The sequence below is a fragment of the Typopeltis vanoorti genome, chromosome 4 (genome assembly GCF_054136105.1).
Source record: "Typopeltis vanoorti isolate ZY-2024b chromosome 4, IOZ_Tvanoo_1.0, whole genome shotgun sequence".
Lineage (NCBI taxonomy): Eukaryota > Metazoa > Arthropoda > Arachnida > Uropygi > Thelyphonidae > Typopeltis > Typopeltis vanoorti.
The window spans coordinates 112,257,597-112,327,437 of record NC_143552.1 but is presented as its reverse complement, the minus strand read 5'-3'; the positions used below and the strand labels follow the sequence as shown (position 1 = coordinate 112,327,437).

General features: G+C 33.6%; 1 long non-coding RNA gene across 1 annotated transcript; it reads left to right on the top strand.

The window, feature by feature from the left end:
- Positions 1–32,012: 32,012 nt before the first annotated feature.
- LOC150107609 (uncharacterized) lies at positions 32,013–69,233 on the top strand. The gene is made up of 2 exons (XR_016548206.1): positions 32,013–32,090; positions 68,805–69,233. It is a non-coding gene; the product is annotated as an uncharacterized LOC150107609 (long non-coding RNA).
- The last annotated feature ends 608 nt before the right edge of the window (positions 69,234–69,841 follow it).

Here is a 69,841-nt window from a genome sequence, read left to right as displayed (position 1 = left end):
AAACCGCAATGGTTTGAAGAACTGGCATCGAGGGCAAAGGAATGTCACAGAAGATAATAAACCTCATGCAGGAAGGATATAACAAATTCCAGTGCCAGGTGATGCATGATGGATATCTGTCACAACCCTTTCAAACTGTATCTGGAGTGCGACAGGGATGTCTGCTATCTCCGTTATTATTTATACTGGTACTAGATAAAGTTCTAGAACAAACAGCAATGAAACATGCCAAAGGAATATCATTGAAAATAAATAAAACTTTGGATGATCTAGACTATGCAAATGATGTATGTCTAATTGCTCACAGACATGCAGATATCCAAAACAAACTAACCACATTAAAAGAAGAATCACTGAAAGTCAGTTTGAGAATAAATACAAACAAAACAAAAGAAATTAGAAAAAATGTGAACAACAAGATACCAAGTACAACTGAAAATGGAAAAATCGAAACTGTTTCACATTTTACATATCTTGGCAGTGTTTTATCTGCAGATGGAGGAGCAATTAGAGATGTTGTCGTAAGGATTCAAAAGGCAAGAAGTGCATATGCTAAGCTTAGTAGTACAGTATGGAAAATGAAAAATATTCACAGAGATACAAAATTAAAAATATTTAATGCATGTACTAAATCAGTTCTTTTATATGGATGCAAAACGTGGCGGTTTCAAAGGAAATACAAAGAAAACTACAAACATTCATAAACCGACGTCTGCGGAGCATATTTCGAATTTGGTGGTCACACAAAGTATTACTGACGAACACACACTTATTGGACATACACTTAGGAAATATCGCGAAGAAATCTATCATGCAGCCGTGGAATAGAATCCACAAGGAAAGAGAAAGCGTGGCCGTCCTAAGAATACATGGAAGAGATCGACTTTAATAAAATGTGAGAAGAGTTTGGTGAAGTGAACTAAAATCAATAGCAAGGATGAGGAACCCATGGAAAGCATTTACAGACTCCCGATGTTCCTAATAGAATCTGGGAAAGAAGAAGAAGAAGAAAGATACATGCATGAAAAATATTACTGTTTTTGTCGTTACATGATCAATCATTAACCATCGAAATGAGTATGCTTCTATGAATCTTTTATTAGGTTCACAATACTGGATATATAAAAAATTCAGGTGACCAATTTTACCAAATTTTTGACTCACATCATTCATACTGTACGCAATTTTTCGGAGTATCTGGCATACAAATGTGGATTTGTTTTTCAGTCTAATGCATGTAGCAATAAGAATCGTGGATTCTGCCTGCTAATGTGTTTTTTTATAATAATTTCCTCTCCCTGAGAGGAAATTATTATAAAAAAACATTCGGTATCCACTGATATAGCCGTGAGTGAGCAGAGGACGTATTTAACACATTATTTTGTCTTCGTTTCTACCAAAGTGACTTTCTTTCTCTCTCTCTCTCTCTCTCTCTCTCTCTCTCATCTATTTGAGATGAGATGCTTTCATCTAACTACTCGCTCATCTAAAGCAAAAGACGCTGGTAGCGAAGAAGTCTTTTTTTTTACGCATTTAGCAAAAGTAACTGTATTTGTGGATCCAAGGCTTCATTCTGCTTAATTGTTTCTTCTTATAGCAAGTTTTCTTTCTAAATAATACATTATATTCCTGATCTCTGATCTTTCTAACCAATTCTAGAGAGGACTTGAGCTTCCAAATGTAAAATACTATCAGAAAACATCAAAGTTGTACGAAGTGAAAAATAAAATATATAACAATTTCACTTGATACTATCCGTCTTTGTAACAACCATCTATAGATATAAGGTCCAAATATTTTTACTATGAGTAGTGATCTCATTCGTCTAGTCCTATAAGAGACAATGCTCTCTTTCCACCTTAAATATAGCTCTGTGAACCCATTCTCTGCTTACCTTCCACATCATCTGCTTCAGAATAACGTCATTCTAAGTTTTTATTTTTCTTGACCTGTTTACATGCATTACTTCATCTACACCAGTCTATTTTACTTTGTGTCAAACTGGTAATTTTCCAATTTCTCTAGATTGTTCTATTTGAAACGTTAATCAATATCTGTGGTGGCTATATTTCTTTTGAGTTTCGAATGAACGCATCTGTTCAAGGACTAAACTAATCTTACTGCAGTAATAATTGTTTTGCCTGATTCAATCAAAAATAAGTTGTAATTTAGATTCATTGTCTTTATTTTAATTATTCAAAAAGTGGATAAAATTTGCCAGCTGGATGAATCTTTCTTCATATCTTTTATTAGAAATAAAAACATAGGAACTTGTTGTAATGGATCGTCTTTAAACGATGTCCCACTTTTGTCGTACGAGGCGGAGGGGGAAAACTTTTAGAACATTGTACTTTTCTAAAAGAAAAACCTGTCCTTGGATATTTCTTTTTCTGATTAGAAAGCTTGACACATTTTACTCAGTTTTGAATTCTTAAAATCACCTTTGAGCATCGTATAATCTATAAAAATGATCAAAAACATTTAGCAGTTCAAAATTAACTGAATAACGAGTTGATAGAAATAAATTTATCTGAAATTTTAAAGATAAAAGTTGATGTTTTTATAAAATTTCCTTTCATTAAAAAAGGCATCTCGTAACGGAGACAGACAGACAGACAGAGAGAGAGAGAGAGAGAGAGAGAGAAAGTCGTGAAAATAAAATAAAATATAAAATAGTAACAATTTTAGTTCAATATGATATCTGATCCACAGTCATTTTGTAATCAAATATCATATAGCAATGACTTCAAACTTAAAATCATATAACGCCACTATCGTACAATATACCCTTAGAGAGATTTGCGGTTTTAAAACAAATGAGTCCATTGAGACAGAATTCGTATCTACCCTAAAATAACAGGTAATCTACCATGTTAGGTAAGGATTCAAAGCTCTCCATGTCTTTCTTCTCACTAGAATAAATAATTCAGAATATTTCTCATTTTTTTATATTTTTTCAATATTTTCTAGTCCCTATACATCCTAATACTGTATATTCTAATGTCCATATTTCTTATTCTATCTTTCCTGCAATGTTTGCGAAATGTTAATATCCTCTTTATTCTACTTTCACTCTGTTAGTCTCTAGAATCTACTTGCATAAAGCATACTTTTTTTTTATTTGTAAATATGGCAACAGCAGTATATGAAGCCAGTATATATTGTATTTATAAATCGGATCTATTCTCTGGTCATACAATTTCAGTATGAAATCGAATAACTCACCTTCGGTTGAAACGTTCTTATAAATTTCTCGCATGGCAGACGACATTGGAATCCAGGGTTTTCCAACCAATGGATTTATGTTGCGTCGTTCCCGTAACTGTACAAAAAATTGGTAACAATTATTTGCCGTTAATTAAAAACTTACACTTCAATAGGACTCTAATATTACTAGTAAAGAACCCCTTGGTCTAACTAAATCCTTCTCAATATCTCATAATCAGTTACTAAGACTTACTTTTCCAAAAATATTTGATATTATCATCCTCCTTAATACTCGACTGCTAACATAATTAATTTGTACATTTTGTCTGCAATTTAAAAGCATGATTTTAGTCTTCTTAAAATTGATATGTAACTCATAGTTTTGAGTCATGATGTTTGCACAATTTATTCTGTAACTCTTCTTAATTTACTTGTCCAAATCAACACGTCATCTGCAAATAAAGTTCTTCCACCTATTCGGTCGTTAATGGTGTCGAGCCCACTATTTAGGAAAGCAATGAATAACAATGGAAATAAGACACCTCTCAAAGAAAGGAAATAAGACACCTCCTTGATACAATCCATTACTAACACATAATTATCAGATTATTCATCGCATAACTTTCTAATTTAATATTCTTATCATATTCTTGATCATAACCATTTCATCCTTTTGTATATTTCATATATTTTCTAAACTCTTTCCCATATTTTTCCATTCCAACGGAATCAAACTTATGAACCCTGTTTCAAATTTTATAATTTTAAAATGTATACTTATGAAAATTATGGAAACAATAAACAAATTATGTCATTTGTTTATTGTTTCCATATATATATTAGTTATTCAGTTATTTTACAATTTTAAATATTATGAGATTGTGATTTTGTGAGTTTGTTAAGCTAACAAACTCACAAAAAATTTCGTCTTGCAGCGTATAACTATTTCAAATTGTAAAATAACTAAATAACTAATATATATATATATGGAAACAATAAGCAAATGACACTAAAATTTATACCATAGTTGAAAAACATGTTATAGTTAGCGGGGGACTCATAAATAGAAAGGAACGATTAGCGCATCCCTCTACAAGTAGTGACTAATGAGAATTTGAAAAGGTCCTCGCACTTGCTCATTAACAACAGAAAGTTGTGACAAACCATTTATTTGTAATCCTATTCTACTTTGAAAGGCTTTGTCAGCAGCCAAGAAGCAAAAGATGCAGTTATATGAAGAGGCGACCTGGGCGAATTTTTGCTATTGCTATAAGTGCTTGGACATCGTAAGATCAAGTTTATTGAAACCATAATGTATTTTTATACTCTATGTTACTGTTATGGCAAACTGAAACACACATATTTGCAAGCATGAAATACTCCCCCTTATTGGATGCCGCAGAGGAATGGGAAGCCAGCTACATTAATTTCCTAAAATCCTTAATCGGGGGACTCAACTTGTTTTGGAAGGACGGGAACTGGATGGATTGTTGTCATGATAATTTTAATAATTAATATTTATAGTGATTTTAAGATCCAGGAGTGTGGGAGGGAATCGAACTTCTTATAGTCTATCCATGTCATGTTTAAGTTAGTTTTTCGTCTTTTTGAATTTCTGAGGCTCATTTTATTAATAAGGATCTCGTCTTTTGTTCCTCTAGATTTTTGAAAATTTACTTTTTGTTCAATCGGATAAATCTGGTTATCTGATAAGTAGTGATATATGGAATTTGCTAAGATTGCGGTGAGCAGCTTAAGCATAGCTGATAGACATTTTATTGGACGATAGTTACTTGGGTCCGCACCCTCATCCTTATCTTTTATGAAGAGAAAAGTACGCCCGGATATCATCCAGTCTGCCACTGAGCCTGAGTCTGACTGCAACAAATGATTAAATTGTTCTGCCATTCAATCATGTAGACCGGTTAGATACTTTAACCAAAATCCATGTAGTTTGTCTTTGCCAGGTGCACTCCAGTTATTTGTTTTTTAATTTTCTAACTAGTGCACTTACCATTTTTAGTGACAATGACATTTTGTATTTGTTTTTGTTTCATTTCTTATTCTATTTCTTTAATCTCTGAGGCATCTTTATTATGTTCAATAGGATTATACCAGATTTACTTCCAAAATTTGAGGGTTTCTTTTTCTAGTGAATAATTGTTTGCATTTGTATTTCTCTGGAGCAACTGAAATAGTTGACGTTGGTTCAGTCAAAATTGCATATTTTGTACATACTGGTTTATTCTTGCTTCATATCTTTTAATTTTATGTGCAGTCTCTATAATTCTTTGTAACTTCAGCAATTATCAAATTGTATGTGATTATCGATTCGTTTTTGATGCTATTATTTTTTATCCGTTTTAATACTCTTCAAGGTGCTCAGATCAAATCGAAGTTTGTTGACTTTTCGTTCCAACCGGATTTTCCATGGTGCAGATTGCTTTTGCTCTTGCGGCTTGCAACCAAGCTTCACTATAATTATATAGGTTGTGCTGTATAGGAGTTGACTTGTTTCTTTTATATTCTTGGTTGTGATGGGTTTTATTACAGAATTTACGTCTAAGAGGAGCTGTCTTAGCTTAGATTTATGTAAATCTTTTAATGGTGGTATCTTATACTGTTTTTTTATGGAGTTCATATGTTCCTGACCTCATTTTACATTGTACTTCTGTCAAAACATTCTGAGGTATGTCATCAACTTGATGCTCACTGAGTTGAATTCCAAAGTTAGATATATAGCTACCTCCTGATGATTTGCTGTTACTGGAGTTGTTGATTTATTACGTAACTCTTGCAGCTTAAGTTCTGTAAATATTTTATTGAGGGAAATGAAATTCTTTTGATCCATAAGTTTTTATTCTGTTATTGCAGATTCTGGGAATTTTTGTTTCCAAATTAAATGCATACGCTTTCTAAAGCCTTGTTTTTCTGATGTTGATCTGTAAAAACATTTCATAACTTCTCTGTTTTCTTCAATAGTCCATTTTTACGTTTGGTTTCTTCTTGTCGCTTTTCAACTTCCTACCCAGCAAGGAGAGCTGAGTCCTGTAGCCCACTCGTCGCCTGATGCCCAGGGTCCCCAACATCTGACGCAGTCCTTGATGACCCGGCGTCAACTGATCTGGTATGGATTTCTTCTTGCTTTTCACCAGTAAGATGGCGATGGAACACTATTAGTCTGGCTCCTCAGTTGAGACCTGTCTGACAAGGGTAACCCTGCTGGTAGCTATGCTACCGCCAGCATAGCTCTCAACATCATTGAAGCACGCAACCCCCACCGCAACAACAAGGCTATGTTCCTCTGGAGGGGGGGGGGGTATTATTATTATTGTTGTTGTTGTTGTCATCGTCGTCGTTGCTAATGTTAGCACTAGCAATTTTTATCACCGGTTTTGCTGATTGTGTACAAACTTACCAGGTTGTACGAATTTTCTCGCACTAGGTTTTCTCTCATACTATTGATTTGTATTCTTCATTGTAGTTCGGTGTTTTGTCCTGATCCAGCATTGCAGAATCATTGCAGCCTTTTGCGGCACGATGTATTCATTGTTTTGTATGGGATTTATATTTACTGCTAAGCATACTACTACATTCAGACTTTTGTGCTAACTGTTAATGTGTAATCCAATTATGTTGGATTGATTATAGACACTAATGTAAATTTTGTCTGTTTTCCAGGGACGCTTGATTTATTGGTGAGCTCATAATGTTTATTGCTTTTTTTCTGCAATTGTATCAACGGGTATGTGGCGCAGTTGAAAGAACCATAATATCCGTCGGATAGAAAAAGCCGTGTTCCAGCCCATTTATAACAGCTTGCCTGCTAAAAGTGCTTGTTTGCTGTTCTCATACAAAGAAAGCAAGATTTTCAGTAATTTCAGCAAGATTATCGGGACAGTTGGCCTATCCCTCGGCATAGGCCAACTGTCCCGATAACATACCCAGCAACAGACATAAACAGCGTCTAACGATATAATGTCTTATGATATTATAAATTTTGTTTATGAAAACTCCAGTTGCATAGCCATAAAATTTGTTGAAAGATGTGATCAGATGACTCTTAATGTTGTTCTCACAAGGGTAGACCGAAAAGCAATGTCTTTTACCTTGACTACATGTTTTACTGTCTTCAATGTTTACTACGAAAATTTTAAAAAAAGTAGATTTTTTTCTATAATCGTCTTTTTTATAAAACAAATATATTTAATTTTTTGTTGTACATTTTAACAATGATCTGCAAATGAATTTCATATGCTGCACAGGATCGTAATTCCAATTCCTAGTCAAGTCAGGAGAATATCTTGTGTGGGAAAATCGTTTAAGGAATATATTTATTGTGTGGTACTGATATCAACAATATCAGAAGATGGATTAGAAGGGAAAAAAATAGGAGATCACCAAAGCTGATGAAATTATATTTTGTTTAAACTTAGGAAAAAAAGTCTGATATAAAAAACCAACTCTGAAATCATCGCGATAATTCTAACAACATGCAGCTCACCCTACTCGTCATTACATTACGAGTAGGGTGAGCTGCATTTCCAAGGTTTTGTTTATCAGTCGTTTTATGTCCAGCCTATAGTCTAAACTTAGGTTTCCAAGTTCTGTCCGTAGACTGCGGATTCGAAGTCTGTAGTTCCAGTCGTTGCACTAAAATTTTATAAGGTGTATTTCATATCGCCTAGACCAGCGATTTCAACACATTTTCTGTTCCTGGCACCGTTAGTGTCTCAGTAATATTGACGGCGCCTCTCGTCCAAAAGAAATATATAATAGTTCTACTTATTAAGTAGTTGTCCAAACTACTTAAGAAGTATTTTTGTACTACAAATTTAATAGCTATTTGAAAGAAATAATAATACACATAAATTGAGCCACTGCGCACAGTTTGAGAATCACTGGCCTAGACGCTTTGGCGTAACGACGATTTTCCTAATAAGCTCTCGAATTCTTCTCCTCGTACACGTTGTAAAGTATTTACCAGAATCCGTTAGTTTCAGTGATTCAGTTTCAACTTATGAAACCAACTTCTCATCATCCTTTCTCAAATTGAAGGTAGTAAGAAGATATCTTAAGGATGCTGCAGGGATTTTCCTTCCTCCTGGAAATGGGTGTTTTCACTGCAAGACAAGCAAACCGGCCAGAGAACACACCCAATTAACAAACCTGATACACTGGTTCCGGTAGCATTAGTTGCTTTGACAATAATTTTCTCCTCTTTCATTCCATTAATCTTTGTGCTCAATAACAGTCTTCTTCACGTTATTTCACTATATTTCAGTCTGTTTCGTATGAGATTTATATTACAAAAAATATTTTTATATCAAATAAGACATGACCTTAAACTCCTTTAAGATCATCTTTTGTTTAAGGTCCTGTTTTAGCAGTTTTTTCCTAAATCTGAGACTCTTACACTAATGATATGATTTAAAACTAATAAACGAACTCGTTTCCGTTATTATCTCGGACTACCATGAGTCATATTTAGAGACGAAAACATAGCCTTAATTTCAGAGTCAACTAAGAGGCTGCACAAAATAGTAAGGTGGGAGATAGGAAGTGGGACCCACAGATGCAAATTCTTATAAGAAATAATCCCACAAATGACTTTATACATTAGATAAAAAACAATGATACAGTTTCTGAGTGCTTACCGATAATTACAGAAAGCTATACCAATTTAAATGATTATTTCATTTCTGATATATATATATATATATATATATATATATGTATATATATATATATATATATATATATATATATATATATATATATATATATATATATATATATATATGTATATATATATATATATATATATATATATATATATATATATATATATATATATATATATATATATATATATATATATATATATATATATATATATATATATATATATATATATATATATATATATATATATATATATATATATATATATATATATACACCTTATGTGTTGTTGTTGTCTTACTTAATTCAACCTGTTTGCTTGTTACAGATTTATGTGTTCTTTATGTTCTCCAAAGAAATGGCGAAACATGAGACAGTCCATCATTTCTTTTAGTTATATAGGTATGAAATCATTTCTAATAAATTAGGACTTGGCAACAAAGATGTTTACTTCATTTCTTTTTTGCTTGCCATAACGCAAATTCATATTTATTTTTTCTCTTCTAGTTGTTTATTAACCTGAAATTGGTTATTTAATACTCTATGTGAAATGCGTAAGTCCTAAATACTTAAACACTTTCTTACTCTTCATCTAATAAAATTCTCACAGGCTGTCAGATTTTATGATTTACTTGAGATTAAAAGCTACCTACAGATGTTAAAAAACTAGATCAAACATTCTACGGTCTTTTTTATAGTCAAAAGAGAAAGTCATACAAAAATTTAGAGGTCAGGTTCAAATGGTGCAATTTTTATAAACAAATAAGCATACAAACAAACGGTAATATTTATTAGATCCCTCCGATAAAACCATTTCAAATTTGTGTTAATAACTTAAACTATCTTTGTTTCATAATATTGAGTTATCTTCGACGAAAAATTCTAAATATGTGTTTTACGAAAAAAATTCTAAATGTGTTTTACCTGTTTTTACATGCTCTCTTTTGCTCGTGCTATTTATGAAATGGCTATTTAAATTTTATTTTTATATGGTCTGTATCAGTATTTGTAGTATTTTATTTCTTCTCTCTCTCTCTCTCTCTCTCTCTCTCTCTCTCTCTCTATTTTGCTTCTGTTTACAGACGCTGATATTTATCGCTAAGCAGTTGAATTCATCAAAACAGCATCGTCACCATTTAGAAAGCAGACTCTTATAGTATACTTCTTATTAAATGAAGAGGTTCTGCCTTGTTAATACTCTACGATTTTATTTAAACAGCTTAAGGACCGAAAGGAAGGTCACAGCCTCGCTGCTAGGGCAACACACTGCACTCCACCTCCTGACCTCCCATTACATCGATTGCATTAGAATCAATGGTCACCAAGTACGCCTTATGTGGTGTAGAACTCTCTTCTCGCTGACGCCACTGTTCTAACGAACGTTAATTACCCCTAAGCGTATCAGAGCTCATTTCTCTGCTATTTTATATTATAAACAGGTGCGACGAACTTTGTTGTGAACCACTTGCGAAATCGAATATTTCTTACGTAAATACAGCCAACTGTTCCATTAATATCGGTAGTGCGTGAGCGATCTCGAGTCATTCGATTTCTTTTCCCCTCCCCACACTTGTGAATGAACTTCCTTTTTAGATTTAATACTATGGAGTACAATAAACTCCACTATCAATAATCTAGCACTAAAGGGGGAATACATTCTTAGTGGGGAAAGATTGTCTAGGAAAACAATAAAGTCATCCGTAAGTGATTACCATTTTCAAGTCTTTATTTAGTAGCAGTTCACGTTTATTATTTAATTCATGAATAAAACATTATTATAAGTGATTGGTCCGATCGACTTCTCAGAACCAGCAGCAGAACGTTATGTAATCTTACTCATTTGACAAGCTTTGTGTATAAATATACTTGCTTCACGATATAATAGACGGAACAATCAGGTTGATGTTTTATTGACCTATTTATATGTTTAGCATCATTCGAATCAAAACATTTGTCCTAAATACAGAAAATAATTTCTAAATTTGAATAAATAACAATTAGACAATTTTTGTTCAATCTGCTCATAATACAAATAAAAGTAAATATATGTAATAACTGTCCACGAATCGCATATATCTAGTATATTAAATATTAAAAGCTGAGATGAAATCAACTAGAATATATGTTAAGAGATGTTAAGTACGGTGGTGAGATACAGTATTTCAAAATATCTGATGGCAGGAGATTGATATCAGTGTATCACGATGAAAAAAAAAGTGTACTTCTCCGGTTTCGATAAGGCTTCATTATGGCCTTATGCGGTGCTGGTCCAAAGTTACTAGGACAGCAGAGATTATGAAAAATATTCCACAAAATTTCATAATCTCTGATGATTTGCGTAACAGGGATAGTCTCATGCAGAACCGTTATGATTTTTCTCCGCTAGAGTGATTTATTATATTATTGTTTGTTTATTTTAATAGGGAAGCGGTAACAAATTCACAATCAATCAAATTCACAATACAATCGCAACAAATCCAGTTGTTGCGATTGTATTGTCTGACCTGCTGATATCTGTGAAGTGTACTCTTTACTTTCAACGAAATTTTGCTATTTGTTCGAATTTAGCCATTCTATCTTTAAGAACAAACCAAATTCATTTTGTTCATCAATAGAATTCGTTTGTGATTCAGTTTTATAAATACATGATGAGAGTAAATTTCTAAATTATTTCTATAGACTTCTAATAAACTGTTTTGTATTCCACATTTTATTTCTCTTAATTTGTTTTATTTCTCTTATGTTGATGAAACGGAGATAACAATAACAGAAAGCACTCCATCCCATCCCTTCTTCGTTTCATGTTAGGCTCAATTGCCTGTCACGACCAAGAAACTTAGCATCTTAGAAACCTGATTACTTCTTGTGATAGGGCAGTTAATCCTATATATATATTGTCTGTTATGCCTATAAAGTGTGTTTGTTGTTCTTGTGGGCCAGTTTACGTATTTTGTTGAATGAAAAATCCTAGTTTCTGGGAAGTAAACCCGGCCACCTCTGAAATGACTAACTTACCTTCAGTTAAGGTTCTTCGCGTTCTAGACAATGCAAACGGTATCAACAATGTCTTTTTTTTTGCCAAAGGACTTCGGTACTGAGCTATGGAGTCTACAGTAGGTACTTGATTGCATAAAAAAAATTTTTTCTACTTTGCAGTATTATTCTTTGTAGAAACTTCTTGCTACAAACAACTGTTACTATCGACAAGACGGTCCAGAGAAGTATGTAACATGCATGAGACAAAACCACAAACTTAGTACATTTTTTATGTGGGTGGTTCCGCTTACGAATCGTTTGTAACCTATGACATAGTAGTGCGAGAGAGTTAAGGATTGGATAATCCGGTAATCAAGCTCTAAAGACTAAAACAGGGAACTTTTTAAAGCTTGAAGCCTTCAACATGTAGGGTCGGTGATGGTGGTGGTGGTCTCACAGAGGATGATGAAAATTGCCTCTCACCTAAAGACGTTCATAAATCTCCAAAGTGAGATTTGAACCTATAGCCTGTTGTTTGGAATGGAGATGCTATTCACTGATCGGCAAGATCACCTGATTATGTATGTATACGGTATCACTGTGATCTGCATAGCTTTTAATAAATAAAATCTATATAATATACTAAGGAAATATAATATGGAATAACGGTAAAAGAAATGCATGCAAAAAGTGAATATAATTAGCGATAGTCTTGGGCCTACTATCTCTGATTTGCTACCAGTGGAGATTGAACTCCCCCCCCCCTCAGTCTCCAAACTTTGGATAGGGCTAAAATGGCCTCACCTACTCCCTATAGGGAATAAAAGGCGTTAGAGGATTTATTTTTTTATTTTATTTTATTTATAAAATTTAATATGTATGAAATTTAAAAGTTGACTGAATATCAATCCCACTTGCAACATGCACAAACCTACTAAAAGTCACTGAGAACGTGAAGATATAAGCAAAACATGGTTTTATTGGAAAGTAATAACAACTTGTCAACTTTCTGCATACTTCAAAGTGTCGTTGAATAGTTTCTTTTAATTTATTATTTAAAGTTGGTGCTACTGTGATCCATTTCTACTTTTAAGTATTAATAAGATATCATAAATAAAATGGACCATCTTAGCAGTGCTCTCATTCTGACATAGAACATTACTTTCTGACGTTACTTTCTGACATGGAACGTTATTGCATTGAAACATGTCATAGCAGTTCCAAAAAGCTTCCCTGTGCATTGCGACTATTTGCAGAACAGTAGACTTACTTTGTATAACCAGAAGCAATCCGCACCATAACATTGGCAATTTCAAAACCTAATTTTTGGGAATAGACAATGAATTCAGGTAAAAAGCATTCATTCCGTAGTTTAGCTTATCTGTCAGAGACTAAAAGAGCCTGTGGCATGTCTCCACTGGATCGAATTTTATTGCTCAACGGTCCAGGATCTGTGTGCGCCTTGGCTTACCAATTGATTATGTATGCTGTTGTTAACAATAGTTTATAATGTGCAGCTCTTGCTTGAAAATCCATGGCATGTCCCCTCTCGTGTGTTGAAGAAACATGTAAGATTGCTTGTGGCTGCTGGCATCACTAAACGACAGATTTTCTAGGCAATATTTATATATAGTTCGGCACACAGCTTGCGATTCTCTCTCGATCCTGAAACTCCGTCCGTTGAACAGCATTTCATTTTAGGGAACAAAAAGAAATTACGAACAGAAGTATGGACAATGACAGCTATGTTATTTGTGGCCAAAGAGTCTTTGCACAGAAAACGCAATATATATATGGCATTGTTGGGAAATAACTGGATCAACATGTGACACTTTTCCGGTTGTTTTTAACAAATACCTTACTTAAACACCTTAACACAGTAATGCTATTGTTTGGCAATTTGACCTAAAGCAAATGAACAGATGCCCAATCCTTCATAGCAAAAAAATTGAAAATAAATTAAATAAGAGTATGCGCTTGATGTTCCGAATAAATCCTACACGGCTTTTCTTGAATTCAGTGACTAGGAACTTTTCATGGCACGCTTCTTTAGAGATCACGCATGTTGTTTGGCACGCTTCTTTAGATATTTCTAAAAGTAGTTTTAACTCATTTAAAACAAAAACTCGATTAAATCTTTATTTGTTTTCTCTATTTATTTATTCATTTTTCACATTACTCAGTCGAAAATCGCATTTACTTGAAAATTAAAGCAGCAGCAAAAATCAACACTCAATAGATTAATTTGTAATAACGTACAACAATCTAGCTACAGAATATTGTACTGTGACCCTCACGGCTCATGCGAAAACGTTTGAGTTACACTTCTTCCAATGCGCTCCTAAATTTCCCAACCAGAATTCCATTTACGTAATAGACTGCCTGGCCTGCCACTGTTAAGTAACTTGGCTTTCCGTAAATATTATTTATGCTGTAGCGTAATGTATACTGGTAACTAAGTCAGCATGTATCACGAGTAATTGTATACAAAAATGAAAACTAAGTTTAAAATAAGTATCTAAACAAAGTCATATGAAGTCTTTTGAAATAACACAAAAAATAAATATTACGAAACTGACAACTATTCTAGAGGGTATTGCTAAAGCTTAGAAATGGAGGAAAAAATACTGTAAAAGGAATCACAGGTGACCTAAAACCCGAAGCTAAGGATATTCGAAATGTCCTGAGCAATTTGAAAATTTATTAAATGAAATCGACAATGACAGAACAGTGGTAGAAAATATCAAGGAGTTGTATAGTCATAAATATATTTCAGTATTTAAAAAACGGATTCAGAAATCTGAAATGTATATAAAGCAGTGTAGATGGAGTGTATGATATTCGAGCAGAAATGCATAAATATGCAGCTGTAGAAGTTTTACATTACTGTATAAGGCCTAGTGAGAACTCAAGTTTTGTAGAGCTGGAAAAGGCATATACCCATGCAATATGGTGTCAAGAGAACAGTTATACAAAACAATACAACTGTATGAAGTAAAAGCACCATGAGCTCGTGCAGAGCAATATAAGCAAATCCTGATGTTGTAAGTCACAGTTTGAATTGAACGATATACATAAAGACTGTTGTTTTTAAAATAAGGTATAAGACAAGGTGCATACCATTGTTATTCATAATCTCTATGGATCGCATTAATGAAGGAAAATTATTGTCTGAAATATTTAACACAGCTCTTAATATATGCAGATGATGTTATCCTCATAAATAAATTCATATCTGGTCTTCGGAATCTAACAAAACTGAATTACTTCTGTAACAAATTAGGTATAAAAATCAATAACAAAAAAGATAAACTATGAAAATAGATTGAAACATGAAAAACATCAGCTGCATTTACTGTAATGGATGGAGAACTTTTTTTTTTCATATGAATTTCACCCATGAAAACTCATAAACCTATAGTACATTAGTACTGTTCGAGGCCTAAGAAGTTTTTATATTATTTTTTATTTTTTATATTTTACCTTTTTCGATCCACTTCAATCCTCCAATAAGCGTGGCTGCGGGAAATTCATCTTGAACCTAAAGACAATGACAAACAACCTTGCCCATAGCGGGATAAAAATCAGCCTATAAGTTAGAAAGGGGTACTTTAACTACTTCACATATTAAATACTTATTTAAGAAATAACTGAAATAAAATATTTCAGTTTTAGTGAAATATAAAAATAACTAACAGAATAAGTAAAAATTGTTAGGAAACCATGTGCATAAATTTATGGAGAATGTGAGGTAAATTGGCTAAAACATTAAAGCAGCAATATAAAAGACAGTATTTAAACCAGTGTAACTTAGGATTTGAGAGTTGGGTTAAAAATAAAACAGGTGATCAAAGACGACAGAAAACAAATACGACAGCTTTTAGGAAAATTGAATATGGAAAGTAAACAGCTGACATTAATTGCAAAATCATATTAAAAATTAAGATATGAAGATATTAAGAGGAATTTGACATTGTTAGCATTCAGGTATGTGTGAGTCTAGCTAATCAAAGATTATATGGTCACTTAAACTGAATAGGAGAGCAAAAATTAACAAAAACAGATGCTTGATGCCAGCAAACGTTCCACAGACAGATAGACCGAGGTATATCTGGGTGTATTGATATATTAGTGGTTTACAAGACCAAAATGTAAGATTTGACAATAATGGAGAACTGGGTTGATAAAACGTTTATTCTCTTGTTAATAGATTACATCCACTGGTCGAGGTGATCAGCCACAGATTACTCTGCGTGTCTTAAAAGAATCAGGTGGAAAACTTGATGACAAATTGGTACCAGTGGTGACCTAAAATAAGAGAAGAGAGAGGGAGATATTAATTAAATGAGACATTACAAAGAAAAGTTATTAGATTTCATCATTTCCTTTAATTGATAAAAGGAAATACTAAAAGTATAAGATTCTTAAATTATTATGTATTCTGAATGCAGTTGTTTATACAATTTTCTTTGTAAAAATTTCTTTGCTTACTTTTCGATGAGTAAATTAAATACTAAATATTACGTCCCCCTCTCAAAAAAAAGCAATTCCAAAATATAACTCGAACACAGTATATTTAAATTATCGCATTTAAAGCAATGCGGAAAAGCGCTGAAACTGTGTTTCATAGTTCATTCTTCATTTTATTCTCCTGAAATCATCCGAGTCTTTATAATGCCGTAAAGAACATAGCTGTTTCTGTAGAGTGGACAACGTGATTTCTGTTTGTTGGAAATATTGATTCAATTCCATCTGTGATGCAAGGAACATTTTTATGAGACAACTATTCAAAGGTACTTGTAACAGAGACGAATTGCAAAAGATAAGCATACACAAAATACAGGATGTATATAAATATTATATACATCCTTTTGTTATATATTATATACATTTTACCTTTTGAATTTGTCTATTGCATCATCATGATGGCATACTCAATTAACAGATATGATATACTCATGGTTTGCTACATAGCCTTTGTTGCTTTAGCCATTACATCTCATCCCATCTTCCCTTTCGTGCTAGGCTCAATAGCCTATCACGGCCAAGTAACCTGACTTCTTAGAAACCTGCCAAGCTGAAAATTGGAATTTCGTGTGGTGGCCAAATTTTTTTTATTTTTTTATTTAGTTAGCGACGTCAACGCGATAACGCGTGATCGGCCGTTTGGTGAGAACTCGCATCGCGCGATATCGCGTGATTGGCAATGAACGTGCTAACAATAGGGCGGTTACTGCACTGTCTACTATGACTTTAAATTGCCTGTGTTCTGACTGCTTTGCCTGTTTTGCAGGATGAAAAACCTAAGGATCCGAGTAGATAAACACTTCTGCTTCCGTATGAGCTCGGCTAACTCACCTTCAATTGAAGATCCCTCATAAAGGTTCTTCCCATCCTTGATGGAAGGTATCACTGGCAGGGAGATATCGCTTTAATGCAGCATTTTTCTTGCAGATTAAATAGGTGATAGTAATATTCTTATCCTAATAAATCTTCTGCTTTCTCATCTATGTTATGAAAACAACTGCTTCTTCGAGTGTAATTATGTTTATTGTTTTTTTCATTACCAAAGTGTTTCGCCAGTAATTATTCTTCAACATCATCAGACAAGGTTTACAAAACATAACACCCACCTGAGCAAACATACTACTGTTAAAAGTTTGAGTAATTATTCAAATCGCTCAGTTTGCTTACTATGTAATTACGAGGACTTATATGTACATCACGTCCAGTATGTCATCTGTGTTGAAATAAGTTGGGGAGTGAGCATATATTTTAGAACTACTAAGTTCTAACTTCGCACTACTATAATTAAAGATTCCATGTAGTTTTAATCCTTGGTTCCTATTTAATCTACTGTATTACGAGATGCGTTCAGGCGTCCGTCAAGTTTTATATTGTCTTTTATTTTCTATATCACTTTGACATTCTCCTTGCCGAATTTTCAACGATCTACCTGTCCTTTGGATATTTTCTAAATATATACGTCTTGAGGTATACCATTTAATTCCATTCCAATTTTGTACAACGTTTGTTATTTTAAGTGTCATGGTTGCATCAAAAGCAATTAACTGTTAATTTCAAAGAAATCGACCACACACGCGTATATAACTATAATATAACTGCATAATTTAAGTGACACGGCGATCGCGGTTCCAGTTTAGTTTCACAACTAAAAGATAAAGTTAAGTTACCTTTTAGGTGTGAACGATAAATGGCAGCCACTGATGTCTTTTGTTTGCAGTTTCCTTCAGTTTTTCAATTTGTTTTTGGCTCGTGCTTTCTGCACCATATCAGTCATATTCTGTTTTCGTGTAATAGCACTTCTAAGATGCAGTTTTATTTTATAATAACGCTACCTGCGAGAGGTTGGAACTGATAAAACATTAGTGCAGTAGATATGTCAAGGTTTGATTAATTAGGGAATCCTACTCGTACGGTGCTTTTCGATTATGCTACACAATCTGACTAACGCTGACGTTTCGCAAACTAATTGCGATCAGCAGAAACGTACTACTAAAAAATATATACAGGTAACCCTCGTATAACGCGGTACTTATACAACGCGGTTTCAATATAACGCGGTCTACAAATTGTAGTAACCCTTGTTCAACGCGGTACTTATACAACGCGGTTTTGACAAAAACACAGTCTAGAAATTGTAGTAACCCTTTATCTTTTCATATATTTTTCACCGTGCGACTTAAAAATATCAAATTTTACCTTCGTTAAATTTGCGTCTGCCCGTATCGCGCAGGTAATTATAAGTAGCGATTTTATATTAGGAGAAACATCCTTTAGCACGCATGTATTGTTGAAAAGACACTTTTCAACAATAAACACTGTATACCGTATAAATTGTTTATTGTTGAAAATTGTCTTCGTTTTCTGCCAGGAAAGCGCATTAAAAATCATAAGTGTGTTCATCTCAAGCTGACCACTTTATTTTCTGGTGAGTTACATACAATATGTAATGCTTGCTTTTTTGTGTAAAATATTATTTTTATAGTAATGGCCACAAATTGCATTGAAAGAGAAAAAATGAATATTGAAAAGAAAATTCGTCTCTAAGAAAATTTCTCTCGAAGAAAAAAAATTAAAATCATGGATCGGTTGAAAAACGGAAAAAAACCAGTTGTTGTAAGGACTTTGAATTTAAATGAATCAACAATTCAAACAATCAAACACAATGAACATAAAATCCGAGAAAGTGTTTATTGTTGGGTCAACGGTAAGTGCAAAGCTCGTGTACGCAATATTCTAAGAGAAAAATTAAGAAATCTCTAATGATTTGGAAAGAAGATGCACTCAAAAGAAAATTCCTTTGGATGAAAATCTTAAAAAACTCTCAAAGTTTATAAACATTTATAATGCAGACCAGGTGTTCAATGCGGATGAATCCTGGATATATCGGGAAAAAATGCCAAATATACCTATATTTCGAAAAATGAAAGATCAGCTCCTGGATTCAAAGTTTTTAAGATAGAATTACTCTGCTGTTTTGTAGTAATGCATCAAGTGATTACATGACAAAACCAGTGTTTATTAACCGATCCTCGAATCCTCGTGCTATGAAAGATTAAAATATGCACTATTTTATTTTGCCTAAAACATTTATGCATTATGTGCAATGAAGTTAAAGTACAATTTGTAATTTTTATACTTTTATGCTATATATTTGTTTCATAGTTTATATGTTTTCTTAACTTACATGAATTACCTGGATTAAAGAAAAAAATATTTTTTATTGTTGTTTATATAATTAAAAAACCGATTTCGGAACATAATCATACTTTTTGTATGTGATCCGAATCTCGCATAATGCGATTTATATAACGCGGGCATTTTTATGGAACCTAACATCCGCGTTATACGAGGGTTACCTGTATATGCTTTAAGATATGCTTTTATAATAACACTGGACAACAAATTTTACAAAATCATATCCCCCCCCCCAGATTAATTGAATAATTTCTTATAGATTTCAAGATGCTAAACACAAATATGACAATGAAAATTGGCTACGGTTTGTGAGAGATCCGCAGTAGTTTCTTATACTGTATAATAGAGTAAGCCGTACTTATCACATACACCTGTAAATGTCCACTTCTACGTCCGACGTCGCTTGTATAGCTGTTCAGAATCATCTCTAGCCAGCGTCCAACAGTAGTCAGCCAACATGAAAGTGGGCCACTTTCCCTGGTATCGTTTCTCCATCGTTGCAGTTTCTTGATGGAAACGTTCACCGTGCTCATCACTAATCATCCCACAGTTGCCGGGAAAGAAATCCATACGGGAATGGAGCAAGTACATTTTTGAGGACATCTTGTAGCCAAGTTTGTGATATAGAAACAACAAGTCCTCAACCAGTTCCTGGTAGTTTTCTGCCCTGACATTTCAAAGAAAGTTAGTCGATTCCAGACGAAACGCGTCACAAGCTTTTTTCGCGTCAACCTGTAGCAAGTTGCCCAACATCTCGTCAATGAAAAGCTCTCGGATCTGAGGACCCACAAAAACTCCCTCTTTAATTTGCGCTTCGCTGAGTCGAGGGAATTTGTCAGTCACTTACTTGAAATCTGATCCAGTCTGGTCCATGGCTTTTGCGAAGTTTTTTACCAGACCGAATTTGATGTGTAGGGACAGTAGCAGAATTTTGTGTGTTTCTGCCAGTGCTGAGTGTTACATATTTTTCTATTCAACCTTCAGAGATTTCCTCGCAGGCCAGTCACTCTTCACATAGTGCAAAGTTCTTGCTCGGCTGTCCCATTCACACAAAAAAACAGCAGTACTTCGTATATCCCAGCTGCAGACCCATCGACACAGACACCACCTTCAGGTCATCACAGAGATGCCAGCCGTTTTAGGCTGTCGCGGGTTTCTTTCATGTAGACATTGTGTCCGACTGGAACGAATGGAAGCTAGTTTCCATTATGCAGTAACGCCGCCTTGAGACTCAATTTAGACGAGTATGAATAGTCGCCATTCGTGCGGGTCCTGTTTGATTCGAAAGGCATCCATCAGGCGATCTACAATATACCGTAGCAGAACACAAGATCATCATCCTTTCGGAAGTAAGGTATAATTGCTCATGACGAGTGCGAAACGAAGTCACTGGGACATTTTCCTTGAGAAGATTCCATTGTAGAAGTTTTGAACTAATAACTCCGCTTTGGCCTTGGACTGCTCCGGATCGCGAACAAGATCGTTCAGCTCTTCTTGTGTGAAAATGTGTGGCGCAGATGACGCACCGTGGCTGACATATGGATCATCATCATCAGCAGACGCCAAAAGCTCAGAAGAACGCAACATCGATTGACCTCCGTCCTCTGAATGGATGGGAAGTCTTTCGCCGTGCGGAATTGGTCGGAAAGTAGATGGTATATTCCGGTACACTATTGTTTACTGCTTTTCTTCGTGATAGCTACCGAAACAGGTGGTACCATGCAGAAGTAGCAGTCATTTGCATGATTGCTTGGCTCCCTCCAAATCATAAGAACAGTAAATGGTATCGACACTACCGCCTTTTCAGCCACTTCGGAAGATTTCTAGCACACGTACCGCAGCCTATGTCCCAGGCCTTTTCCGTCTCTGATCTTACATCCGAAATAAAGCTGATACGCCTTTTTCACTAACGGAGTAAGTGAAAAAAGCGTATCAGTTATGATATCGTATATGGCATTTGCAAGCCTTTTTCTAGCTTGCAAACGCCACTTCCTCGTAAATGCAACAAAAGTTATTTGCATTATTAACACAAGTACGAGGCATCGCTACTACTGGATTTACACTGCAGGGATCACTTGTGCAGTACTTATGACGCAGAAGTAGATGGGAATGTAGCCTAGGAAGTCGCACAAACACTTACTCACCCTACGAAACGTCACTGGGACATTTTTACTAATGATTGCATTATCTTACGACAGCAATGCCATGACGCAACTGCATTGCATCAGCCAATGATGCAATAGCTCCTGGGGGGGGTGTATGATTGGCTGATGTAATATGTTGCAATCAGGAGATTGAAATACAACATTGTCAAATGATACCTATATACGCACGTCTCTCCTAAACAAGAGCCAATCGGCAGATTTTATTGTCCTTTTCGTGTTCAGCACATCGAAATTAGTGAAGAATTGTTATTTTCATTTCAGAAGCAAATTGTGTGTTGTCTAGTGTAATTAGCGCATCGAAAAATTAATCAACCTCCTTATAATCACTTATGTCGATACGCATACCACAACATCTCTTATTTCCGCAGGCATATTGGATACCGTTTGAGAATCACACAGGCACATATTAGATACCTTTGTAGAATATTTAATCTACAAAGCAATTCCTTTGTAGATTAAATATTAACATGGCCTGATGGGGACACTACAGTCCGTATATCATCTTATAACAATAACGTAGCTTCTCATTTATGTTTCGATCTCAGTAAGGCCAGGAAAGATGACCAATTTTATTATCATATTATCCAAAATGACAGGTATGTCTAGCTCGATGGAGAGATACATTATAATCTGGAATGTAGCCATTGTCTTCAAGGCAGATATGCAACAGAGTAGAATTTATTATATATAAAAAATTAAATTAGTAGTCCTTATCATCCCTAAAGAAATGATAAGGGCTACCATTTTTAGGTACAATGTATTTATAGGAACGCTCTCCGCCATTAATTATTACCTGCAATTTGTACACAGAAGGCGAACAGAAGTGTTCATTGCTTTATGAGTATCTTCCCACTCTAGCTTTACCATGTTTGCAAAAGAATGTATGTCTGAATTATTTTAATACAGTAATTTTTTCAAGGCTCACATATCCAGTCACGTCACTCGCTCAGATTACTGATATGTGATATGTTCAACTTAATCCACTAGCAGTAGGTGACGTGATCGAGCAGTTTAATCTTGGAAAATGTATCTATAGTAGGTGAATTAATATTAATTAATAACTAATGATATTAATAACATCATGCCATAGTTGATATTACTTTGTAAACATTTTATATATTTGTAATGCTAATCTTTGAGAGTGTGATTTACTCTGATACTCCCTTAGTTGGACACTAATATAAAATAAAGCCTTTTTTTGTATGGTTCTACAGTTTGAAATGATTACCTCACACACACACACACACACACACACACACACACACTGCTTGGAAAGTAGTCAACAGACACCATAGTGTGAAGAACAAACAGCTATGGCGCCTACCTTAATAAGATATAGAACCTTCTTTCCCTGCGATGGCTTCAGCAATACTAAGGGGGAATACTTTCCAGGAGCATACGTAGCGATAGTAGGAATTTTGGACCATTCATTCTTCCTGTAGGAATGTAATGAGGTCCTGGACTTTTGTGGAGCGGGCGTCCCTTGACCTCGGCCGACTGTCTTGAACATCACCACAGTTGACTGGTCTCCACAGAGTCCTGATCTCCTCTACTGAACATCTGTGAAATGAACTGAAGTGTTGGGTGGGTTCAAGAGCGTCGAGTGAGGTCAAGAGACGTCCGCTCCACAAAAGTCCAGACCCTCATTACATGCCTACGGGAAGAATTATAGCTAAGAAATTACAGCAGCAGCAGCAGCCTATGACACGGTACATTGTCTTCTGAAAGCGACAATGGTCAGTTCCGTAGAAACGCGACAAAGTATGAAGCATTGCAGTGTCCAGAATGTTCAGATACTTCTCGCAATTCATTGTTCGTGGCAACACAAAGAGAGGTCCAAGGCCATACCAGGATCATACCATCACATCGCCACCTCCGAATTTCATAGTTGGGGTTAAGCACTCTAGTAAAAGAAGATCACTGGACATCCGCCATATCCATCTGTTAGTTAGAGAGTGTAGCGTGATTCGTCACAGCTTTCCAAGATTCCACGGATGGCGGTTTTACATATTTATTCTTCGTAGCACCCTACGGTTACTTTGGGTGAGTGTGGTGAATCGTCTGCTGTGGATAGTACTTGCCGTAGACTCCTCGCACTTTCATCTCAGTATGGTATCGTGATTGTTGACTTGGGATAGCCCAATTTGTCAATAATTTATTGATCAGATAGGCCGGCAACGTGGCTTCGTATCACAACGCTTATTTCAAACTCCGTCAGTTCCCTTCTTGCAGCCATTTCACCCGGATACAATTGGAGCATCATATTCCTTCTTTGGAGGAATATGATGTTCCACTTCTAACTTTGGAGCATCATATTCCTCCAATTTATACCGGCTACAAACACGTGACTCGTTACATCGCACGATGCAGCTTGCCCATGAGAGTATCCGTTGACTGCTTTCCAAGCAGTGTATATAAAAGTCTATATCTGATAGGTCAAAGGAAATATTAATAATCCTTTTTGGTTGCACTCTGAACAGACAAGTATTACCGTGGTTTTATCTAGCATGACAAATCTGGGATTTTATAGGTTTAATAGTCATCCAGAAGAAAATATAAATATAAACTGAATAAATTCCTTGAAGAATTTGTTCAACAGACATTTTCTTTTGGATGACTTCCTCAACTTCTTGTTTCTTCAACAAAAGGGAAAATCTAGCTTTAATGCGCTATAGACGTAATTTGATTATATAAATATGTTAGAAATTCTACAAGAAAACGAGAACAACTTAATCGCAATATTATCTGAATATTGTGTTATTATAATAACACAATATTTTGACATTATCTATTTCATAAACTAATTTCATTTAAATTATTTATTTTACATGCAAATAGTTTGACTAGCAGAAAAGTTATCTCATAGGTCGAAAGCCCAACATTTTACTAGGTTCTTTTTAGAATTCTGGATAATTATTCTGAAGTGATATAATCAGTAAAATAAAATAATGTAATTAATACAGTATATAGAAAGAAATAATTAAAGGAAAATATAGAACGAAAATGTCAGAAATAACATAAGTAGTTGAAATCTTGATCACTTTTCCAAAATAGACAAGAGCTATTTTTAAAATCAACCATAAACTTTAAACTAATAATAATAAAGTATGAGAGAATAACCAGCTTTTAAAACAATCCTACGGTTCACATAAGGTGGTAAACCTTCGTACATTAGTATACTAGTAGTTTGAGGGTTAGATAATCTGATCTTTCTCTGACGACCAAACATGATATTTTACAGCTACTTCGGTTCTTCAGTAAACAGAGTGGTGGTCTCACAGTGTATCGGACGAAAATCGATTATATCGAAAATCGAAAATAGAGATTTATATTATATGCATAAACTAAGAGATAGCATATTTTTAAGCTTTATTTTATCACTATTCATAAAAAAATTATCCTTAAACTCACAACCAAGAAACTGCGAATCAATACATAATTCACCGAGTGTTATCAGTACTAAGAATTTTATCTGCTTTCATCAGAATGATTTTTAGTTAATTTGCATCCAAAAATATAAATATTGACAGGACAAATCATAATCGATATTTCCAGATCTGTAGAACTGACTCTCATATGATTTCTTAGATTCTTAAATCTTTACATAGTATACCACCAATGAAAACTGCTTAGAATATACACTGGATAATATATCTATCTCTCACTCTCATAAATTACTGGAATTCTTTCGTCTCATATAGGTATTTCAGGCATATAGGTATTTTCAAATTATATTTGTGATGTTTCGAAGTTCTGTTAAGTTTCTTCCTCTTTTAAAGTACCTAACTAGGCAAATTCAGTTTATATCTGTATGCAGTTATTCATTAATTTTCTACCTTGTCAAGTTCAACTGAACTCCTCCCTGCTTAGTGAACTATTGCATCCATTATATTTCTCATATTATTTCATTCTATGCAGTAGATGTCTTTCTGTGGTATTTTCTTTTGGCAGAAATGATAGCGTGGTTAACCAAGCAAGGCAGTTGACAGCAGTATGTGACAGCTGCCCGACGAAAATGGTACTTTGCTGGCGACAGCCCTGACCCGAAATTCTGTTGCTAGGCGGTAGTAAGAGCATCCACTTTTGCCTCCTTGACCTGACATTTTGAGTTAGCGCAGCAGGGGACTACAATCAGCAAATGCTTCATCTCTTAGACAGTTACTGACCATCATTGTAAACATAGCAGAGTAACTGAACGTTGCTACTTTTAAGAAGAATCGACAATACTGGTTTTTAATACTTATGGTCAGCAGAGAAAATCTACAGATAAGGGTAAGAAATAGAAACTCTTTACAATTCATTATCGCTCCCAGCTGGTTAGTTAGAATGTGCTCTGAGTGTCGTGCATTATTGGAAATCCATATAGAGTTTGTAAAGCTATGAGCTATTCAGGAGGAAAAGCAGAACATGCACTGTTCAAATTGGCATCAGTAGAGTATCTGGCATGTCCGTTATACTTAACTAGGGTGTTTTATTATAATAAAATGAACAGAAAAATCAGAGAAGTGTTTACTCCACCTCATCATGGATCAAATATACTACATCGTATAACACCTGTGTTTGAATATATCCAGTCATATATAGCATGTATTACATCGCTGATAAATTTATACTATATTTTATTTACATACTGTTTGTCTTGTCCATAAATTCTATATAATAATTGTGAAAATACCATTACACAAACTCATTTCTGTGGCTGATATTAATTATTAAAACTAAAATTAAGATTAGTATTGTTTTTTACTTAACATAATACACACACAATTTAATATTTATCAGTTATTTCCAGCGCTGTATTCAGAAGACTATCTGCTAAAGTATAGGATGAATAATAGAGAATAATCACAGATTTTTATATCAAACACGATAACAAGTTACCAATTGCAAGCCGGGAATTTTGTCAGCTTCTCAGGAGTTTTAAATAAGTTTCGGTTACATCTTGCTATTTACACAATATTTTAATGTTGACTGCTTTTATGAAAGATATATTAATTCCATGATAAAATTTTAAACTGTCCTTTTCAATATAATAATATATTAATATTAATATTTAATTTTATTTTTTATTTTTATTATTATTATTAGTTTTATTATTTTTTTTATTGCTTGTGTGTTCGAAATTTTTCAGTTGCATTGCCTTTGGATAAAATCAGTTTTCAACTGAGGTTTGAAACATAAATAAAGATATTTAGAAAAGGAAAGATAAAGGATATTTAATAGTATTGTATTTATTTAGCTCTTTTATTATCCTAGAACAGTCTCCAAATTTTGTTCATTTGTCAGCAAACCAAGAATAGCTAATAATCGTTTTAAACCCTAAGGTATATGTTCCTTTAGGTATTTTCAGCGTAAACTTAATAGAATTAATATTAAGTGCATTTATGACTATTTAATCTATCTTTGTATTATCAACTATTAATCAAATAAAGAATTGCTCTCTCTCCTAATTAGATGCCAGTCATGAAACGTGAAGCATTTCCCATCCGAATAACAAAAATCATTATTGAATTCTAACTACTAATCAAAGAAATAGGTTGTGTGTGTGTGTGTGTGTGTGTGTGTGTGTGTGTGTGTGTGTGTGTGTGTGTGTGTGTGTGTGTGTGTGTGTGTGTGTGTGTGTGTGTGTGTGTGTGTGTGTGTGTGTGTGTGTGTGTGTGTGTGTGTAACCTAGATATCCCTGTGGAGAACACTAATGGGAACTTCTTCAGACCTCAAATTTTCATACCGAAGAATGAAATTCACCTACCACCTAAGGTAGACTGATGATGGGAGAACGAGACGCAACCTACTCTGTCTGCAAGGCATAAGTTGTTGTTGTTGTTATTGTTTTAAAAAATATATACTAATTCGTATTAGTAGATTAAAGAACAGATAATCCTGAAATCCAATTCTAGACAATATTGCACAGAATATTTTGCAAACCATTTCAGGGCTTCAGTAAGTTGGTGCTTTTACATCAGATAATAAAAATCAATTACCATCTAAAGGCATTTAGAATTCACGAAGTTACCCACTCAGCCAGAGAGACCAGCGTTGGCTATAAGCCTCGCAAATATTTATTTCTGCCATAAATCTCTGTCAGAACAAAGCTTGTTTGTAAAAACTCCGAAGGTATAGAAATAGTGTAAATAATAATAATAATAATAATAATAATAATAATAATAATAATTTCTAAATAAAGAGGTGTATGTTGATCATCACAATATCTGTCATATCTCATTTTAAACTTTTATCTCCAGTGAAAATGCATTCCGTTCTTTCGCTACTGGCTATATAAAGGATCTACTCTTCGCTCTTATATTATTATTTTCAATACCATTATGCAACTTCAAAGCCTTCTTGTTATTCCAGTTCCTGCTATCTGGTGAAACATTTCTCTAGTATATCTGTCTGGTAGATTCAGTTCACAGATTTATTTCTCATATTATCTCTCTTCCTCATGTATACAGAAACTGTAATTATAACTTTAATTGTATTATTGAAATACGATAAAGTTTCATGCTAATTTAGTGATATGTGAAATGTAATCTTTGCTCATTAATACTTCATTGTTTTATGCACACATGTTGATGCCAATTATATAAGTTTATTTATATACGAAAAGATCGAGTATATTGAATCAAGGGAAAGCAACTTTATCTCTGTTTGGGTTAAAAGGTTTTTAGAAATACTGTTTCAAAGTTTTTAAACTTACGTTTTTTATGAAAAGTATCTGCATTTAAAACTGCTTCCTGAAAAACTAATATACACTATTACTAAGGAAACTTGGTATATGAATACTTAACCAATTTAATCAATACCATTGTATTAACATTGAGTACCACGCTCTTTATCACTGATTTCCACAAAAGCTGTTCAAAACTAGTCCGCTATTCCCTGCGTCATTATCTATATCCCATTTAGAATATGAGCTGACCTTGATATACACGTCAAGATTGCCAAGGATGCGAAGTGCCCATTAAGTTTGCAATCCCATTGATATTCCATTGAAATAACATGGATACGAAGTTGAATATGATTGATACATGTCATCCACATGGACGTTTGAGTGGTTAACGACAGATTACAGAGTAAGATGAAATTATAGAGAGTCATCTACTCTTATTACAAGTTATTAGGAACCAACCAGTTATTAGTGTAACTCCAGTTCTACGCGGATTATTATCCGTTCCCCTCCCCGATTTTATTCAATATATATATATATATATATATTAAACATTGCACTGGCTTCTGAATATCAAGCGTTATATTAATTTAACGAAAGAACTTGAGCATTGGATTACAGCAAAAATTGGCCAAAAAATTAATCTTCGTCTTCTCTTCCTCTATAGACTAGACATCTTTACATAGTTACATCGTCAACGAATTCTCGCCAATTTTGGTATATAGTTAATTTCTTAAATTAAGTAAAGCTTTCCTGAGAATTTCAGCTCATTGACTAAAAGAGAAGGTTCAAGGTGGGGGGGAGTGACTTCTGTTCCCACACTTCCACGGATCTCATCTTTCAAATGATTACGACCGATATTATTTTAGTTTCTTGCGTTTCTTTAGGTGCCCTGAAAATTTTGGCGCAGGTGAATTAAAATGGAGGTGGGGATGAAAATGGCAGAATAAGTGAGTGAATGAGTAAGTATAGAAGTAAAAGTGTCGCAGAGACACCACTACAAGTCGACATTGCTCAACCGATTTATATTGGCTGTTATTCGACTTTACGTGCTTTTTATCAAATAATTAAATAATTATTATCTCATAAAAATATGATATGCATATTCAAAAGTGAATTAATACTGAGAAAGTAGGAGATTGACTGTGAATTACGAGCGTCTAGTTGACATCATTTTAATTAATAAGATAGTAATTTTCTCTTTGAAATTTGAACACTACCATAATATCAGAAATAATAATAATAAATATGCCTAAAAGTAGTTGTCTCTAAAATGTACCACTACTGCTTTCTCAGTATTTGCTCCCTTTTCTACATGTGAGAATTTTACGAGATATGAAATAGCAATGCATTGCTTTTGCTTACTGTGATATCATATAACGTATTATGCCGTATATTGAACAACCTTAGAGTTTGCTGCTCCAGGCAACACGCTAACACCTGAACGCTTCAACTATAGCATCCACTTCGGTGGATGCTATAGTTATATATATATATCTACCTTATAATATAAAATGATAAGCCTTTTTCTGTAACATTTTTGTGTCACGTTTTTTGTCAAGTTATTTGAAACGTTTTGAAACTCAGGGGCTACCCTGAGTGTTTAGACTTCAAAATTCGAGTCATCAGAATTCAAGGAGAACTGGCCTACCAGTCGAACTCAAGGGGTTGGGCGCCGCAGGCGCAGGGGGAGGAGGAACCCCCCCCTTTCATGTCTTCAAAATTCGAGTCATCAGATCAGAATTCAAAGAACCGGCCTACCGGGGGGACGGAGCCCCCCCTAGTATATATATATATATAAACCAATATAAATACATGCCTTTGCACTGAAGAAAGCGATCACCTGATAAACCAATTTTGGATCCGAAGATTATCTCCGCCCACTTTCATTTTGGTTTATCTGCTAATCCTTTCTTAGTAGTCGCTTGTTCATACCAATCTTCATCAATTCATTTCTCCATTTAAGGTGAAAAAAAATATGCTTAAAACTGTACTCCGGCAAAAGAGTTATATAAGAGATACCATATGTAGCAAATGCTACACACGGCATCTCTTTAACTTTATGCAGGTTGGCCAAAATAGCACCACAGCTACTAAGTGGTGCCAAGTGCAAGATTAGAATAAGAAAAAAGGAAAAGATTTATTCCTCGGTGTTATGTACATAGATATATTAGATGGAAAAGTCGCGCAATAGTATGTAAAAAAAAATAAAGAAAGAAAGAAAAAGCATAATGAGTTGAATCATATAAATAATACAGAAAACTGATCTAGTGACGAAATTGCCATCTGACAAAATTCCGAAATATGCTGAGAACTGTTTACTGGAACTCAGAAATTAAAGCATTTCTCGATAATTTCAAAAAAAAAAAAAAAAAAAGGCCAGCGAAAATTTGCCTTGGGAGGGGCGGGGGACAAGGGAAGGAATATACTGTGGAGTGGACTCTTGCAGATGGTTTATTTTGCGAGTTTTCCCTTTTCCATTTAAGTAAATTAATTCGACTAGCTTTCATTATGTATTCATAGTTTTTGAAAGATGGATAGAAAATTTAACTTTTTCTCTCTGTCTGATGCCATGTGCTTCATCACGTCAGCTCTTACTTTACATTTACTTCCTTATCAGCATGTAAATCATGGAGTGCAAGCTTCATTTTAGACATTTTACTGTACTTTTATTATGTTATAATGCCCCCAATTGTCCCAACTGTTGGATCATATTATCACGTTTTGTTAAATTACAAACTGTATTAAATTATTCTCTTTTCTTGTCCTTGAACATAAATTGTTCAACAAAGTGGATTGGAGTGGATAAAGAAGGAAATAGCTCCTTTTCTTCATATGGTCTCATTTTTCCATTGATGTCACACGTGAGCTTAACTTGGAATATTGACCTCATAAATTCTTTGATCGTCTTTTGGATAAATTATGGTTCTTGATCACCAAATAGCAGCGATATGGACTTTAACAATCAACTATTGGGATCTTGGTGATATGCAAATTTGATTTTATTCATGTTAATTTATCGCCCTCTTTTATAGCATATATACTTCTTCTTATCTGTAATTTAGCTCCTTTGTTTTCTGAGCGACAAGTAAATTCAGCTATTGGTTTTAATATAGTGGATATGATTTACATTCTATGTCTACCGAGGTTCATAGTTTATCTTAGGAACTCTCCATTATGTTACTCCTATCTTGAAGAATATTTCCATGGTGTTCAGCCTGTTTTGAAATATTTTCATTAGACTTTATCCATCTCTTCTATTCATTAAATAATTTTTCATAAGTAATTGGTGCTATAAATAGTTTATTTAACGAATTTTCATCGTACTAAATGCAAGTATTAATTATCACTATTTAGCAATGTTAATAAGTAATTAATTAACAGTATTATTTAAAATTATGAATAATTTTATCATAACATGTTTCTTGTCTTGGCATTATTTTGTTTCCCCTTGATCCAACATGGTTTTCTCTTCCGATAGGTTTGTCGCGATAGCGTTTTCCCGATAGATGCACCTATCGGGAAAACACTGGCTTGATATAAGTGGTCTGCAGAAAACTAAGATGCGGAAGGTAAAAAAAAAAAAAAAAAAAAAGGAAAAGAAGTGGAGAGAAATAATGCTCAAAGTATAACCTTTATCTTCGTTTAAGCTTGAAGTGAATATGCTTGTAAGTGAAGTCTCCTTTAGAGTCATTTATTGATTTTATTTATTTATTTCATGTTTTAATTAAATGTATGTTATTATTTTTGCAAGTAAATTTTTTCTTTCACCGACGTATATGTCGTAAGTCGACATTCTTTGTGTCTATTGAACTGCTAATATTTTAAACGTTAAGGCACTTTTTTTTTTCTTCAGTTTACAGTATTCCAACAGGAATACTACTCGTCGTAGAACAGAACTAACCCGAATTACTTAAAAACAAAACATCGCAAAATTCGGATGTGAATAATTTATCTTCACTGTAAACAGTATTAGTACTGCTTGAGCCTTGTAATACGTAGCATTAATTCGCTAATTAATGGAAGGCAAGGAATAGTTTAATTAGCGCTATTTGACACGAATAGTTTCACATTGCATGAACTGTATGACCTATTTTATTTTAACACCGTTTCTTTCCGTCAGGGTTTATTTTACATAAGCTGCTTGCATAATTTCATTTATTTTTTTATTATTTTTCATTTCATATTCTCATACTTAATATTCATAATCGAGGAAGCACGGAGCGGGGAAATAGCAAATCAGAACGCTGCATCGGATTCTCGAGGATTCATCTATAATTTGCATAACAATATTTTTCGAATTTTTAAAATATCTTCTGTCAAAGTTCTAAGAAATGTATACGTTATTCACTCCCCAACAGCGCAATGTTATGCGTCGTCGATGCGGCAGTCATAATATTGATAAAGTGAAGCTTTATTTAAAGACGGAATGATTTTGGGGTTTCAGATAAATAGTATGGTTTTCAGCTAACACTTCCAATTGTTTGTCTAGGCAAGAGAAATATCATGAAAAAAATATTTCGGTGTCTCAATTAAAAATTTTAGCTATTTTTCTCTTTCTCATTAATTAAACGATTTAAACAGCATGCCTTAATTACGCTTAATAGTACCTTTATTTACTACTCATGATATTAGTTTCTATATATTATTATAAAGTGTTGGTTATAACGAGAACTACAAAAAAGTACTGAAGATCAGACAAAACTTTGATCGGGAAGTGGCAGAATTTTATATCTCAGAAACTGGAGTGTTACCTAGCAAAACATGCTAATCAGCCGATTACTCCTAATTTTAAATGACGAAATTAGTTGTGTCCACTAAATTCTAAATAAACAGCTATTTGTTTAATGCAGTTTTTTTGAAAGTTTCATTAACTAAATTTATATGGCCTAAAATTTTGCTGATATTTGTAATAAATAAAATGGATTTTGATCGATAATTTTCCTCACTAAATGTTCACGTTCTGCTTGCTTATTCTTAATTTCATCTCTCTCTCTCTCTCTCTCTCTCTCTCTCTCTCAATCTTTATTCTTCAGTAATTTTTAATAAGAACAAGAAGCTATCCGTTTTTATATAATCGTTCTGTTTAACTAAAATTAAAGTTTCTTTAATTATTAAATGTTAAGGTTTTCTTTAATTATTAAATGTTAAGGTTTTCTTCAATTAGTTTCCAAAAGTATTTTATTCAGTAATAATTTCAGAATAGACATTTCTTTCATTCATTCTGTTTTCACCGTGTTATTAATCACGACAGTGACATTCTATGACGTCCTTGAAATATTTGGTTTCTTCAATTACGTTAAGGAAGCACATGCAAATAAATAAATAAATAATATTAGGAACAAATAGCATTTTTATAGATATTATTTTAGTTATATTATATTAATTTTATTTTATTTTATATTCTATTATATTAATTATATTAATTAAATGAAGGACTAATTGCTAAGCTACAAAAATCTAATTTTAAAAATGTGCCATTTTATCAAAATCTAATAAATGCAATTAAAACGATTCCCGGCTACCAAAATTTAATTTATAAAAGACATCAAATTTTTTCTTCAGTTGTCAAAAAGTTAAGCTTATTACAGACTATATAAAAATAGCAAATATTGTTCAGATATAGTACCTTCGTCATCTCATTAAATGGCTTCCTTGTTTGATAACAGAGAGATGATTTCTTCTCGGTAGCTACATATTCATGTGACCAACAATTCCACTCTTCCGGATCAATGCCTAGAGAAAGTCATAACATTGATTTACTGAGCTTCCGATGTCCATCGTGGAGTAGATATTTATTAACTTCATTACGGACTTCAGATCTTGGAAAAGATGCACTTTATTTGTTTGATTGTTTAGGTTTTACGCCAAGGCCGCTATGACCACGATATTGGTATATCATGTTTTTTCTTTCTTTCTTTCAATCAGGATTGTTCATAGGCAGCCTTCTGTTTTTCACGAGGGGAAAAATTCTCCTAGAGAAAATATCTTATCTTCATATTATTCTGAAGGTATGTAAGTTAAAATAAATTGCATAAAATAGGAAAAAAAAATAATTGTTTGCTGCTCTATTTTTTCCTCGATTTTTTGTGGATGAAGTGCAATATAAAAATTCCAAAGGATGAACCTTTGACTTCAGTGGTATCTGCAATAATAATTAACTAACTATTCAATTAAATAATCTTACTCATTTAAAAATCAGTGAATAATCCAATTGTTGGTCATTAATATGGAAGATTTTTAAATTGATGGAGATACTGTCTGTGATATCGAAATTAGTCTTTAACAAAAATTTTAATCTCTATTGTATGCCATGCAGTGTGCAGCCAGTGTGTGTGTGTGTGTACAGGCAGTGTAACGTTAAAAACTGATACTTCGCTCTTTGTAAAGAGCTTCCATGTGATCAAAAAGGCATGGTATTGATTATTAATGACTATATATAATCAGTCATTAATTATACCTACTAATGGGTAATAAGTTTAAATAAAAACTGCTGCTGTACTGTCCTATAATTCACTGGCATTATTCAAATTAGCCATTTATGAAACAAATTAATAAAAATAGACACTTTCACGGTCAGTCATAATCTTCACTAATTTCGAAAGGCTTGATCCCAGTTATGATCTTTGCCCGATAAAATCAAAATCCTAATTTTTTATGTGATTTCCACTCACAAAAGGTTGTAAGTCTATAGTACATTAGTACCGTGAGTGGGCTAAGGATTTTTCTCCTATTTTTATTAATTTTTATAATTTATGTATATTTTATTTATTTTTACATAGTCCGGAAACAAACCCTGCTCTAGAGACTAAACATGAAACTTTTTCAGCCATTTAAGGCCTTCAATAAGAAGGGTAGTGGATTCACACTGTGCGATGAAATTCATCTTCCACCTGAAGACTATCACAAAATCACAAACATCTATGCCTGCGGCGGTATTCAAACCCGCGATCTGTTGGTTGGAGAGCGGATGTGCTAATCACTCCATGAACCAGGGCGATTGATTTTTGACCAACAGTGCAGCAAAAAATAAATAAATAAAATAAAATAAATAAATAATAATAAAGTAAAATAATATGTAGCTGTTTAAAGGATATTTCACTTTATGGTATTAATGCTTTCGCGAGTTTACTCGTGGTTAAACATAGAATTATATTTATATGGGTGATGGACACTTCAAGGAAACTATAACAGAATAAAATAAAAGATTTAGAGAAATGCAGATAAACATTAAATCAAATATATATATATATATATATATATATATATATATATATATATATATATATATATATATATATATATATATATATATATATATATATATATATATATATATATATATATATATATATATATATATATGATAACTATACATTTATACATATATAGTTATCCAATCTATTTTTATGATAATTTGTTAACATATCCGACTAAAATTCCTTTCCATCTAATGAGTCTTTTAGAAGCCAGTCAACTTTAAAATTACTTGATATATTCCATGCGTTTTAGTAAGTCGTACTAAGACTGCAAACAAGGAAGTGTTATAACATACGAACGTTGGCCAATAACCATGGCATAGCAAATTATGACATCAGACATTTCATTGAAGTTCAAGGCAATAGTTTAATTAAATTGACTACTGTCATTGCTATTAGCATTGAAGGTCGCTATGTACAGGCGTCTCAATTTTTGAATAAGTTCGGATTACACATCTTTTGGAAGGATCTACGAGAGTTATTTCAACAAATAAGGTAACAGTCACAGTTATGTGAAGAACCATTCTGGTATAAATGTACATTAATCGATTTTGGTAGGTGTCAATTTGTCTCCGTCGCCAAATTTATAAATTTGTCACACCTTAGCAAATAGACATCTATCCCAGTGTAATAGAAATCGGTGTCAAGTACCTTTAACTAGGAACCAATAACGTGCTTCACATAGCCGTCGATTTCAAACAAGATGCTCTTTCTGATCGTCGAGAAAAATGTGAATCACTGAGTGCAAGATCAGGACTATGAACTGAGTGATCGAGAATTGCTTTGGCACCCATCGCGCATAAACCTTTTTGTAGTATAATGGTTTTAAATGATGCTATGTACACAACCCATGGAGAGGTTAAGTTCTTGGATAATGCTACTCAGTTTAATTCATCTGCTTTGTCTGATTAACGCATCTGCATGACAGTGTCATGCGTGGCGGGCATCTTTCAGCACCCTGGTCTCTGTTCGTTTCAGACCTATGTCCTCCTAGCAGCTAGCAAAGGAATTACACCGTATCCAAACCTGCTTTTGTGATACCATTTTCTTCAGACTTCTCGAATTGCATTGAATTTCTGCAAACAAAAACCCTACTTTCCTGCAATGCTCTTAATATGTGAAATTCGAATCACTCTGTGTATTTTTACGCACGATCTATGTATTTATGAATTTTTCCACTTCCTACCATTCTTCAACTAATAGTGCGGTTGAACGATACCCATGTGATGCCATCTCATTGAAACAGACGCTAACACCACTCGCTTCGTTTATTGTTCTGTCCACGAACGATATATTTTCACATGCAACGTAATGCTGTCTTAATTTCAAGTATAAAAAACTAAATCCTCTAAAGAAGCGTTTTCGTAACCCAAACAGAATTCTTTTAATACTAACATTTTGGGGATCAGTTGGTTCCCATCGCCGAGATTGATCACATTCTCCCCATATGTGTGGGGGGGGTTGGGGGGGGGGGAGATAGTGTGAGTGAACGCCAGAATCAATTGGAGTGAGCATTTCTAATTTCTAATTATTTCGTACTTCACCTCAGGCTGGGTTCTTATTGCAAGCCGCATAAGGTTGAGGTTTTTTTTTGTTTGTTTTTTGCTTCAACTGTTTTGGTACGTCTTGTTAAACCAGGGCTTGGAAAGTGGAGGAGAATTTTGGATAAACTGCAGAATGGAGAGCTTCATGCCAGTTGCCAGTAAGGATAATTCTTGTAACTCGCTCAGAGCAGGTGTTAGGGTCAGAACTGCAGAAACAATATTCATAATGTGGAAAGGAAGAGTAGAAGGTTAGTTTGGTAGCATTCTTGTAGAGGAAGCTTGCGCAAGATTGTTATCTACGATGTATATGGAAGAAGAACATATTTAAATTTAAAAAAAGAGAGTGGAGAGAGTTAAGAATTGGAATAGGTAGTACGATTTGAAAATATGCAAAAATTAGGTCATGCTTATAGTAAAAACTTTTGCATCACCTTCAGCTTGGCCGGTAGTGTTGGCAGAAGAATCCAGTTGGAGTACTGAAGATTAAGATCAGTAGAAAAATGACTGTAGTATTTAGATAGATGGATTACAGAAGGTCGACCTTCACTGATAAGAAGCCGAAGAGGTCAGAGTAGTTTTCGGAATTTGAAAACCGTAAATACAGCAGATGAATGTTACTAAATGGAGCAAGGAAATTTTGCTACAGAGGACGCCAAAGCAGGGATTCTAAATTATTTGTTCTCTGGAAGACATTATTGGCACTCACAACCCTTGTGTCGAAAGGAACCATCATAGATTGTGTAATTTGGGCATTAAGGTGGACTCTGATTGCTGTAGCTGCAATTTGTGTTTTTGTAAAGAGAAATATGTCTTTCTGTTCATATAAGTGATGATGTACATCAATTACGTTGGCGTTCATACCGTGGATGTAGGTAAAGAAGATGCGAAAGTGAGTTTTTTTGTTATTATTGTTGCAGGCTGCCATGTTTTGTATATTGTGCTTGGTTTTTGACTTATTTGTTAGGATTAGTTTTGAAGAAATTTATTTCGATCGCAGTATCACTGTCGTACGTTTTATTTTGGTTCTGGGTTAGAAGAAATGATAGAGCAGGGACAGTGAGAGGAGATATATTCTTGGACATGGCACCATATAAAGAACTATCAGTTTCCATGATATAACGTGGCTTTGACAGTGTCTCCCGCATATCACTGATAGGATCCCCCCCCCCAGAGTATTGGCAGCGGGATTATGTCTCAAGCTAGCCAGGAAACCTCCGACTCATTACTATCGGGTTTAGGCCCGTGTACTGTTTATCTAATGACCAGCCTGCAGTACCACCATTTTTTACTAATACCCTCGAAATTGAATAGGTTTTTGGTCTCTAAGTATGCCTGCATCTATTTGAAGGTATCACTCACGTTGCCTAAAGAAGAGGAGAGGCACAACCCGAAACCTCTGTTCTAGAGACCAAACATGACATTCACCACTTCAGGCGATGAAGTCATCTACCATCCACGGTCTAGTAGCATTTTTTAAATTTTAATTTCATTACCTTTATTACGTTTTTATTTAAATATTTCCTTTTGTCCATATCACTGAACATAGGCTATATGGTTGGTATACCACTTCTGGCAAGTTTTATCGGAAATTAACATGCAATACTCTCTTAAATTCTGATAGTGGTGTTTGTCCTCCTGCTGAACTTACCTTCCCTGTTTGATAAAACATGTTATTCTCGAACCAAGCCAGCAGACTTGGACGCGAAGAGGCATTATCCTACTGAAACAAGTATGTTTCTCATTGTAAAATTGCACAGACACAGGAAATATAGAATTATGCAGAAGATGGACGCTATCGTTCACAATAATATTGATGAAAATCTGTTGAGCAATTCCACAAGTTTTTATCAATCACAATACCTTTCTGTTCGTAACATTCAGCAGACTGCCTCCAGATCCAGGTTTCTCCCTTCTGATGTAAATAGATAGCAGCAAGAACTATCAATTAAAAGTATCCTTCCAGTCATTAAGCGTCCAGTTTCTATGATATGATTTAAGCACCATCATTGCTGTAACCGCCGTTGCAGCGTTCGAAGTTGTTAAACTATAGTGAATCATTCTAGGGGAAGGAATTTATATAGTAAAGTTTCTTATATAGTAAATTTATATAGTAAAGTTTTATATATATATATATATATATGATTCAACTTACTGGGAAATTGCTGTATGACATCTTCTAGGACAAATATTATCTTAAAGACGATGGAATTACAGATCGCAAACTGTAATTAAGTATTTATTCGAATAATGAAGTGAACTAAACTAGTGATCGAAGGCGCTAGGATTGTAGATTGCTCTAGTTATTCTCTTCTAAATGCACTTGAAAATTTTCAAGAGGTATTTAGAGTCCTTCTAAAAATGGTAAGTGTAATCTATAGTCTTCACTTCAAAGAAAAACCTAATTTTGAAAAGAAAAACAACTTCTGACGTAGATGTAGATATAATAGGCTTATGCAAAAAATGAAGATATGGCAGAATTTCAGTTTTGAAGATAATCCCAGTAGAGTTGTAATGTAAAAAATCATGCAAGATAGGGGTTAACTCTGGAACACAAATTTTAAGAATAATTGGAAAGCACTCCTTTGTCATCGGAAGTACTCACGTTAAAAATATGAAGAAGGTATTGATTGTACCAGTTTGACATTATAGGAGGATACTGAAAATCTGTTTAATTTTTTTAATTATCTTTGTGAAAATTTAAAATAGTTGCGGCATTTTTCCCTTTTACAGCTTAAAGTCCATCGACAATAGCATAGGAACTTGGATAGCCTTTCACATACATGTAATAAGCAGGAAATCCTCTCTGAACCTCAATAGATCATTTTATGGCACTTAAGATTACCTATCTGTGCTGAAAATATCTTTACCGAGAAATTATTATTTTTTAAGTGAATATTTCAAAGGGAAAGTAAAACAGAAATGTCTGTTTTTTCCAGTGCTTGAGTGGTAATGTGTAGTGTTTTATTGTAATGCATGACTTTATGGGGAGTCCTCCAAAATATTTCCAAATGCAACCGATTTTAGTTTGCATATAATGCTGAAAAAAACAGCAATATTGCTTTGCTATAAATTATGCTCAGCAGAAGCATGAGGAAGAAGAATATTTATAACTTCACAGTTATAAGCAACGATCAACATCAACTTAACGGTGCTTGACTCTTACTCATTCTATCCTTGTCGCCTTTGATAACATCTTGTTTTGACATTTCAGTTCCGATACATACAATTGGGCTCTTGTCTACACTAATGACATAATGCAGTGTTGTGTTAAACATCGCATTATTAGTGATGTCAGTTCAAGTTTTTGAATATATGCTTGTTGCAGACCACTTTAATAGCGATTCTCTTAATCTAAATGCTGCACCTCTCCGGTTACAAACGTTGCTTTGAAACATGAATGCAACCATTTCAACTACTACCATTTACACACTAAACGATCTCAAACTGTTGACAGTGATGATCCTGGAGATCTTGTTATTATTTTTTTCTCACTCCTCATAATTTAAGTTTTAGTTCTCATAAGTATTTAATAAAACTCAATGGTCTTTTAGTTCTGTTAATAGCGGTAACTTCTAATTGAAGAATTTGGTTTATCATTACTATTTAAATTTATATTTCGGTTGTTGTTATTTTATTTAAATATAAATATAACTGCAACAGCAATGTTGCATAATATTGTGTTAACATTAAAATTTAAGTACATATGTACTCGTATTATTCCTTATTATTAGAGATTATATATATATATATATATATATATATATATATATAAAGTCTTCTCTGACTTTCTATATGTTAATTCAGCAAAGATCGTAGCTAAAAGTCCATTACGTATTACCCAAGTGTCTCTGCTTCCGCTCACATTACATAATAAGTTATTGTACCTGGTTTATGGGTAAAACATTTGCAAATAGTTACTAAATTATCAAGTTTCCTAAAATGAAAATCTTGTAGAAACTTAGATCAGATGAATTTGAGAATTTTCAGTTTATTATATTGTTATTAAATAAACTTCTGCATTGGCAATTCCAAAAATTGCAAAAATATGTACTCAAAAATTGCAGTTGTAAAATATGTACTTACAAAGTTATATGTTTTATCCTAATGAAAGATTTTGTTTGACACTAAAATGAACAGTCTTCTAATAATAGGGCCAAAAAAGTTTCCGTACTGTATATCTGAGACAAAAAATCAAGCTTAATATTTGTGTACATTAGAAGTCAGACAGACAATTCTGCGTGTTTCCACACTACTTAGTCGTGATGCGACCAACGAACTTTCTTTGTTCCACACCGTTACGATTACAACGCAATAAGAGCGTTGTTCTATTTCCATAATAATGACTGATGAGGTCATTTCGGTTACGTTGTCAAAATGATGGCTGCTATCAAATAGCCTCTGTCTGTAGGATATGCGCACAGTCATTGGAAGGACTTTCACCCCAGTGTGAAGTGTAGGCGTATGTAGTAGCCTATGCAGTGCTCTTTTATTTCACCCTAATGAGTGAGTTCACCAAGTGTCAGCTTTCCATGATCTTCACTGCTTCCCGTAGTATATCATTCAACATTCTAAGTTCATAATTACCCTATAAATATACATGTACAACTTCACAAAGTTACACGCTCTCAGTGAAGATCAGTTCCTTTTATAATATATTTTAACACCTTAACATTTTATCGAAATATTTTAACACTTCACCTCACGACACTTTATGGCTGGTGTTTGTGCAGTTAAGTTTTTTTGTAGAAATCAAATACTTTTTATATTAGAATATATAAATTGATAATTGACATAAATGTAATATTTGATATTGTTTAGAAATTAATTAGCAAAATACTTTAGTGAAATTCTAGTTTTGAAATTCTTAAAAATTTATGAAAAAATTCTAGTTTGTTAAAATGGATTAATAATACCTTTATGAGTCATGAAAGAGAAAAAGTTCCCGATGTCATTAAATTTACTGTCAATTTATCATCAGGAGGAGACAGGTTATCTTGGAAAGTTATTTCATCATAATCAGATAAAAAGACTTTCCACTTGTTCAAATTTAAACACCTCTTTCTATTTATAAGATATTAAGTACGCGTTTAATAATAAAGTTCATACTCTACCAAAAATTGATAACGAAAAATAAATATCAACTTCAATATCAAACTTCAGAACATCCATGTATCAACAGATAGGAGACATGCTGAAAAATACGATATGTTTTAAGAGCAGAAAGGCTGGTGCTTTTATGGCATGGCATTAGAGATCTCCAGTGGAGTTTCTGCTGATAATGTGATCTCTCTGTAATAATGATTTATCAATCATATATATCTTACCAATTTTAGCTCTTTGTGAAATTGTACAGGATATAGAGAAAAGTGGCCCGACTAGGCGGTAGGAGATCCATTCAGTTAATAAAATCCATCCATATTGAACTCGCGGTGATAAAGCCGCTCTTCACAAATATTACAATATATTTGTGAACATATGGAATAGTATCCTAAAAACCATGGAGTTATGGCATATTAAAAAACATATGGATAAAACTAACTTCTTAAAGCAATAGAAAACTAACTTAACATAAGAGGTTAGTTTTCTATTGCTTTCCTTCTTTAAACTTAGGTAGATGAAAATTTTAATTGCGTCGTTATTTTCATTTTGATCTTCAAAAAAATATTGAAATACAGTCTCAACATCTTTCTAAAATAAAAGTTTTTGTATTTTTAATTTTAAATGTATTTTTGGGAATTAGTGAATTCAACATATATTCATATTTAGACATCTGGCTTTATGTTACGCAAGATTCTAGTGCCGTTTTGTTAAAATACAAATATTTGTTTTTGTAAAAGCAATTTAAAATTTTAAAATAAATTTTAAATGAGTTGGATACAATTATTACAAATATTGTAATTGCCATCCTGGTTGACGGAGTCAAATACATCTCCACTCTCCATAGAACGGAGTGAGATTTCAAATCTGACTGCAGCTTCGAAGATCACTGAGTACCTTCTTACTAAAGAATCCTTAATATTAAGTTTCGTTAAAATTAATTCATCCATCCTCGATGACCTCGATCCATCCTCGATGATCAAAAGTAACTATTGCCCAACTCGACTCGAGTTGGGCAATAGTTACTTTTGATCGCGTCTAAAAACAGTTATTAAGAGTATCAAAAATCAGTTTACTCAGTCTCTTAATTACATTCTAAATGACATGAATTCAGTGTAATTTATACTTGACAAGAAATTACATTTTAAAAATCCATATTTTCCCTAACCTTAAGCAAACAATAAAAAAGTACATGCTGTACTTTCACTTGTTTTCCTATGTACTGAAAGTTGTTAGCTTCGCTATAGTTTGCCCGAGTCAGTAATGTCTAACCTTTTCTGTTACTGGAACTGGATTTGAAGTAAAGAATAATCTCGAGAGCTGTCATTCATATACTTTTTTTTTGTGACGGATGTAAATGAAACTGTCACTTACTATGTTTTTATATATCAACCTCAGTCACTAAAAGTTGTAAAACCGATAGTACATTATTAGTGCCATATGTGGACAAAAGGTTTGGGGAAGACAGAGTAAGGAAGGCTGTTCCAAAGAACAGAGACAGACAGAATGAAAGAATGGGTTGATTCGGTAGGTTTGAAGGCCGGATAAGAAATGGATGTTGAGTGTTCTCACAATATTAGAAGAAAGCGGAGGAAACTGTCACCATTTCAACAGAATATTGTCCCTGAAGATGCCTATATAGAAGAGACATAAGACAGAAGCATAACGTTTATAAGAGAATGACACTCTCGAAACTTCCCTCGATACTTTGTAAAGTATCGAGGGAAGCTCTCTTGAGAGATATAATACAGCACTGTGTTTTGCTAGCATTAACGTTTACAAGGTTATTCTTTTTTCCTGTTGAACAACTGGAGATCCGAGCTTAAGCACCTAATTATTGTGCACTGCAAGGTTTATCAAATGAAGAAGAAGAAGAATGGAGTGCGTTATCATTCGTAAAACTATGGAATAGATTTGAGATCGGTGGGAGATTATTTATGTACAGGGGGAAGAGAGAGTGTGAACATACAGAACTCTGGGATATTTCATCAGATTTTATCACCAATCCTGGTGATAAAATCTGATGAAATCAGATTTAACTGAACAGGAGAAGGCAGACCATAAGATAGGTTTCCTATCAAGAGTAAACACGTTGAAGCATCAGGAGCATTTGTGCGGAATTTCCTATCAGGATCTTGTTGTTCTTTAATCCCTCATAACTACAAACCGACAAGATAACGCATGTAATTTAGAGATATAATACGCTCACTCCATACCTTAGTGTCTTGGTATAAAACAGAAACATCTTTTAGCTTCAACGTTAATTAATTGCCGATACCACTGAATATTGTTATTTATCCTCTTGAAGCCTTCTCCGTAGCTCAGTCACGATTCCTTTTGTTTTGAAAGATCTGTATTCAAATTATCTCGATGTAAAGAACTTTTATAAGTGTTTTTCGCGTGAGTGACGATGAGGAAGTAGCAAGATTTCTCTTCAGGAACACTGGTTTTTTTAGTTGTTTCGTCCGTAACTTCAAACAGACCACTTACTTTAATTTTGATATATTTAATGGTCAGTTACACATTTTCATTCCCAGTCCGCCTCTCTTCTAGCAACCACTGAGTATAGTCCCTTCCAAGTGATGTGCTGATTTATATGAGAGAAGCAGACGAATAAGCTTACATTAGGCAGCATTCGTAACTATATAGCATTCGTGTACACGCCTGTAAAATCCTGCCACTTCGTGTTGTCCATTCTTATGAAACAACTCAAGAAAGAATGAACCGATTTTGATGAAACTTAATATTTTACAACTCTAAGGTAAATTTTCTGATAGTTTTAATATAGGTTAAAATTGAGTAATAATAAATACCATTTTATTCTTTAAATGAAGAATAAAATGTGTTTTCCACTGAACACTAGTCCACTACTTGTGTCACCATTAAATTCATTGCGCGGACAGTTCACGTTGGAACTACCTTTAGGAACGGATAATTTTAAATCCTGTCCAGCATATTACATGTACCCTGTGATCCTATTCTCACAGTAATCTTCTTGGCTCTTGCTTACTGTTTAAACAAATGAGGCGTCATATGTTTACTCAAATAGCAATCCTTAAGTAACATATCTTATCGTTAACTCGTCTGTAATGTTTATGTTGCACGTACATTTCCTAACTTGTATCATTTTTTCGCATTTTTAAGTGTAGCTCACAAAAGTTCTCATAGCCTTAGCAACTAAGGCTATGAGAACAAAACAACTCATACAGAGGCTTTCTCTGTATGAGAACGAAGGCGCAGTTTGTTGAAAATCTTCACAAAAGAACCTAGCATCCTGGTTCAGATTCAAACCTACTATTTCAAAGGCACTGTAGAAAATATTTCCTTTTTTTTATTTTTATTATTATGCGAACATTGGTTTTCTTAGAAATAAATATCACTCTAACTGCCTCTTTACAAGATAGAGATAAGGGTCAGCATAGATTTAAACTTAAATAAAGAAAGAAAATCAGAAGTATATATTACACGAATGAAAATCGCAAATTAAAACTGATATTCTAGATGATATTCAGGTGTAACACTGCAGTGACCGAATACATACAAACAAATGAATTCGTTAAATAGGCATCGACGAAGTTTTTGAGCTTCTGTCGACTTGATTCAAATATACAACTTCTACTCGACAAGTACCCAGTCTACTTTGTTTGAATGATATCTGAATAGATGAAATGCGTTAGAACAGTATTACTTCGAAGAACAGAAAATGACAGTAAGATTTACAATGTTTCCTGGACATGTTATGTGTGAAGTATACTTTCTTCCAAGTGACTGCACTATTCACGTTTTCTAATGTATTGATTGAATCATCTTTACAAAAATACGTTGTTTTTTAGCATCGTCAAATGAAACTGTCAATGCTTTGACCAGTCTAACACTTGCACAAGCCATTTCGCATAGTTTTTGCCATGAGAAATAGTGAGTTATCGTGTTATCATACAGATGCTTGACTGGGTTGTTACAACTTGCATAGCAGAAGTCAGTGTTAGTTTTGGGCATTAGATAAGGGATCCAGTTATTTGTTAGCGTATGGGAGTATCCAGATTGCCAGTATTGGCAAATTATATCCGAGATCAGGTATTGGCAAGAAGTTATTACTTCCTAGCCAGGGACCAGTGTAGGCTACATCATTCCGCGAAGTGTTCTTATGTCTGTGCATACGTGTGGCCACGGGCTGGTTTTGCTTGATTTGAGGGATGAAAAATCCGAGTTTACGGGAGAAAAAAACACTCCACTGCCGTATGAGACCGGCTAACTCACCTTTAATCGAAAAGACCTGATAGACAGGAATTGAACCCAGATCTTTCTGACCAAAGGTTAGCCTTGCCCACTGAGCTATGGAGGCTCCTGGGATCCATTCCAAACCATGGACACATTTTCACACTATAATATCTTTCGCCATACTTAACAGACAGCGATACCTTCTGATAAAGTTATTCTGACAGCAATTATAGCTACGCTCACACTTCATTTAACAAGTGTACATAGTGATCTCTCTCTCTCTCTCTCTCTCTCTCTCTCTCTCACACACACACACACACACTTCCCCACTATTGGACAATTACACATAGCTGCACACCACGCAGTGCGAACCCGATTATCGTTTGTAGTAATTGCAATGCTCGGATTGTACAGAGAAGACCTTCTGGAAACCGAAGCCATAGCGTTCACTAGGTGATATTCTAGTACAGACCTCTACAAGTGGGGACACACACTGATCTGATTGAATTCACTGATACATGACAGAAAAAAGCAAATCTCTTTCATCATCTTCCAGTATATCTTTCAGTCGGTTTACATGGTTCGGCTGACTTTTTTTATCATATTTCTATCTTTTAATTTCGTCAGCTACATTTGATGTCGAATGCATACGATAACACGAGCAAATTGATGACTAATATTGGCTGCTAAGGATAACCCCCTTCCTGAAATCACTTAACTAGTATACCCTATTTCAGTATTGTATGTAACTTCATAACTTCAGAATGCATTTCTTGTCTTTGTATCATGCTGTACAACAATGTTTATCACTGGTACTTAGTATTTGAGAAAAATCAGAATGTTACAATAATTTTTGCAACATGTATATATATATATATTCAATCCAAACGGATCTCAGTTTGATTTCTACATCAGATTTGTCACAGCGGAAATTACTACAAATGACAATAAACGTATGTGAGATTATATTTATTTGTTCTTAATTTACGTTGTTATTTGAAGAAGTGGCCAATTAAAACGGTAAAGCAGCAAGCCGCAATGAAGTTCAGGTTATTTTCAAGTAAGATTAACTCAACAATATATGATCATTTTAATGATATTACTACCTACCAAAAAATGCTTATTATTCTCACTAAATTAGGTTAAATATTTTAACCTAATTCAACCTGTATATTAAGAAATGTTTTTAAGGATTTATTAAGTATTTTCTGCTGCTAATATTATCATTTAAGTGTCACCTGTAGTATATAGCATCCCAGAATAGTGCTTCAATGCATTCATTTTTCTTACCTTCTCAGCAGTCATGCATATGTAGTAATTTGTCAATAATGTCACATTATCATTTCGATACCACCTTTTTACAGGAAAGGAAGATTCCTGTAAAAATTCTGATAACGTTTGTATTTTGAGATTCTGAAAATTGTAATGATTGATTGTAACAGCTTCTCGCTGCAACTGTTTTAGATTAGGAGAGACTCCCCTGCTCATTTTGCTCTCCAATATCCATCCTCACCCTCTAACGGAGGGGTGAATATTGGAGAACAAACTGAGCTAACAATGCCTGTAGTGTACACACAATTTGTCAAGCAACCGATTTTTAATTGCTTAGTGTCAGCATTGATTTTCTACCGCATATTTAATGGTAAGCAGTTCATGCATACTCTCTCTCTCTCTCTCTCTCTCTCTCTCTCTCTCTCTGCAAAGCGCATTCTCTTCCTAGTATGTTCTGATCGAGTTCAAAATTTGTCGAATTTTACTTACTCACCGATCTACGGTAGCGAGATTTAAAAAATAAAATAAAATAAAGTTCAAACGTAAAAATTGCAAAATATTTAAAAATAACAGGTGAAATTAACTCTATATTTAAACCAAACCTAGTTCAAAAACAAACCAGACTAAAAATATACAATACATTACCCCCTACCAGTCTTAATGTATGGAAGCGACATCTGGACAATAAAACAAAAAGACAAACAAAGATTAACAACAGCAGAAATGAAGTTTATGAGAAAAACTGCAAAGTATACCCTATTTGATCACAAAAGAAACGAAGAAATTATGAAAGAATTAAACCAAGAACCAGTAATAGAAAAAATTAAAAAAATATAAACATAAATGGATGGAACACGTTCAAAGAATGAAAACAGAAAGTTCAAAGCATTAGGAAAAAGAAAACCAGGACGTCCTCTTAAATGATGACTTCTAAGGCCGGAACACGCCATACTAGGCCTAAATCCTTGATATGCATGATGATGATGATAAAGATCAACATGTGACTGCTGAGTCGCTATAATCTTAATTTTTCGCGTTGTCGTTTTCGAAGTCTTTCAGTTTCATTAGTTTTTTTTTCCATTCTTAATTTAGTTTTGTTATCGAATATAGTTTTTAAATACACAACATTATTCATCAAATATTAAATTCATATTTGATTAATCTTTTTTTTTTTAATATGCATCTGTGACTTGCTGCTGGTTGGAGTTTATCTGCCCAGACGTTGTTGTTGTAGTATAAAGAAAACCGATCAAATCAACAAACAACATTATATCACTGTTTTCAGTTACATTATATTGAACATTTTTTAGGACTAATATGGAAGAAACTAAAGGAAGATTGCGGTGTGCTTTTCGATCAATATGACGCTCTGTTAATTAAATGAAATTCGGTATTTAGGATCTGCATAAAAATCTGTCGAATTTTGGTTTAAATCGAACCACTTTATGACAGAATTAACTAAACTGGCCTTTATTAGACATTTTATTAGGCTCGAGGTTTCGTGAATAATTTGCCAGTTCAAGCTATTGCGAAAGGTATCTTTTTCATGACAGTCTGTAAATATTTTTATACGTGTTAAATCCTTGGTTGGCAAGAATAAAACGTTGTAAAATATTATTGGCAAAGTTTTATTCTTGCCAACCATAGGATTTAACATGTATAGAAATATTCACAAACTTTGTTAAAAGTACTACTCTTGAAATCTGCTTTGTTTTGGCATACCAAGCGATTTTTTCCCACTCACGAAATGGACTCTTCTATTTTCAAATTCTATACAAACAGCGACGTAGAACATAGGTTAGTATTAAATGTTTGAAAATTTAATGTCATCTGATTATTGGTGGACCTTTATTATAATCCTTGAACTATTTGAATATATTTTAATTATTATATGGCTCATGATTAAAATGAACAGTATCGTATTAACAGTAGCTATTTCATCTTACTTTTCATTTCTGTAAATAGATGACGAAAAAAAAAAAAAGAACTAATAAATAAACTTGTTCGCTATTAAATGATTTTGTATATTAGCTAAAAATAATATTCCTAATCTTTTGTTCTTTCGTATATTCCTTTTGTTTTTGATAAACTACTGCATGAAATATATTTCATAGTAAACTGAAAATAATTCTGAGAAGTTAGAACATTTGTTTTTCTAGTTACATCTGTTTTTCAGTTGCCTTTTATAGCTGGTTACAAGCAAAAATTGCTATGGCCATGTTTGGTTTTGAACGAACAGAAGTTCGTATTATTTTTCGCACTGCAGGCCACGCATTTTTAAATGCGTGACCTACAGAAGGATCAGGTCGAAATACGAAATGCGTTGTGGCGACCTTCTTTTCCAGTAGGCCAAGGTCAAGGTCACAAATACGCATTGTTGACCCATGCTTCTCAGATAGCCTGTACCGTACAAAATAAGCGAAAACTTCTGGGATCGGAATTTTTTAAAAATATTTTTAAGCTTCAGGAATTCTAGATACACTTCGGCACGCAAATAGAAGTTAAGCATAAAATATAAACAAGACTTTCTTCATGATGAAAAAAGAAATATCAATAATTTATTATAATTGTAATATTGGCAGTTAACTGCATAGTATTTGCAGTTATTATAATTATAATTGCAATAATAAATATGGCAATCATAATTGTAAGTAATTATAGTTATTATAAATATAAATTGTAATAATTGTGATTATAATTGTAATAATTGTGATTATAATTGTAATAATTGTATTGTAATTGAAATTATTTAATTATACTAATAACTGCAATGTTTTAATTGTAATTATTATTATACTGATTGTTGTAATTATAACAATAAATTGTAATATTTTAATTGCAATTACAATTATTGTTATAAATATATTACATTTATAACAATAATTGTAATTATTATCTGATTGTCGTAATTATAACAATAATTGTAATATTTTAATCGTAATTATGATTTTAATTATAATTGTATTAGATTGCATTCTTGGATAATATGATTTCATTTCTTTGGATCGTTTTAATTTCCGCGAAAACTGTATATAGAAATATATTGCCAACTAGCTTTGGCAAAATTTCTGGATTAAAATCCAAATAATCTAAGAGCTAAAATACTGAAAGTGGTAGTAAATAACAGCAGGAAAGTATGATTTTCGTTCTTATCCTTCTTTGCCTCTGCATCTTGAATTGTTCAGCCAGTGCTCAAGGTCCGCTAAACGTTTGAGCTCACTCGGAGCAAAAATCTATAAAAAAGGCGAAAAGCCAAAAAATTGCATCATATCCAAATGGTTCTGTTGCATCACGTTCTGAAGCCAGGACACGAGATTTTTCGTGTCCTGGCTTCTGATAATTCGATGATCTTCGTAAATGTCTTTCTACTGTTCCAAATACCCAAATGTAAAATGCCCCTTGTTTTTTTGTTTTCTTTTTTTGCAGAAAACTATCAGATGAACCATGTCCAAACTGGATACTAAAAAGTCTACTGGCATTCTCTATTTGTTCTGATGGTTTGTGTTTCAGCCAATTTGACACTTGTTCTTTCTCGCCATTTTATTTTCTCCTATCCTGCTTTCTCTCACTTTAGTTATTTTTAAAATGATGGATAAAACTATTAACAATCAACTTCTGTGCTACCTGAAATCATCTAATAAACGATCTCTAGTATAGATTGCGCCATTATCGATCACCTTAAGTCGTTTATATTTGGATGTAAGCATGTACAACTATTGGGAATTTCAAGTAGTAACTATTGGTATCTCGAAGACATTTGATCGTGTATTACATAAAATCCTATTAAACATGCTCCCACATGTGGCATTTCTGACTTCTACAACTGAGTTGGCAGCTTTTTCTCGGGTCGCATACTATATTGATGGTGAAAGTGTCTATATCCTCAAACTTGGCAACCAATGCTATGGTTCCATAAGAATACCTTCTTTCACATACTCACTTCTGTATGTCAATGACCTTCTAGACTGCATTCATTTCACTCATTTTCTCGTTTGACAAACTCTGCAATATACAAATCAAAACGTTCAGAACACCAAATCCTGCAATCCTAAATTCCGATCCAAACCTTTAATTGGGCTAATTTACTGCAAACTTGATTAATTTCAGCGCTACTTCCTTTCTTGCAAAAAAGAAAGGGAAGAAAAAACTTTCCAATCAGTCTTACTTTTTCGTAACACTCAAACCAAGATATTCTGGGTTAGAATCTTTCTTGACATGAACGATATTACAAATATCGCCTCCTCAGTATCCAAGAAATTAGGTTTTATCTTTCACTTTCGTCGTTACTTAATCTCTGAACAATTTTTAACTCTACACACATAGCAAATCCGATCAGTCATTAAATGCTTTTATCTTATTTTCAGCGGTACTCCTAGGAATTCCCTAAAAATACTCTACTTGGTACAGAAAAAAAAAAAGCAGTTAGATTGATTAATGGTCAATCCCTTACTAGTTCGCTTCACTCTCTTTCATGCAGAGGCTTAGTTACTTTGTACAAATATCTGTTCATCAGAACTGGTATTGGTAATTCTGTACTCTAAATTTGTTAAAAGATGTGCAGAGACTATTCAGCTGCAGACTCAGCGCAATTTTTTCTTCCTGTTCATTTATTCCTCTGTGAGGGGGATAGTTTCCCCTCATATGTATTTTCTAAAGAGTACGATCTACAGGTCTTCAAATCCAATGTTAATAAGTTTGTTCTTTCTCCAAGACTATTGCAACTGCGGGACTCGTGTATTGAACAACCTCTAGTGTATGAAATTATCAGATTTTTTTTTATTTTTTTGTTATAATTGAATCATTTTATTGATAAAACGATTGGAAATAATAATTACTCTCTGGCTTGAAGAAATTTAATGAAATTTTATATTTAGGATTTCATTTTAATTTAATTTCATTTAAATGTATCGAGTTGTTTCGATTGGACTATTTCAAAGGCAGAATTAAGCAAAAGAAAATTATGCATACTGTGCATATTCTTAACCGTCTCTGATTTTATGATATTGGATAGTGTCACCAGACAAGAATGCAGTATGGAATGCAGTCTTTTTTAAGATTGTTATCTAAGAGAAACTAAAAAAAGACTAAAATTATCCAGATTACTTTCTCATACATAAGAATCAGTTCATTTATTCGTTTATTATGGCTGGTCTTGTGAAAATAACTTTATCATTCTTAATTATTGCGAAATTAATTTCATTCATATCGTTGTGGCGTGTGGTAACTTTTTTTTTTTTTTTTAAATTTCAAGAAGTGCGTTGAATGACAAATGCAGTAGGTAATTATTGAAAAAAATTTAGAAAATTGCCCTGTAATAAAAGTAGCGAAATTTCTATTATGCTATTAAATGTTAATTAAAAAATTAGTATAGTCATAAAATACCTAAATCACTATAATGCAGAAAGGTTTTTTCTATCTAAAGGGGGGGGAAGGGTCAAGACAAGACCCATGCATTCTGTTGGGCAGAGATATAAAAATAAGTTATATAATATTTTTTTTTTATTTCCGGCGATGCAATAGATAGAATAAGCGTTTCCAAAATGCAGATTAATTCTGTGAAAATACTGTAAGTATTATTAAACAGAAATTTCGCACAGCCTTTACTATATGCATATTGCATTGTTATACAATTTAAAAAAGAAAAAAAAAACATTTTCTGTCATGCATGGCGATATTAATACAATTTATTTTGTAATAATTAAGATATTTTGAATGCACGTGTTCTTTTTTTTAAATGCTTCTTGCGAAAACACCACCCCTGTCCTTCCCGAACTCCAGTTTCCGGTTCGAACAGACAATGGGGGGGGGGGGTCTATGTCATGCATTTCTTTTTCTGTTATTAAATTATAACAATAACTTAATGTCTTGTTCTGAGTTCAGACAAAAAGACATCTCAGATCGAACCTGATTTTGTGAGGAAGAGTAATGCTGATTAAATGAGGAAAAAATTTTAAAATTTTTTAAAGAATTGTGGAGGGTAGAAATTAACAGTTCTATTTCATACGGTAAAGAAGTCGGTGAGTAATAATGATGTATCAACTCAATTTCAAATTTTTTTTATCAAAGACTTGATTCTGTACTTTAATGATGACATCTCTTTAAAAAAAAAGCATACTGTAAAAAAGGCTTAAAAGTGAACTTGGCATTGAGAAAGCATTAGTTTAGTTGCAATTCAGAAGCGTCTACTTAGATGTCATGATTTTTGTCAATGTTTAATTGGTAATAACACTAGCAACAACTATATCAGAGAAGAATTTAAATTTTCAGCAATTAAAATAATCATTTTAGTCAACTGGTTGCTTCTAGATCGTAGCCAAATGCTTTCTAAAGTATTTTTCCATTTTTTTTTTTAGCATATGAGATGCTTTCTTTAAATGAGGCACTTATTTTTAAGAGAAAGCGGGTAGACCAGTAATCGAATAAAACTAGTTGAAGTCGAGAGGTTATTACATCCTACCTTTCCTTACTCCTCTCTCTTCAATTTAACTTCATCACGCCAAAATTCTCGACTAATGTTAACCAACGTAAGAAATGACTGCACTCGGAATTTGTTGAATAAGTTAAACAATACAACCTTTGGAAGAGGACGAAAGCAATGGATATCATTTTTGTTCATCTTTGGTATTTTCAAAGAAGTTCATTCTTTAATTGGATTAATGCTTCAAATGTATCCTGTTGAACACCTCTCGAATAAAAATAGCGGCTGAATATTATTCATTCTTTTTCTATAGTGAGGAGTTTTATGAAATTCTGTACTACTTGGAGTAAACGTCACTGCAGAGACTCTTGAAATTGGAATTCTGGCTTAAATTTATAAAATAAAATAATTTTCTTGACAGTTTTCGGTAAAATTAAATATTCGGATAGGCTTTAATAATTACATTTTAATTAATTTAACAAGAAAAGTCTAAATACTTTAAGTAAATTTAAGGAGGCGTCACGTAGCAGGTCCAAATAGAGTAATAGGAAAATGATTTGCATACTGTTCTGTCTGTGGCAATTTTGAAATTGAGGTGATAGACTTTCCGTTTTCAGTGTTATTGGAAAGTGTGTTATTGGAAACGGTCTACATCTAAATATTTCAATGATTTTGAAATTGATGACTTATAAAATAATAACCGTTACTAACATAACTGAAGTAAAATCTAAACCATTTTTAAATCGTACTTGAAATAGTTGGACCATCCTTTGCCCTAATTTCAGTGCAATTGGACGACATGATTAATTCTTGCAGGACAATGAACTCGATTCGTTCGACAAATTTTCAGAAAAAAAAAAATGTGAGATATAAATATCGGAAAATTTATGAAACTGTAATTTGCCCGTAATGGATTCTTCAGCGAGTGATGACAAACTATCTCCTTCATTAATTTGATTTAGGCTTATAATTTCATCAACCCAAGTTAAACCCTCAATCACACGGTTCAAATTTTCCCAAAGTGTTTCAGATTACATGTGTTCACCCCCACAATCGATAATTCATATTTATGCAAATCGGGATAGTGTTCCTGAATTTGGAATGCCACAGGCGTTGTTGGTAATTACCTAAGTGACTTATCATTAATACATGCTGTCATAAAGCTGTCGCCTGTGGTGATAAATGTCCGGTCTGTAACTATATCCATTTCTGGTACATCAGCTATCAAGCAAACTGCTAAAACAAAGGTCGTGTGCCACGTGTACCAGATGGTGCAGGCTTGCGGCCAAGGTCCTGACTGACAGCCGCGGGAGGTAGTAGCTTATTCCGTGGGCAAACTGCGAACATGAGGAGCGTCGAGTGACAAGAACGTTGGCGCCATAGAGGAAGCTGGAAATTTTTTATTGGTCGTTGGAGTTAAAGTGACAGTGCTAGAAGGTGGCAGTCATGCGGAATCCTGTGATAGCAAAGTACGCGAGGCGCCAGATCCTATCACACTTTATTCAGATTTCTTCAGCGTTTTTTTTTTCTCTTTCTCTCTCTCTGATGCCATAAATCACACTTGCCACATTAAGCCATTTCTGACGCTACCATGCTAAATGTCCAACAGTTAGAAATATAAGCAACCTAATTTGCATAGTAATGATTAGGGATGATGATTAATTTCCCTAGGCATTATGCAATTAAGAAATTACTTGGAACTACAGAATTGATAAATATCTTTTCAACCATGCTGTGAACGAATGCAGTATAGCATAAATCTTAGTTTTCTTCCTTATTACTACATTTTCTGAATCTATCGCTATTAAACAGTAGATCGAAATGCAAATAAAATAAATAAAATTTATTTTAAAAGACACAGAAAGAAATTTCTGTTTATCACTAAAATCGATAAAGTAGTTTACTTCTGTCAAGAATTTATCATTTTAGCCAAGTAAAATGAATACCAGAAAGAAAAATTTATAATTATATTTGAGATTCAACGAATGATCAGAAATACACGAATAAATAAATAAGCTGGACAATGACAAACAGAGCAGTTACCAGAAGAGCAACTGAATACTAAATATTGCCCAGGCGTTAACGCACATCTGAAGATGAGTTTTCGTGCTGAATGGCTGTGTCAACTGCATGCGACAAATCGAAAGGTGAAAAATATATATAGTCAACTGCAACTAAATGCTCTATTTTTTTTTATTTTCTGTATAATAACGTATACCTATCGTTATGAACTAGTTAACCTTTGTATTAGTAATGGTAAAAGAAGTGTGAAAGCCTGCGAAACTGATCAAACTGCCAGTGGGTGGATTTTCTTCAAAATATAATGGCGTCAGTGGATGGCTATATGCCTTCAGAGTTTAGGAGATATTCGTCAGTTATACTGTAAGCCATGGTACTTCTCTATAATTTTTCACACATCTGTCCATCTATTTGTAAATTAATTCTTAAGACATGGATAAATGATTTAGTTATTTTCATTACCACATTATATTATTATCACATAATACTATATAGAGTTTACTTATTCTATGCCACTGATACCGCTTGATTGGAGAATTAGCTACAATTCAGCCTTGTTTTTATAAGCAATCCTACCCACGAATTGAGGGCGTACAGCACATAGATAATCTAGGAATAGGAAGTCAGGAGAAATTTTATATCCTTATTTTTAAGTTTTTAAGTTGCGGAAATACTGATAATGGTAGCCTGTCCCACAAGAGCGCACTAATAGGAATGAAAGAAGATGAGTGGTCAGTGCGGTTGGTGCCAAGTTAGAAGGTACGTTGGCTGTTACTGTTGTGTAAATCTAAAATTTGTAGAATGCATTCAGTAGCTCAGGAGAGAAATGCCATCTGGAGTGGATTAGTAAGTTCGCGTTTTTTTTTATATTTTTTATGCTGAAGCAGTTGTAATCGATCGATATATTTATGTTAGGAGAAACTAGTAACTATTTTCAATCCAAGAAGGGCATCCTCTTGATTGAAGACTTGCATAACTCAAACGTGAGCTCAAGTAAAGAGGATATTAGAACAGCTACAGGTCAATCTCCAGTCTGGAAAGCCAATCCAAGGCTTCATCTGTCACCTTGTGGATGTCCTGTAGACCACTACCGTAAAATTGGCGCCTTGAGCAGTAGTTCACAATATGAGTAATCGTCTGAGCCACGGGAGAACAATCACAATAAGAGTGGTCTAACAGCCCCCATTTATGTAGTAGGTAGCCACATCTGCCCTGGTTAGTTCTGGTCCTGTTGATTGATGACCAAATCTTCCTAGGAAGAGGAAAACCAGACTGCGGGGCTCTTCTACCAGGAAGCCGTTTGTTGGGAGATTGTTGGACCAGTATCGTCTCCGCATGTCAGGTGTTGATGGCAGGGCAGCTGAAGAGAGTTCGTCCATGAACCAGAAAGGTTCTCTAGATTTTAGGCGAAGACTAGGTGGATTTATGAGAGTCTGGTGCAGGGGCAGGAGTGGATTGCTCATTGCTTTATTAAATTCTTTAATCGCGCCTTGTCTTCTCCGTATGTTTGGTGGAGCAATGTTAGATAGGACAGGCTGTCAGGCGAGAGGGATGCTTCTCACTGTCCCACTAATTATGCGCATGGTAGAGTTTAGCTGGGTGTGCACACTTCATTTCAAGGCTTGCTGGAACAACCTGGGGTTGTGGTGCAGAAGTCCTAAGGTCATCTGTACTAGTCCTCGCATTCTCTGCAGCAGAATATTGTGCCTCTGTCTGGGAAAGAAGTGTGCACACCCAGCTAAACTCTACCATGCGCATAATTAGTGGGACAGTGAGAAGCATCCCTCTCTCCTGACAGCCTGTCCTATCTAACATTGCTCCACCTGTTGTTTCTCATTTTTAATTTTGCTGGACAGGTTGGTGATGTGCCTTTTATCGGTTAGGCTTCTGTCCAGGCTCACTCCAAGCTATTTCGGGTGAGGCTCGTGTTCTACCATTTTTCCACAGAAAGAAAGAAAGGTTGAGGTGTCGATTCGCCTCTGCATGGTTCAGGTGAAATACTGTGGACATAGTTTTTGTTGGATTTGGCTTCAAGTACCACTGCTTGAACTACTCTTCCAGGATGTTCAGGTTTGTATTCAAGGTTGATTCCAGGTTGGCAAAGGAGATAGATTGATGTAGGATCGCTAGGTCATCAGCGTACATATACTTGCTTGAGCTGGTATGTGGTAAGTCGTACACGTACATGTTAAGAAATAAAGGGGATAACACAGAGCCATGAGGGAGACCGTTGTGAAGGAATCTGGGAATGCTCTTTTTTCTGCCAATATGGACCCGGATCTCTCTGTTGGAGAGAATGGATTCAAAAAGCTGGAAAGTTTTTTTGCACCTTATATTTCCTAACTCTAGGAGGAGGTCCCTGATCCAGACTGTATCATAAGCTGATGTTAGGTCAATGAAAGTGGCTCCAGATTTAAGTTTCTTTTAAAAGTCTGCTTCAATCTGTGTTGATAGTTAATCAGTTATGACTGGTAAACTACCAAACCACAGATTTGGTAGTTTACCAGTCATGATTTCTGAGAAAAGGGCGGCCAGCCATGTTTGGCCTCGTTGACCGAGATGTTTTAGAAACTCAGGGAGGATACCATCCACTCTGCAGCCTTGCCATTCTTGGTGAGTTTTAAGGCTACCTGTACCTCTTCCCGAGATACTGGGTGTACAAGTTCAGGAAGCTCAGGACCCGTCTTCAGGATTTGTCTCATGGAAGATTGCACAGTAATTTTCCTGATAGAGCTGGGACGTATCTTGGAGGTTTTCAATAAATAATTAGCCATTTGATCAGGAGTTATCTCTGTTGTTTTGTGTATTGTTGGTTCTGCTCCACCTAATTTTCTCAGAAGTGACCAGCTTTTCCGGCTAGATGTGGTGAAATCGAGTTCATGGATGGTTGAGATCCATCTTTCCTTTTTGTTTTTATCCAGTGTTGCTATGAGCTCCTTAGCAACAGTTGGATCTTCAGTCTCTTCATATTTGGCTAAATGTTCCTCAGTTTCTCTACTCCTGCATGGAATGCATTGTTTTCTGTAGCCTCTAGGAATAGAGGTTTTGGCTGCATATGATTAGTTTAACAAATCGTGGATAGCAATTAGGAGTGGGTGGAATTGCTCTAATGGTTTGCTCGATTTGTTTCTGAAATGCATTCCAGTTGGACCTGCGAAGGTTCAATCTAGCGATTGGTGTTCCGCTGATGACTGGGATTGATGTGCCTGTCTCTATTAGTGTAGGACAATGCTGACTATTAGGGAATATGTTGAGGATGATTCTGGTTGCTGGAAGGGGGTGGTCTTCAGAGACTATGTACAGATCTGGGGTGTAGGTTCTGTTCCATCTGGTTGAGTGGAGAGTGCCTTCCTGCTTGGCATCATAAATCAAATACAGGTTATATGTATCCATCCAGTTAACTAGATTATTACCGTCCCGGTTGTTAGAGGAATAGCCCCATATGGTGTGATGAGAGTTGAAGTCACCAACATAGATAGTACGGTGAGGTGGTGGCCGGTCCATCTGATCGGGCCAGGATTGCGATGGTGGTTTGTAGACGTTGCAGATGGTGGTATTTTGAATTTTAATACCTATGAAGTATTCTGCATTAGGTACACATTAGGTTATGTCCTTGAGGCCAGGCCGGATGTAGGTTGCCAGGCCATGCTTGGGATGGCGGTTGTAAGATACGAGAATTAGGTCTGGGATCTTTAGTCTATTGAGGGCTGTGTCAGATATTTTTCCATTAAATGGTATATGCTTGAGCTTTAGAAGAATTGAAGTCGGGAAGTTATCTTTCCTCCAGTTGAAGAATGTTATAAAGATCATCATTTAAAGAGTCTTCGTGAATGTTCTAGTATTCATATCACAAGTGATGATATCACAAGGCAATTTGATGTGATCTGTTCAGAAATGAGCAGATAGATTTCAAAATACTACCATACTATTGGTGCAAGAAGATTATTGAGAGCATTTAAAAAAAAAACTATGTGTGTATGTGAGAAAGAACTAAACCATGAATCATTTCAGCATTCAGAGTTAGAGAGTAAAATACCAACCATCCTCGCATTGCGTGTGATGTTGGATGGGAAAGAATAAAAGACAAAGAAGAAACTATAAAACACTAGATACCTAATTATAAAATGCGTGAGGAAGACTATAAGATCTAAATTTATTCATACTTTTGTACCACATGCGATCAAATATCAAGAGCAACAGCCGAGTTTCTCCAGATCTTTTCATAACGTTTATGAAGAGATAGGTGACCTAAGCTTGGAGAAGCTGTTGTGGGTCTGTGTTCACTGGTGAGGTAGGAAGTGTCCAGGCTGTAAAGTTCCTTGTTAATAAATTTCAGCATTACTTTGGAGAGACTGAAGTGAGAGCAATAGGTCGGTATATGGATGCCTCAGATTTTGTCATTCTGGGATAGGCTGGATATAAGGAAATTTCCAGGCTACAGAGTTTATATGCCCGTAGAATACGAAAATGTAAAATGCAACTTAAGAACACAGGCAATCTATTGAACACGAGATATGAGAACAACAGAAGGGATGACTTCGAGACTAGAAGTTTTTTTTTTAATAGCTAAGTTGCTCATGATTTTTCGAATCTTTTGTTAATGGAACATTTTAGAATTGAATATGTAGTATTGATGACAGTATGAGGAGTTCATCAGTATTAGATTTTAAGGAGAAGTTTGATTCCCCTAAGTTGGCATCATATTTCTCCTCATGCCTTTGTGATAGCAACAATAATGAAAAGAAGTAGCAAGCAGTATTTCTGTCTGACGATTGGAACCATTTAGCTTGTGGTCGTTTGGAACTATGGCCGAAGCATTAAGGCTACGAGACCAGTGTATCGGATCTGTTAATGCGTATGTTCTTCTGGCCGGTTTGCCTGATTTGTTGAATGAAAAAAAACCCTAGTTTCCAAGAGGAAACTCTGCCACTTCTGTATGATCGACTAACTCACCTTCAGGTGAAAAACGCTTATTAAGGTTCTTCGCATTCTACACGGAATTTAGATGGTTCCGTTCCATTCAGTGACCAATGTAGTGTTTATTTCTTGGAGACCTAGCGTCATGGTTACCACCAGTTGCGCAGGTCTTCATCTGGATTGCATGAAATGATTCTGTAAAGGGCACGAGCAAGTTTTACAGATTTTCAAATGCGTAAAATGTATTATCGCATACCCTATTTTAAAAGTTAATTATTTTTTATCAAAATTATAATCCATTTATTATTTTATTATATAATTAAATGATGCACTTAATAAAATAATTAATCACAATATTCATTTTTATTAAAGTTATCTTTATTAATAATTTATTGTTTGTAATGGTTTGAAATAAAGACGAAAAATAAAGCATAGTTAAAGCATAAATAAACAAGAAGATTTGAACATTCGATATGCTCACTTCTTTTAGAAGTCTTCAAAATCGTTTCTAAGTGAAAACATTATATCAGGAGTAAGATGAAGTTATATTTGAACTTAAAATAAACAAGGCTCTTAAAACTGCAATGCATTAATATTTAATATTCAATTTTTAATTAATATTAAAAAATTAAATTAAAATCAACACATTTCATTAACTATTGCCAGTTACTTTTTTGAAAAAAAGAAGAGGGAAAAATCGTTTACGTCCTTGACGTTAAGCATCAACCTGTGCGGTATGTGAAGAAGAAGATTTATTACGAATTTTGCATATAACCTTCCTTCTCCCCCCCCCCGCCAGTCTCTTATGACCTTACCTACCTCAGAATATTCTGAACCACAACTTACAGCATGTTGCAGGTTCGCGTTGAAAAACAGATTAATTTTAATCAGTCTTACAAGGTCATAATAATGAATTACAGCCTTGAAAACTTTCTTGTTTACACTCGCCGTTTTTATTATCGTGATCTCATTTTTATTATCGTTATCATCGATTACCAGGGGCACGAAAAGGCAAGAGTGAAATTGTTGTGCGAGGCCCAAAAAAAATATTTGTCCTGTAGTTAGAATATTCTTGAGTTCCCCGCTCCTCTAGCTTGATTATGGTACGCTTAGAGATAGCAGCAATGATATCTTCATCAATAATCCACAATAATCCATCAGATTCGAGCGCTTGTTAACAATGTCAGATGCTCTAGAAGAAGAATAAATATTTCTAGAAATATCTTTTAGCAATGATCTGCCATAACTAGCCTGGTTGGCCGATTGTTTATTGTCTTTTGTCTAACGAATAGGCTGTGTGTTTGAAATCCACTGTGGACATGAATGTTCATAAACATCTTTAAAATTTTAGATAAATTTAATCGCCCTGTATGAAATTCCATTCTGTTTTTCCAATCAATATGCAACCCTTTTTCAAGCCACTTTAGATCTAGAGGTCTGAACTAGCTAATAATGTTCCATAATTTGTCTTCTGAAGCAGTTTCCAGATTACCTCAACCACAGTGCTAATGCACTATAGGTTTACATCCTTTAGTTTTCTGGATCCACATAAACAATAGCTCAGGTAAATTTGCTTGTTGGAAATTGCACAGAAATCTGTTAGCCGAGATAGTTATGGTGTGATAATATATTAAAATGGTCAGAAATGAGGAAAAAATTCATTATACGCGAAGTTACTGTATAAGACAATCATGTCTGTTTTTATTTATGAAACACGAAATATCGTCTCCTAAGTATTATTACTTTAATGCATATACCGTTACCACCATGCATTTATTTATAAATTGAAACCACATTCCAGTAAAGTTTAAATTAAAATGTGTAGAAATCGATAAACAACTGAAGTTTTCAAAAATTCCATTACAGCCCCTGCCACATAACACTTTTTGCTGATAATTAATAAATTCCTTCGTGTGTACCTCATTGCTAAAAAGAACAGTATTGAATTGAAAAGTTAAAACTGTGTTGATTGTGGTAACAGAATATAAAAAGTTGGTTTGTTTGGTTTTAATTGGTATTGCCAGAAACAACTAAGATTACGAGGACAGAATATTATGTCTGTTAATTTTGTTCATTGATTTTCCTGTTTCGCTGAATGAAAGATTGGAGTTTCAGGAAGAAAATTATCTCTGCCATCTTTATGCGTTGAAAAGGTTTACGTGTTACAAGTAGTATAGAAACTAATAACAGAAAATGCTGTACGTCACTGTCACATATAAACAAATCATTACATTTATGCTCTCATCGATATTCATGCAATATGGAAATTCGTTTGCTTTACAAAAGTTAAATCGTTGTATTTTCATTCCAAACATTACCAAAACAATCGGATAAGTATCTTCATAGCAATGCCTGCATACTGTTGCTTTAAATGAATAAATATAATGACTTAATTTTTATTGAACCAATGAAAAATAAAATTTCTCCAAAGTAATGTCATGTCACTTTTCTTCTCAGAAAAAAATTATTAATATTATCAATTTAGAGCCTACTAATCTCGGTCGGAAAGACATGGATTCGAATCCCGTCTAAAATACGAAAAACCTTTATAAGGACTTTTCAAATGAAGTGAATTGGCAGTTCACAACTGTGACAAGATTTTTCCTCTTGGAAGGCATTAACTGTTCAGAGAATACATGTAACTGACGGAAATACCAGATGTAGATAGATGTCTATGAAGCCAAGTTACTTTACCGTCACAGACTATTTAGCCTATCACATAAGGGGAGAGCGAAGATGTTTTCCATATCAAACTATATGCCTATAACCCTTTCATCATAATCATCACAGTCAGTTTTAGATTTAGTGAATGTTTCAGAAATTAACATACATTATTTCAGATACGCAGCGTATTTGTGATCTCTATTAAAATTACGAAATTTTAGAACTTTGGAATTAACGAAATTGCGTAAATATCTGATTACTTAAGCTGCAAAATTTACACTTTTTTTGTATGAAGAAGATTCCTATATAAAAGTTAAAGCAAAGTGACGAATATTTTACATTTGGTTTGCTATGACAATTAATTAAAGATCAACGTTGTATAGTAATTGGAAATATGTCAAGGCGTGTATGCAAGATTTAGTAAAAGCCGCTGCAATTTTTCTTCAGTTTCAGAGAACAAACCTTGCATTCGCCATGCATTTGAGACTAGCTGGCAAACTCACCCTCACTGAAAGAGTAACAAAAAAAAAAAAATCTTGGTGTCCTTGCCTTAATTCTAACTTGGATTTTCCTGTTGAGAGTCTTGTACTCTACCGATCTGAACACTGCCGAAGACTGTTGTTCCTCTGCAATAATAATTAATTTCATCATGTGCATAAATTTCAGTTATATTGAATGGTTTTTATAATACAGCAATCACTTTGATAGATATTAATAATATTAATACTTCGCACTGCAGCCACCCTCACTCATTTAGACGGAGTAGATGTAGAGAGAAGAAACCGAGTTCAAATCATTCAAGAAAGCAGAGCTTAACTTCAGCATGGAACAATATTAACGGTACTCATTTGGTTTATAACTCAGAATAAAGGACTTCAATTTGGTCACTTCATGATGATAATGTAAGTATTTTGGCGAAGTTTGCCATTCCCTTCAAGAGCAATACTATACTACCATTGTGATAATATAATTGTTGAAGTGGAAATATAATTTTATAATTTTTCATAATTCTAGTTTACTTGACTTTATATACTTTAACTGTTACTGGTTTATTTTTATGTATAATTCGGTGTAATCCTCTATTTTTAGGCCTCAGAATTTTATGAATATAATCAGTATATTAATGATTAATGACATCATTTTCAGAGAAAATAGTTCAAAAAGTATGCATAAACATATGAAATCTGGATAGACTATCTTTACTTACATCGTAAGTTATAAATTTTTCTCAAGTTGTTATGCCCGAGTTTCTAGCCTAATATACATTAAAAAAATTAAAAATTAGTTTTATTTTTTGACAATTTTTTCTTGAAAAAAAAAACAAATTTTTCTAAAACCTTTTTATACTGAATAATTTACTACTTCATGTTTATAATAAGAAAGTTGTCAGATTTTTATACTATTCTATATTAATTTTTTTTCCGGCAAGCTCTTCTCGAAAACATAATAAAGGTATGACTCATGTCAATAAAACTGATTATTATATAAAATATTAAAGCAGTATCTAAAAATTCTGCCTTAAAATCTTAAAAAGCTACGCATAGTGATATAACTGATATTTGTTTTAAGATAGCTGGTTGCAAGTACTTGTGCCAAGCTAAAGTTCACTTGGCAGGCTGATTGGGACGCAGCTGTTTTAACAGCATTTCCAGCAACTGAAAACAGACGTATCTGTCACATTTCAACTGCACTCTCCGGTTAAGTTGTGTTGTCATTTGGTGGTGATATGTAATTTCAGCAATAACACAATTTTACTTTATTTATAGTTCAGAGTTAGTGTATTTCTGTTTTCATAGCAAAAACTCTAAGGCATCAAGTGCAGTGATCTTTCAGTCAGTTTTAACTCTCGCATAGTTTCACTGTAACTGCGCTATTTCATTCAAATATCAAATAGGTATATTGCACATGCGACGTAAATTAGAAATATAGCTTGTCGAGGAGCGAGCAAACAAATACCGTTAATATTGAGATGACTGTTAAGCAGAATATTAATCGAAACGATTATTGATATTTAAAATTATTGTGTAGATTTTGGTCTGTAGTAATGTTTTGATAAATGAAAATTGCTTTAAAATGTTTAAGAGAACTTTGCTGTATTATTATTATTACTTTGTTCTACTGTTATTATAAATAGTATTATTTTTGTGATCATAAATCGAAAATGTATATCGCATGTATATCTACACACGACATTGATTTGCTAATTGCATCCTCTCGTGTGTGGGAATGAATTGACATTTTGATTGTCATATGGTGAATTGATAATATTATGAAGAAATAAAAAAACAAGCTATTTTTATTTTAAAATTTTACAGGTTGAGAAATATTATTAAAATATTAACAATACTTAAATCATTTTTTTAAATAATCCTCATAACTAAAATCTGACAAGCAGACAAAAGTTGTCGAACTATTGAAGCATATTTTTGTAAATAAAAATACACTTTTATACTTATTCATGTATTAGATTTGTCTGAAATGAGAGTCATTAAGAAATTCTCGTTATTTAACAACTGTCTCTAAAACATTGAGAAAAAGATAAATATTAATTAAATTAATATGATATTAATTTTTGAAACCTATGCTTAAAGATTATTAAACTAATGTTTGATAATACATGCATATGTCAATACTAGGGGGTTCCCAAAATGAAGGCGAGATTGGTTTTCAAGAGGCGTAGAGGCGTGTGGTTGATATACGGAGCAACATTTTAAAATCCTTAGCCTGGTCTTGAGGTAGTTAGTTGTATTGTATGATTCAGACTCATAGAGACTCACAAGTTTTAGAAAATAAATGACTATATACATTATTTTAATATTTCAGATGTATTTTTAAAATTCTAATTAGCTGACCATATACAGGAAGTCTACTCAAATACAAGAAACCTCTCATACAAGAAGCCCATTAATGTGGAATACAACACAAATACGCAAAAAATTCATACAAGGAAAAGGATCACACAAGGCGAATCTTCAAGTCCTTATTTATTTATGATGAAATAATAGGATGAAATAATAACAGAATTATGAAAATAGTATGATGAAATAATAACAGAATTGAAGAAACAGAAATTAAATGAAATAACAGTCAAAAATGAAATTTTAAATTTGGTTGGATATACAGGAGTATCACTTTCAGGAAATGAAGATGATCTTTAAAGGCAATTATTTAAACTCCAACAGATAAGTAGGTTTTATTATGGAAATATCAACAGAGAAATAAAAAAACAATGGTAATTGCAAAGGAATCAATAAGATATTAATTGGAAATAAATAAATTAAAATAAAAAATTGAATAAATTAAATTATCAGGATGTTTATTCAACTATAAAGGAAAATGAAGATTTAACAAAAGAAACAAACTCTCTCGTATACTAAGAATCTATAAATCTGTACTCCGATCATTAACTTATGCATGTGAAACAAGAACAAAAACATCAAAAAGTCTTCAGATAAATACGTGTAAAATGAAAACATGTTAAAACAATAGTTGATAAAACAAAATTTGATTGAATAAAAAAAGAAGAGATTTATGAAGAATGTCAGTTACAGCTGAATAAATGGGTAAACAAAGAGATCAGAATGAAATAAACATATTATTATAATGGATTCTAAAAAAATAGTTAAATTAGCAAATAGTTAGGAATCAGGTAGAAAAATGACCAAGTGGCAGGCTAAAAATTAAAAAAAAAAAAAAGACAGGTTCGCAGGTTCCCCACATTGAAATGTAAATGCAGCAGACAGCAAGCTTAAGCTTATGGCAAGAAGAAAAAAAAATCAAATTCTTGTTGCAGTACTTTATCTTGAAAAGTTAATTTAATAGACGCCACGTATAAACGTTTACGAAAAACGATACGATTTGTTATTGCATAGACTGCCTTAAAAGTGGAGCATTGAAATTAATTAGTGCGAATCAAGCAAATTACAAAATATCTCACGCCGGTATCGATTTGTGAATCAGTTCGAATACGTCTAACAGTCTTGCAGAAAACGAAAAAAAAAAAAAAGATTTGAAGGTAATTGAGAATGAATCTAATCTGAAGGTATATGTTGCGAATTGTGCTGTATGGTTAATATTCCAAAAAATACTTTCAATGGTGAAAGTATTTTTTGGAATATTATCAATCCACAATCACCTTCAGAATGGCTGATCATTTAGCTTGATTCATTTAAGTTTTCCATTGAATATATATGCTGTTTAGAACATCTAGTTGATCAAAATTTCTATTAGAAGCACATCGTCTGACTGCCTTCTCTAGTCCTTCGTATTATTACAGTACGAAAATTGCAGTCATTTTAATTAGAGGTGATTGATACTTTCCGTTCGTGTTATGAAAAATTAGATTTATAGATTCGCGTTAGAAAGGTACGTCTGAATTTCAGGTTTTTGTTTTATGACCGGGTTGTGTCATATGTTTTAATAAAGAAACTAAATTATAACTACAAAGCGTAATTTAAGTCTAATTCAAATAATAATAACATATTAAAAAAAATTTAAACTGACTACTAAAATTCTCTCTATCCTTTCTATTTTACGTTTACGCGTAGACCCACTATATACGAGTATCATGCAGGCATTCGAAACCAAATCCGATGGAATATCGTGATTAATCCTTATTCCTGTAGTCTGTTTGTCTGTTGGTTTGTCTGCTTTGCGGAATGAAAAACTTGAGTTTAAGGAAGGACGGACTCTCGGTATTCAAAATCAAGTCTTTCCAATGAAAGGGTAGGTATCGCCGAAACGGACAGAGCTATGGAGTCTCACTCGACTCATACCAATAATATTTCTTTGTATTTCTTTTATTAACATGTTTAATCGTCTAGTGTTATTTTATTCCATGTTCCGATACTGTATTAATATTGGCAGGCAATCTTATTAATCCCAGTTAAAATGATTAATGTGGAAGTTAACGCTATCTTCATAATCTCTCAATATGTATGTTCTCTTATTGATATGTTTCTTTTCCGTTTTTAGAAGAAAAAAAAATCCGAGTTTTTCGAAAGGAAAGAAAAAATCCTAAGAATAAACAAAGAGAGATATAGAGGGAATACGATTTGCAAGATGGAAAGACACCAATAATGGTGAAAATGGCAAATGCCTAATCGTTGGCAAGAAAGAGGAAAAATCCTGTCAACTGTATATGCCATAGACTACCGCACAATCAGGTAAAATTCTTTTATAAATATTATTCATTTCATAGACAATCTCGAGTAAAAAAGTCCAAACCCAGGTCTTTCCAATCAAAAAAGTTTGGAAGCCTAAATTTCGAATAAACCAAAAAGTCATTCTTCTGGATGTACTGTGGAGTGGCTGTAAGCATGACGTTATTGTCAAACACCAGTTAAAATGTAATTCATGCTTTATAGACAATTTTTATAGATTACAATAGCCAAATATTCTTTAGTTTGCATTTCTTTCTTTCTGTTTTTATGCAGAATTAATAAACCGAAAGTAGCCTGTGATTTACAGATTTACATAAGGTAGACTTGTCAATATTACGAAGCACACGGAATAAACGGTGATTTATATCAGTATTACAAAGTAAGTGGTAATTACTATATTAATTGACTTCTTCAGAATCAAATCGACACGAAGATGTATGGTATGGTATGGTATGGTATGATCAAAGAATCCACACATATTGTGCTAATTCAAAACATTCTTTTAATTATGAACTTATTGCTAGTATTTACTCTGTATTTAATTCCTAAATTTGAATGAATTTTTTGATAAATGAAAGTTTAATCTAATACAAGCGATAATAATATTTCATTCTGATTATTGACTAATTCATTCATTAATCAACCCTCGGAACTAATGATAAGCCAGAATTATGTAGCTTGATGTTGGCGTCTATTTTATCCAAGGAAGTTTTAATTTCGTTTTTTATTTTCTCCAACAGACTTTCTTATATTTAATTGATAAAAATTTAGCTTCTAGTAATCGATATATAAATATTATCCGGTATTTTGATAACTCTTATATGTGTTACCTCTTTGTAAAAGAAAAAG